Source organism: Zosterops lateralis (genome assembly GCF_965231275.1).
Source record: "Zosterops lateralis genome assembly, chromosome: 1".
Lineage (NCBI taxonomy): Eukaryota > Metazoa > Chordata > Aves > Passeriformes > Zosteropidae > Zosterops > Zosterops lateralis.
This window is the reverse complement of record NC_139762.1, coordinates 92,942,893-93,014,981: the sequence shown is the minus strand read 5'-3', so window position 1 is coordinate 93,014,981 and position 72,089 is coordinate 92,942,893. Positions and strand designations below refer to the sequence as shown.

At 38.3% G+C, this 72,089-nt stretch overlaps 2 protein-coding genes across 8 annotated transcripts; one reads left to right on the top strand and one right to left on the bottom strand.

Annotated features, from left to right (window-relative positions):
• Nucleotides 1–12,620: 12,620 nt before the first annotated feature.
• Nucleotides 12,621–26,586, top strand: LOC310914230 (uncharacterized protein). 7 transcript variants are annotated; one of them, XR_014590984.1, is made up of 4 exons: nucleotides 19,675–19,823; nucleotides 21,727–21,812; nucleotides 22,606–22,704; nucleotides 25,250–26,586. XR_014590984.1 is itself a non-coding variant. In XM_083870240.1 (3 exons), the coding sequence occupies exons 1-3, from the start codon at nucleotides 21,841–21,843 to the stop codon at nucleotides 25,458–25,460; spliced, it is 411 nt and encodes a 136-aa protein (XP_083726366.1). In that variant the 5' UTR covers nucleotides 21,819–21,840; the 3' UTR covers nucleotides 25,461–26,586. The 7 variants fall into 7 exon arrangements, 1 of the variants encoding a protein (XP_083726366.1); XR_014590987.1 differs by lacking the exon at nucleotides 25,250–26,586 and adding an exon at nucleotides 25,153–25,249; XR_014590985.1 differs by lacking the exon at nucleotides 19,675–19,823 and adding an exon at nucleotides 21,059–21,196.
• Nucleotides 26,587–61,247: 34,661 nt separating this feature from the next.
• Nucleotides 61,248–65,737, bottom strand: LOC310924076 (tyrosyl-DNA phosphodiesterase 2-like). Its single transcript, XM_083885166.1, has 6 exons — nucleotides 65,644–65,737; nucleotides 65,132–65,296; nucleotides 64,371–64,462; nucleotides 63,780–63,898; nucleotides 63,241–63,411; nucleotides 61,248–61,871 (listed from the first exon to the last, which is right to left on the bottom strand). Exons 1-6 carry the CDS (start codon nucleotides 65,679–65,681, stop codon nucleotides 61,590–61,592), a joined length of 867 nt encoding a protein of 288 aa, XP_083741292.1. The 5' UTR covers nucleotides 65,682–65,737; the 3' UTR covers nucleotides 61,248–61,589.
• Between the last annotated feature and the right edge of the window lie 6,352 nt (nucleotides 65,738–72,089).

The following is a 72,089-nucleotide window of genomic DNA, read 5'->3' as shown; positions in this document are numbered from 1 at the left end:
GTGATTTTGGGAGGGCATAATGAAAATCAATATTCGTTACTTCTAACTTGTGAGGGAAGAAACCTCCTAAAATCCCTGTTACGGAAATGAGGTTTAGAAAGGAAATGAAAATTGGAGTGACTGAACACTAGGGTGCTTTAATATCTCATTTTGCTGTATCTGGCTAATCTTCCTTAGGAATAAGCTTGTCAACTGCTGAAAGCCTATTGAGTTGTAGGCAGAGCACTGCTGACCAAATACTGTGCTGTACCTGAGATCAGCATTGTGCAAGTGTGGAAGCAGGAAAGAAAGTTTTTGCTTTTGATTTACTACCCTAGCAAGTTCAAGCATTTATATTTTTATTATAGAATTCAGTTAAATATAAGACACTCTAAGTCCTAACAGTGAGGCTCAAAAGCTGGTTAAGATGTTTGCCATCAGGCAGCAAAATGTGCTCATGAGATTATGGAGAGGCTCCAATTAGCCAGCAGTGATTAGATGGCCCAGGGGTGAGGGAGGAGGTGGTTATCCTCTGGGAACAGCCACTTCTAGGAGCGCACCTGCGTCAACACTTCAGTGCAGAACCTTCCTTCAGCTGAGCATTTTCTCATGTCTGTACCTGATACTCTGTACAGCACACGTCTCCCCTCCACTCATGCTCTGATAATGATTTTCAGGATTGCTCATCAGAGCAAAAGCTGGTCAGGATGCCCCCAGAGATTGCCAGAGTGAGGTAATTCTTCTAAAAAGTTATAAAGAGCTTGGTTCAAACAAACTTGAATTAATGAGGTCCTTCCGTACAAATTTTCCAAACAAGGCAATCAGACTGAAAAATGTCTTACCTAAAACTCATTAACCTGATCAGTCTGCACTGTCAAGCAGCTGCACTGTGTACCCACTGTTCCAAAAGTGTTTATAGCTGGTGGGAGGAAAGAGGGCTTCGTCTTTTGTTTCAAAATCACCTCACAAGAGTGTAACTCATTGTACCATATTATCTGCACATTTAGGCTGTGTAGCCTAAATTAATTTTGCATGGGAGAAGGAAAACAAGGTAATGAAAATAATCTGTATAGCTGAAGTACTTTTTCCCTAAACTTTTAAATATGTCCACCTCATATATGTATGTCAAAGTAGGACATTTTAAGTTATGAACCTTTTCTTGATGTCTAAGGTAAATATCCCTTCTCTAAGTTTAAATCCCTTTTCCATTTGGACATGGGGGAGACTTTTTAGCATACATGGAGTGTCCTTCAGTTCTGCAGCTCTGATCTAGAATCTCAATTGTGTTTTAGCCTTCTTTTGTGGAACCTTCTTATGGAGTTGTAATTATTCTTTTTGCTGTCACTTTGAAATCTCTTTGATACCTGTTAGTTGCAGTGTGATACCCACAGCTGGATATAACACATCATCTTCTTGGTGTAATTTGCTTTAGAAGAGAAGTCTTCTTATTGCTTGGAAGGAGAGGATGATGCTGATGCATCTTCAGCTTGCAAGATTCCAGCATGTCTCACTCCTCTTCCACAAAACAATTGTCCAACAACTGTGTCTTTGTGCAGTTGACTGCTCCTGCTTAAATGCAGAAATCTGTACATAATAATTCCTTTGGTTCATATCCACCTGATCCTGCCCATCAGTGGGATTGTAGCACTTTCCAGTTCTGAGTTTTGCACCCATGTCTTTTTCTGACATCTGAAAATTTGCTTATAAGACACTGTCAGAGAAGACCTGATTATGTTTTAAAGGCTTGATTCAGAGTCTGGATATGCATATCTGCAGCTTCCTCAGGCCTTTTGTCCTGTCACAGGAGAGGATTTGATTGATTTGTTGTTATTATTAGGAGAGTTCTGTGAAGTGTATATATTTTGATAGAACTTTTCATTTTTTTCTTCCATATCTTTACAAATAGTTCACTGGATGATTTTTTTGCAGAGAGTGTAGTACAATATATAGCATCTTCTGGTTCTTCTTTATTCCCTTCTTAAAACAGCCATTATTTTATCACCTGCAACATTATGCTTCTCAGTTCTCTGAGATCACTTTATCCAATTTTTTAAGCTTACTAGCATTAGTTTTATCTACTTTATTCTTTTATTTCCCACCATTTTTCCCTTTCTCTAATAAATTTTGGTGGCTTTAATTCTGCTAGCCCTTTTTTTATTACTTCTATTGAAGAATAAGATGGAAGAAGTGCTGAAGTTTTCACTATCATTCCTCATGACCTGTTACTTCTCTGGTCATTGCTAGCAGATTTTCTTCTCGAAAAATCATCAGAGTAATATTTTCCTTGGTATTTTCCCTATCCTAATATGCAGAGAGAAGAAATTCTCCTTCCTCAAGTTTGTTCAGAAGAACAGGCCATGAATCAGCGGTAGCTGGACAACTGGAAAACTTCTCATGATGAAAATTTTATTATCTACCTTATACACATTTTATTGCTGTCTCAACAAGAAACATTGCTACCTAACAATGCTAACCAACAGCACTGCAAAGAAAAAAAAACTTTCCTGTTTTGATATTAGGCATTTTTGAAATTCCATCATGTGGAAGCTAAACAAAAATCTTCTCAAAATGAGAAAGACTACAATCACTACTAAAGTGATTAATTGCTCTTCTAAATGGTGGAACTGATGAAACCCACTATTCATGTGAAAGAGTGGAAGAAAAACAGATGGCTAATTGCTCTAACCAATAGCACATATTTAAGAAAAACAAACTCAACAAATAACTAAACAAAAATAACCCCAAACCCGAGCACCACAGTAGAATATGAATGCAATTCACACTGAAACTTACGCAGTAAAAACACCCTGAACTTCAAAAATAGGGCACAGAATGTGAAAGGAGCAGGACAGAGCACAGGTGCCATGAAGTCTTTTGGTCCACAGACAAGTGAATGAGCATTCACTGCCCTCTAAGTGTAGGGTCTGTTCACAGGGACCTATGAACTTTGCCACATGACCTCACCCAGCCATGAGAACCAGTGAGTTATTGTTATGGGGAACACATTTGTGTGGCAATGGCCATAAAATGATGTAGAGCGAGCAATGGGCAGCTTTTTAGGTGATGTAAGAGTATGTAGGAGCGAAGTACTTCTGAGGCTTTCCTTCCTCTTGTTTACTCGGCTGTTTTCTGAAAGGTGAACTTCTCTCTTACAAAGGCAAATTTCTTTTTTGACAAAATTAGTGCCTCACAGATAAGCTTTTTTTTTTTCTTGGAAGTTCTCCGTGATTTTGTTGTTCTTATTAGACCAAATGAAAGATGAAACAAAAAAATCTCACTTCCAAAAAGATAAGACTTGATGCTTCACTACTCAAGCCCATCAGTAAATTCATAAACAATAACATACTTCCTCCATTTCTCTTCTTTCCTGCTTTTTGGATGATGGTTATTGTTCATCTTATCTCCTTTTGTCAACCTTATTTTCCACTCAGAAATTCCTTGTGTATCCTAAGATTGATTCCGTAAGTAGAGCAAGAGTTGAAATGATTTTCTGAATTTTTCATTTTCCAGAGCAATCCATGTGCTATAAAACTCAGACTATCAGAATATTATTCATAAAATTTCACAAGGAGAAATGAAAAATAAAAATAATATTTTTATAACAGCTCTTACTATTCTTTATGTTGGGTTCTATGAATCCTGATAAATAATTTTTCACTTAGAATAACACAATTGAAATGGGTTGTCAGTGAACCTGTGCATATCCAGATTACTTAGTGAACACATGCAAGTCTCCTTTAAGTATTCTACTAAAATTCCAACAATTTGCACTTTGTGTAGAAATACATCAGAAGATATGAAGGAATAATATTTAACTTTTTTAATACTTTACAGTCTCTTTACATGACTATCAGGGGTCACATCCTAATAGAGACTTTCAAGAAATTCCACACCAATTCAAAAACTACTGCACTCTGTGGGGCATCTTAGGGTAATTTATTTGCCTTGATAAACAGTCGTGATAAAAATTTTGAAAATGTGAGTAGAAGCAATTTACATGATTTTAGCAATCTCTTTCTTAGCATCATAAAATGTAAAACTTCCTATTACAAAGTAATAGTGCCTATGCAAAAGTTGGTTTGTATCATGAGATACATTTATCATAGTTTATATAAAGGCAAATAAAAACAAAATAGAGAGAGGGGAAATTATGTCCTAAAATAAATGAAACTGCAGTACTCCTCATGCCTTTTTTTATATCGTGCATAGTTTTCATTCTTTAAAAATTGTTTTGCCAGCTCTATCTTAATTACTTATTTTAATCCCAGGGATAACTACTTCTTCTGCTATATTATCTGAGATTATCTGAAAAAAAATGTGTATTCTACCTGTGAAAACTTTCCCTATCAACTATTAAAACCCAATCAAAGAAGTTTTAATTTGGAAAACAATTAACTAATGATTATAAGGAAAACCACTGTTTTTCTAAAAGTTTAAAAATTCAGAACGAACAACGATATGAAGCTGCAAACAACATGCCAAATTGCAGAAATATAAACAGAAGAGGTAGAATTTAGAACTACATGAAAAGGAGTAGGGATAGCAAAGACCAGAGCTAAACACCATAAATTTAAAAATTATCTTACAAGTACATCCCAGATCTGTGGAGAGGAAATGAAGCTCAGTTTGTAAATAGTTTCCTTGGCAAGAGGAAGTTGTTCAGACACGCAAATTTCTCCCATATTTTTTGGTTCTTAAAATATTTTCCTACAGTCAAGAAGATCTTCCATTTTGCTGATGTCTTATTGTGTATTTCAAATGTTTTCTCACCTTTATTTAAAAAAAAAATTAAAATAGGCCAAGAATATAAAACTCAATACTCTTTACAGATTTCAGTGTTTGATTGAATCTCGTGTTACCCCAGTGCTTTGCCTTTCTGGAGGAGTGCAGCAGTAGGATGGTGCTTCCTTAGCTCACAGTACTACAGCTGTGAAAAACCAGGATGTACAGTGCAGAAATAACTCACCAGAATGGTCTCTGCAAGGAATGGGCACTACTATTCATAAATTACCTAGACAGTGCATTCTTCTGCAGAAAGCATAATAATAAAGTGAAGTGGGAGTCTCAGAGATGAGCTACTTTACCCAGCCTCATCTAATGCACCCATCATTTCTCATAGCATTCTAACCTGCAGGTGCAGCCCTTATCCTTTTATATCATTGATGCTTTCTACATCAGAGTGTGGTGAATGTGCCCTTCAGGTTCATTTCCGTAGAAATACTGTCTGCCTGATTATTCCCCAATTTACGTCTGTGCTGCTGGTTATTTCTCTTATTTCTGGAAATCATGCCAGCTCCTGTTGTGTTCAAATGCTATTCAAGTGGTTCCAACTATAATGGTATCCTCAAAAATACTAATCTGTCACCTTTTTGTGACATCTGTAGGTTTATAACAAGTCTTTTATCATCCAGTTGTGCCGCAGGGAAACTACTAAGGAACAAAGAATACAGTGCAACTGAGAAAGAAAAAAACCCAAACCCAACACCCAACTTTTAAATGTTTTGGGGAGGGGTTTTTGGTTTATTTGGGTGGGTTTTTCTGTTGTGGGGGTGTTTTATTCCTTCTTTTTTTTTTTTTTCCCCTTTTTTTAAATTGAGGGAGAAGATCTGTGTTTTTGATTCCGGAAAACAAATAACTTATTTGAAGAGCAGAGTGAAATGTAGACTTGGATAACTCAGGCTGGACCTACATTCATCTGTAGTTACACAAACCCTACTAAATCTCATTTCCTTTAGAGGCTGGAAACCAGAGTGGCCTCAGATAAGCACTACACTTGCAATAAAAGAGTCTCTTCTAATCTCTGATATACCCAGACTTCCTTTTCTGAGTCTTTGGAATAAAAGAGCAGAATCTTCAGTGTCACTCAACTTTACAAGAGCATATTTAACACAGGGGACTCCTCAGCTTTATTCTTCTGTAGGAGTTTCAGACAGTGAAGGACAAGAAATATCTATTTACATAATAGTATACTTTATTTTTATAAAATATTTTATATATTTTATTTTTAATTTTTTACAATATAATTTTTCTACTAATTCTCTAGCATAGAAAATGAAATGCTAAAAAGCATGGCCACTTTTTATCAAAGCAAAATACAGTTTTATGTTAAATTAATTTCTTAGATTTGATATGAGGAAATGACACGAGATCTCTCTCTGTCATTTTCCATTAATTCCATGTCATCTGAATTCAATCAACTTTTGGATCTATGTTTTAATTCAATAAATTCTAATGCCTCCCTTTTTGATTTATCACTTTTAGGGCTTTGGAAACTCTATTACTCTCTCAGTTAAACACATGAATATGGTCATACGCATGCAGGGTCACTCAGCCTGTAAGAAAAATAAGGAACTTATTTTCTTTATTGCAGTCAGCCCTGTGTGACTGTATAAACAATCAAGCCACATGAAAAAGACCACAGTTTTACAAAGTCATTGAAGTAAAGTTTCTGTCTGGAGATCCAGTCCAAAGCTTTACATTGCAAGTGTTTCAGATCTAGCCTAAGAGTCCAAAGGAGACTCTTTCCACTTCTGTCTATTCTTTTTTTATCTTTTTTTTTTTTTTTTCCGAAAAGTAAGCTATATAACTACAGTTTTTTTAAACAATATTTTATGTGAAAGAACTTTTCTGAACTACATTCTTTAACAGGTTCAACAATAAAACTTTAATTAATGATGAACTTGGTAGCTTTTATAATACAGATTTTCATAATCTCTGCATTTTATGGTATTGTATGTTTTGAAATCTTTAAAGCATGCCAAAAATCAAGCTTTTATAATAGATATCTTTTATGACACAGAGCAAAAAGTATTCTAGATTTTCGGAGTTAAATTATGTAAATTTCTCTTAAAATTCAGAAAATAAAAGGGTATTATAATTAGCACACTCATCAGGCTCCTGCATTTCAAAAACTTTCCTTTTAGGAGTAAGCCCTGCATTAGACAGATAACAGGAAATTTATTTCATGTCTTTGTTCTCAAAAATTTGGTCATTACATTTAGGAACCTGACAGACAGAATACTGCTAAAGGATAATGAAAGGCCAAAGATTTTCTCTTTCAGTTTTGTGTGATACAGAGAAGAGTAATTGCTTTCAAAGGGATGGGGGTCTGGGCACAAACAAAAATCATGAAAATGGAAACAGGAAGGAATAATAGGCTTTCAAATTAGAAACATGAAGAAAATGCTCTTGTCACATCTGCTTCATTTCTGGCTATTGCACTGTGCATTCTTTTCTACCACTTTTTGAAGACTGAACATATTACAAGAGGAAGGATTGTACCCCAGAGCATTTGCAGTAGCAAAGTCAGATAGGCTTGGGATTTCCTAAGATTAATTTTGTCCAGAGAACCCAGAGCTTCTGGGTGAATAATGCTCCATTATTGGTGGATTGAAGCTACTAAGCTTTGCAGAAACCTGCCAGGTCCCCAAAGAAAGAAGTGTTCGAAGAAAAACAAGTTTTTTATTTCCATAAAGAACTTGTCATGACATCTTTGTCTCTACTTCCCAGCAAACTTTCCCAGATGAAATTAATTCTAGACAAACAAAAATAAATAAATTTTTCTGACAGCTGCTAATAGTTACATACAATCTTATGTTTGAGTTTTCACACAATCCTGAAAAATAATGCCTGCAACATGGTTTTAAAAGCCTCACAAAAGGATGAAGGCAGATGTGGATGTGGTTTTGATGCAACTTTTTTCCAAGTCACTAACATCACACATCTCCTATCCTACTGATGTTTGAAGACAGTAATTTCCTGACACAGGGATGGTGTTTCTTTGGTCCTTGCACATTTCTTATCATATGGTCAGGCACATCCACTGTCCTCAGTGCATGTAAAATGTCTTAGATGTTACAGCTAAGCTGGGTTTGCTGTCTTCAGGTAACTAATGGAACAAATGGACAACTCACTTTATCTTTTGAGAGGTAAAAGATGAAAAATTTCAGTTCCTTTAAGGGAAGAAGCTAAAATGGCTTTGCACCAAAGAAAACCTTGTGCTACTTACAAGGGACAAAATATTAGACAGTTATACACAAGCAAAAAATTGAAGTAAACTTTAGTAATTCTTTGAGTTTCTTATGATATCATATCCTTTTCTGCCATCTGTGCCATTGGCATATAGTTTATAATCCTGATAAAACCTTTTGTGAAGTGATCTCATTGCTAAAAATGATGGTTATACCAGAAAAAAAAGTTTTTCATTTTATGTCAGTAAGACTGTGCTCTTGCTCTTTTTGAAACCTTATCAGAGAACACTGAGAGTAATGCATCTGAGAGGGATGGGAAACTGCCCTATTTTTTTTTTTTTTTTTTTTTTTTTTTTTTTTTGCTAAACACACTCAGAAATAAATTTCTATTTACTAAGTGCAATGCCAAGTTACTAAATTTGCATTTAGTTATTTTGAGAATCTAAACTCTTAATGGTTACTCTTCAATGAATAATTTTGGGGGTCAAAGTTAAGTATGAAAGATTGCAAATCTAAAACTACAAAATCTAGCAGAGAAGACTTATCAGATAAGCTTGTCAAGAAGAAAACAACAATGAATGTTCTACTAGTATGTAATTGTCGTAGAATGGCACCAAGGCAATAAAAGCATTCAAAGTTAATAATATGGTGCCAAGAGAGTTGTTCTGCCTCATTTACATTGTCAGTCTAAGAAAATAGAAAGAAATCAGCCTTGATTAAGTGAAGCTGTGCCCAGAATCAGAGCCTGACATGAATTCTGCTCCAGACTTTGCAGTACAACCCATGACTTCCAGAGGAGAATGCAAGGCAACTCCAGACCACAGGGATCTGTCAGAATTTCTTGTGCCCAGTCTGGTGTCTGTGAGCCTTGAACTGTGCAACCTCACTCTTTCTAAAGTGAGATCAAACTGAGGCTGATTTTCTCTTACTTTAGGCTGTTTTTTTCTTTGGATTTCTTTGGTATTTTGGATTAATAAAAACATTTCAACTGTGTTGTCTCCTTTTGTGGTTTTGATTTCCTTTTATTTTCTTTTGTTTTCGTGTGTTCCTAAGACCAGTACTCTGAAGTGATTTTTTAATCTCACTTGTCTGAAACTCATTCCTGGAGGAAATAGAGTACATTTTAGATTAAAGGTTAGATTAGAAAACATACTTTTAGATGAAAATTTCTATGTTAGTCACAGTACTGACTTCACAGCCTAAATTCCTCTCAGTGCAGCTTACAAGTTCAGCTGTCTCCCACTCATATTAACTTGTGTTTGATGACTTGGTTACAGACTTCTTTCCTGGCAGGGAAAGCGTGAAGAACACATCACTGGAAATGCAGTGCCTGCCCAGCCAAAAGCACAGAGCAGAAAGTAGAACAGGTGCCTTGAAATAGACCTGGTCATTAGTGTGTGCAAGCAAGGAAACCTGGCACTTAAAGGCTGCAGTAGTTGCTTGTTAAAATTTAAAATAAAGCTGATGGGACATTTCTACCATTTGATGCAAAAATTCCAACCACTGCTTATTGGTTCTGCCATTTAATTTTTCGTTTTCATTTTAAATAAATATATCTGCCTTTTGGCTAGTGTCCCAACATCTTATCATGGAAAAACATGGTGTGTTCATGCTACCATTAACAGCAGTGGAAGAGGCTCAGTTAAACTTACTAAATAGAAAGCAAGAAAACTCTAAGACGCCTACACCCAACTCTAGAGCACATATTTATAATGCACTCAAAGTTCCTTAAACATGTGTATTATAATCTTCAGAATGTGGCTTCTCAATATCTTTCTTTTTCTCTTACTTTCTCACTTCTTTTTTTCCCTTCAGTTCAGAGTATTTCAGAGCATCAGAGAGAGGGCCTTGGATGTCACTGGTAGAAATTTTATAGCAGGCTGTGCACTTCATTTGCTGTTGCTAAAGGGCACTTGGAGGTGCTTGGAGGCTGCTAGAGGAGCAGTGGAGGATGCAGTCACGTCCACTGTGCGCTAGGTGAGAGCTTAATGGAACAAACTGTATCTTCAAAACTGTTTGCAGGCTTTTCTGCAGAGAAAAGCTATAAGGAAACTACAAAGCAGACCCAGGAGCAAGAGAATATTATCCTCACATTTGCTCCCTGGCCTTCTCTGATAAATGTAGCACACTCAGATAAGAGCTACCACAACAGCAAGGTCAGTAGAAGTCTAAAGACTCTAAAGCCTAAAAAATCACTTTTAAACTTAATTCAGTATAATGTCTTGCATGTGTGTATGTGTATGTGTGTGTGTGTGTACAATCTGATCTGAAGCCAAAAAAAGGACTAATATTTTAAAACAGGTTCATAAAACACCTGAAAATGGAATAATTTATTCTCTATCCTATAAAAGGAAAAACACCAGAAAAATTAGTGATTGACCCAACAGGATGAATTCAGGCATAATATCTCAATTCTTTCGTTTAGTTTGTTGTGTTTGTCTTGTAACAAACCAATGGGATTTGCAGTTGCAAGAAGTGAATCCATACCTCCTTTTGTGCAGCCTGTTTTTGCTTTGGAAGTGTTACAGAAATACCTACCAATGTTTCAGGATTGCTGTCAGGTTGTCTTTTTTGGTTTTGATTTTTTTGTTTTTAATTACACTCTCCCTCAAACACTGGTTTATCACGAAGAGGAATTATCTTGTCTCCAAGTTTTGTCTCATAGGTAAAGAAACAGCTGAAAAGGAACCCCAGGCTTGTATAGACTGACAGATCAGCAAGTAAACAACAATGTGAGCAGTGCAAGCCAGAGGCAACGGAGAGGCAGCTCCTCTGAACTCCTCATTTCCTGTGTGTGACCAGAATCAAGAGCATTCAGAGCTGGGAGGATGAGAACTTTTTAAAGCTTTACCACATATAGCCTTACCTCTTTTTTTTTTTTTTTTTTTTTTTTCTTTCCCCTCTGGATGTGATAACTGGCCCTGCTATGAAGCACTGGGAAAAGAAGAAAGGAAAATCAAAATTTAAAACTTTTGCTTTTTTTTTTTTTTTTTTTTTTTTTTTTTTTTTTTTTTAAAGACTACTAGAGATGTATTTGTACTATGGCAACAATGAGCACAGCTCTGGTCAGCATCTGGAAGTTAAAATACCACCTTGAGGCAAGAATATAACTTTTACTACTCTTGGCACTAAGTATGTAATTTAATTTATACTTACAGAATCCTTCTATTATCTCCTGATTTTTCTTCATCTTCCAATTGTCAATGCTTTAAAATGGTGTTTTTCACATAACTTATTGAGTCAGCTTACTTAACTTGTTGCCTTGTAAAAAATTCAAATAATGTTACTTTTCTTGGCTGCATTTGCAAGAAAAATAATATACTAGTATACTTTTATATATATACTATAATATAATAGTACACTTTTTCTTCTGTTTATTTGTAGACAGTCAGAAAAATATACTAATTTGTTTATTTTCCTGTATTTCTTTGCTTAAGATCAACAGGATGTATACAAAGGCATTAAGATCGAAAAGAGAACTTTGAGAAATTCAAGCTTGGATAATTTGAGAATCTGGCAGTTCTACACTACTTAGGCTGAGTTTCTGTTCAACTTATAAGCTTCTAACCACCTAAGAGAAAAAAAAATTATACTATTAATTTGATTCTTTACATTTCACCACAAATCTTCTTTTCTGATAGCTAATTAAGTTCTGCCTTTCTTCTGTGAGAGCCTGAGGCTTCTTCAATTCAAATTCTCATTTCAGTTCTTACTCCTCTTTCTTGCCCTCCATTAATCAAGATAATTGCTATTAATGATAGTGTGCATGTGGGAGGGAAATAGACCTTATTTCTTGGATACCATTTTTTTTACTGATGTTAACTAAAAAGTCGTCAAAACACTGTTTCTGTTACAGCAGAAAGATTTTTAAATTTTTCATTTATATGATCAAGCATCAAAATTCTGCCAATCTTACACGGAAAAATAGTCCAAAAAGTAGCCAAATTAAAAGACAGCTGATATATTTTGAGAAATACAGCACACACATAGAAGCAAGCAAATCTCAGTCATCACTGTACACTCATTTGAAAAAAAAATCCTAACAAGTTTACATTTGCTGCTGCTGTTGTCCAGGATAGCAACATGTGACAGTTCTTTGAGGTCACCTGAATTTCTAGATATATTATTGTGTATGTCAAGGAAAATAAATAAAACATCTTCCCTAAGAGGAGACTTCACGCTGACAACAAAATGCTATAAATATGGAAAATCAGCAGTAAACATTGAAAAATCAGTCACTGCTGAATGAAATTGCCATTCATTTCATGGAAGTGGATTTCACTGACTTTTCAGAAAAAAAAAGTGTTTATATTCAAAAGTGCTAATGTTATCTTTTATTCAGACCATGTAGTTCTAAGATAAACATTTATTTACTTTTGCCAGAGTACAATAAATATCCAGAAATCAAGTCAAAGCTGTGAGAAGGAATAATATCTTGCATTAGATCAGCAAACAAAGATGGAAAAATAGAGCATGCAAAATGTTTTTAAGCCTACATTTCAGAAACTCTGAGATTTAAGATAGGAAAGGGGATCTCTATGTCAATCAAGGTAAATATTACTTTCTCAGAATCAGGCAGAAAATTAAATGGTAATTATGTAACTTTTACTTACATGCTAAAATCCTTCTTTTTCTTTCCCTTATTTTACAGGGATTTTGTATTTGAGTGATCTGCATTTCACATACAGCCTGAATGCTCAGATTTTCATACCATGGAAAGCAAATAGTAGGAGGGCTAGTGTGTTTCTTCGAGACACGAATCAGACTGGGGCATGAATTTCAGGTCTTTTTTTTTTTTTTTTTCCCTTAAGTGATTAGAATATAACAGGGAGTTCTGCTTGAGTCTGTAAAGTCAGGAGCACTCTCACACTCATCAGTGTTAAGAGTGTAGCTTGTGAGAAGCCCTACATGAATCAACTGACTTTTGAGAGGCAAATCAAGCGCTAGTAATTCTCAGGGAGAGAACAGATAACCATAGAACGGGCACGATGACATTGTTTGGACGCATGCTTTGCCCAGCTCTCGAAGGTACAGTTCTGATCCCCTTTGTCAGCGCAGAAGAAGTGAGAGAGTTGAAAAGCAAGCAAGCTAAATAACGTGCTTACACTTGTCTGACTGCTGAGGCAGCCCACTCAACCTGCCAACCCAGTGGAAAAATAATCCAGAAAAACTGGATGCCATTGGGCCATGTGGGAGAGAAAGGGCAGAAGGCTCATTCTTTCAAATCAATAATGGTCTATGTTAAATTTAAAGAATTAATTAGACATCCTTCCTAATTTTCATTAAGATATTTAAGACTGATAAAAACATATGAAGTTTTAGAATAACACTACTTACCTTCAGTGTTCTTTCCTAAAACAGAGCTGAGAGTAGGCAGAATCAGGTTTTCATATCTGCTAGGTCATTTAATGCCACTACAGCAGCATAAAAGAGAGCAGATGTAAATTATATTGGCACACACATTAAGGCAAGGTTGGGATAATGTCAAGTGCCTTCAGTGTAAATGAAACACTGTTTTCAGTTATGGATAGTAAGTGTATTCAATTATATTAGTCAGCACCATATTAAATGGACAAGGACTCTCAGACATTATGGAATAAGCCAGTGACTAATAAAAGAGGCATGAAAAAAATGGTTTGAACAATTGTATGTTGGCTTTGCATATATTTCTTCTAATTTCTATTTTTTGTTACATTTTAGATAAAATCTTGTTGGTTTCCTCTGGGATACTGGACTAGGTGCAAGTACTGTGTGGCAGATTTTGGTGAATAAACATTAAGTAGAGCAGTATTTTTACATTTTGGAGAAGGTCATCAACTCATTTTTCCACTTCAGGGAGCCCTTCACAGAATTCTGTCTGCTCTTATTAGCAATCCTTATCAAACCACATATTGAGCAGTAATCGCTTCAGATTGTTTTTTCTGAACCTTTGCTTTCTTCTTTCCTGTACAAATATTCTGCCACTTAGAAAAATATTAATTAGACATTTTATTTATGAGTTATATTTATAAGAGTAAAACTTTCCAGTATTAATTGCTTGCATGAACTAGTAATTAGAAGACATACTGTTTGTGGGTCAATGTGCTACTTTAAACAGTAATAATCCCCGGGTGTTAGAGATGAAGAAATCACAGCAAAATATATGACAGTAGAAACAGTATTTCCTCAGGCACCCAGTGATGCTCTAAGACATTATATTTTTCAACAGGAAATCCTGAAGTAACCCAAGAAGGCAAATAGGCCACAGACTGCTCATTTTATGTAATTGGGAACTCCAATATTTGGTCTCCTGGGTTTACAAAAAGAAATACCTTTTTATTTTGGACATAATCCAGATGAGTCAGGATCCCTACATACCCAGTTCTAAATGTCCATTCCCCTACACACACACACACACATATATATGTGTGTGTATATATGTAAATTTATTATTTAGTTATTTAAATACATAGACATATACATACTGATATATTTTATATACTATAATATATATAATAGAGAGAGAGAGATCTATATAGAGATATACATGTAAAAAGATGCTGCCACTTCATAAATCATGCTATTATGTTCCAGCCTAAATTTGACAATTACTAAACTACTGAACCTAATGTTAGTGTAGTGGGAAAAGGACCATAGATAAGATAATGGCCTGTCTTAGGACTCTGACAGTTTTGTCATTAAGCTAAAATAAGCAAACACACCCAACAGATGTTGCAGTAATCCAGTTCAGGCCTTTTGCCCATATTCTCCTCACTAATTTTAGCTGTCAAAAAGTGAGATGCCTGATCTAAGCTAGCTGTCCAAGTGTCCTTACTATTCAGCAGAGATAAAGGCACTTGTGGAGTGATTCATCTGGTTTATTTTGCAGAAGTGCCTATTGTACACGTGTTGGTTGAGCTTAGTTAACTGAGTTGTTAGAGTTTAAATAAACAACTTCACAGTGAACATGACAGGGGGTCATACAAATTGTCAGCGCTGGTCAAGGCCAATTCACAGCACTGAAAGCAATTACAATCAAACAGGAGAAGTAATTTTTGAACAAACTCTGTAGATTGCACGTGTGATGACATGAAATGAGGAAGCCTGGTTTCTCACAGATCTCTGCCAATGCATGAATACTGGCTGCAGCACTTCCCACACATGTGGCAGGTATAATGCCACATGGATCTTCTGGGACAGGGAATTATGGTGGCAGTCACCTCTGCAGATAGATTTCCTGCTTTACCTTGGCTGCTGCTTTTTCATTAATTTGTTGCCCATTTGGGGTTATCATACCCCGGGAAAATGAGGAAAAACTGAGCTATGGGTTCAAATATTAGTGGGAGTATGGAAGAAGGAAAGGCACACATACACACAAATGAATGCTTGTCATGATCCCAGAAACCTTCTTTTTGTAACAGCTCATGCTTAGAGGAGTGGAGCACCTCTCCTACAAGAAAAGGCTGAGAGAACTGGATTTACTCAGCCTGGAAAAGAGAAGGTTTCAGGATGACCTAATTCTGGCCTCCTGGCAGCTGAAAAGCTCTTTTAAGAAAGATGGAGAGGGACTCTTTACATGAGCAGTTGGTGACAGGGCAAGGAGGAATAATTGAAAGAGTAGGTTTAGATTAGATATTCAGAAGAAATTCTTTACTGTGAGGGTGGTGAGATGTCAGAACAGGTTGCCCAGAGACGCTATGGCTGCCCCATCCCTGGGAAGTGTTCAAGGCCAGGCTGGATGGGGCTCTGAGCAACCTGATCCAGGGGAAAGTGTCCCAGTCCATGGTAGGGAGGTTGGAACTAGATAATCTTTCTTGTTCCTTCCAACTCAGGACATTTTATGATTCTGTGATTCTAACAAAATAAAACAATACTTCTTCAAGAAAAATAAGATGCTCTAAACCCATGATCTAATGTTTAACCTTCTATGCCTGCCACATTCATTAAAAATGCTTTGGCTGGCATACTTTCAGCTTCAAGTAAGGCTGATGTTAGCTAGAAGCTATCATAACCTTAACCAGAAGACCTCCAACGCTACTCAAATGGGAAAATTGGCACAGTGATACCAAAAGCTGTGAATTTTATGTAGAGAAAGATGTAAAATATATAAATGAAGCAAAAATAACTAGGAAGGATTAAGGGCAGTCAAAAGAAATTTTCAGTGATTAGAAAAAACGACTAGTAGCATCTGCATATCATTAGGTAGATACTGTGGAGACATCAGTAATAGTTCAGTGAAGTTGATGTTCTGAATTCAGGAGAAAACCAATAATTTCTGTTGAAGAAGACTGATTAATAAATATGTGCTAATTAAACTGTCACTCAGAACAGGATGATTGAGACAGAGGCTTCTAAACCAGCATCTCCAGAGGGTTTCTAAGGCACCAGCTGTCCAGGAAGATGCTTGAGATGACAAAAGACCAGCATTGCACCACTAGTCAATAAAATCGAAAAAGATAATTGAAACTTGAAAACTTGTTTGGTCCATCAGTCATCACACTGATCCTGGACAAAGTGAAGAAATGCCTGCTGCAGGTGTTAGGAAAGATAGGGCTGAGAGGACTGAGGAACAAAGTATCTGAAGTCAAGTCTTAGATCTACAGACTCAGTAAAGCTCCTTCCTGGAACCATATCCAGCCATAATCTTTCAAAAATATACATATCTGTGCAAATTCTTTCTACGTTCAATTGGATATTGGAAAGTTGATGTAACTAGCAGCCCAGTTTTGGATTCCACAAAGCTCATGTACCATAAAAAATATTAAATTAGAATACGTGTAAGTGGGGTCAGTGGCTACCATTTCATAGGCAAAATCCCAAAGCCAAATAAGGTTGTTACCTAGACAAGATTCGAAAAGTTTTAAAAAACAATGGCTCATCATCAAAATAGCACAAAACAGCTGAACAAAAATGTAAGAAGAAATATTGTATAAGCTCCAGTTACTCCTGGAAGTTTCATTCACTTTACAGACCATCTGAAATCCTCTTCAATATCAATTTCACAAGCTGACTTTGCTAGCAAAGTAAGCACAATAAAAGAACAGCCTCTGTGTGCTTTCCATGTTTTAAAGATGTTGTTTGCTTTGTTGCTAGCACAGTTAGTTCTTGATGAGATTCCAAGTTTGGTTGATAAAAATAGTATTATTGATGTAGCAGACTTGCTCCAGCAAGGCATTTGACTTAGTGTTGCATGACATCTTGATTAATTATCCAGGGTAGTACAGTATCAACATGGCACTAATGAACTTAGGACAGATTAAATTACAAGTCCCAATAGTAATTATATATAAGAAATTATTACTGAGTACTTGTGCTTCTTGTGATACCCTGAAGGGATTTTTCAGCCTCCAATGTGTAATGATTTTGTCTGTGTGCTGAAACAAATATAAGTATTGGTGATGAAGTTCTCAGTTAAGATGGAAAATTAAGCGTTGAATTATAGGGTGTTTGATTATGAAGGGAATATGTATTCACAACAACTCTGTTTCTGCATGTGCTGTGGAATGCAGTCTATCAACAGCTAAAATCAGATAGAGCAGTGGGTTGCTTTCTGCAGATTTATAAAGGATGGTTCGAAATCAGATTTCTGATGTGGTTGAGACAAAACAGTGAGTATTGTGCTTGAAGCTCTGAAGCTCATTTAAATTCTTTCTGAGAACTATAAACTCAGCTACAAAAAATAATAAATTGGTTTTTTGCGTGGTTAATGATCTGAAATAGCTCACTGCAGGCTGATGAATGCTGTGTCCAGCACTAAGAGGGCAAGGTGAAAAGCACAGCAGAGGAAAGGGGTGCTAGGAAGGGCAGAACCATGGTGACCAAAAAATCACATCATCTCCTGTGAAACTGTCTTGTCACAGAAAGGTCCTCAAACATGAACTATATAACCTCATAATTCTATTTGACTTACTTGTGAGGATAAATGTCTGCAGAACTAACCTAGCTCTCACTTGAGAGCAAACTGGAGAGTGTGGTTTCAGTCTGGAGTGCCGATACAAATCAGTCACAAATGTCCCACAACACAGGCTATCAGAAGAGAAAAGTTCCAAGAGGTGTCTTCAGGGCTTGGAAATCTCTGCAGCATCACTGCATCTGTTGCCCTGTTTGCAGCTGTGCAGCTCTGCTGACTAGCACTGGCCAAGGGCAGAGCTGTCACAGTCAACCACAGGTGCACAAGGTCGCACAACCTGCTGATGTGACAGTCCCAGTGGGCCTGGGTTTTACCTAGTGCAGAGCCACAGCTGAACTTACAGCCTGAGATAATTCAGCTAAAGCAGCTTAATTATGATTCTGTTTAGAAGCTAAGAGCACCTGTTGTTTTTAATTTTTTCCATTTGCATATCGTTTCGACTCTGCTGGTTCCATTGGAGCCATTCCCTTTGAAAAGAGACTGTGTGAAATGTGATTCTAGTTCTATCTCTTAGTGGAGAGTAGGTTAGTGGAAAGCCCTCAGGAATATAACACTTTGCCTTTTGAGGAGTGATTCTTCTAAAGGAGAATAGCCCAATGACAAAGCATTCCACAAAATACTATACCAGACTAGATCCGCACAGAATAAATGCTTCTGTGTGACTTTCAGTCTGGGAATACACAGTTAATTTAGCTCATAGGGACATTTCAAATTAAACCCTCTCACTGTGATATATTAATTATACCAGTTAGTGAAGCAAAACTTAATCTAAGTGATACTAAGATAGACGTAGAGAGTAAGATGAGAAGTAAGACTGCTATGGTCTAACTGGAAAATTTTCTTCTCTGTGTCAAAGAAAGTGTTTGAAAATATATCTAATGTTAGGTGTCTTCACACATCAGTGTGGAAATTTTGCTTTTCCTGACTGTGTAGGAAATGGCAAAATATTTATACTTTCTAAATGAGAAAGACTGAAGTCAAGTGGCACGTATCTTCTTCAAAGATAACTTCTATTAATAAAATTGAACCTCTCTCAGCATATAACAGGAGATGACAATTTTCATTTTGGTGAGATTTCTTGTCACTTGTCCTTTGGACTTGCCTTGGTAACTCCATGGTGACTGGAGAGATAAGGAGAATTGTTAGAATTAATATTTAATATGTTCAAAATGTGAAAAGTTTCATAACACAGCAATGACTTACCTCAGAGCAATTTTCAGTATCATAGTGCCTAAGTTTTCTCTGCTTCTTTAATATAGACTTTTAAAAATTATTATTCACAAATAAACACAATATGATTGTTCCATCAACAACCTGGACAAGCAACAACAAATATATGCACATTTTTTTAACTGAAACATAAATATAAATGGCATTTAATTTTATGGTGATATTTTTACTAATTTACAGGCATGCAGATGGAAGCCTAAGCTTAGAAATAATTTTGTATTTCTAGGGCAAGACTCTCATAGTAATGACATTTTGATACATTGTTTTGTTTATTTTGCTTTCATATTTAATTTCACTTGTGGAAATTACATGCCAAATGAAAATCTCTCTTTACTCAGAGCCAATCCTAAGTGGTGAGGGACAGTCTTTTTTAAAGTAGAAAATATTAACTGAAAGGCTCATTGCCTGAAGTCCTACAGTGTGCTACCACAGGTCAGCTATGAGATGGGCTGGTCCAAACTTGCAACCTGATCCTCTCCTCTCCTCTCCTCTCCTCTCCTCTCCTCTCCTCTCCTCTCCTCTCCTCTCCTCTCCTCTCCTCTCCTCTCCTCTCCTCTCCTCTCCTCTCCTCTCCTCTCCTCTCCTCTCCTCTCCTCTCCTCTCCTCTCATGTGTCCCATCCCTCCCCAGAAGGTGCCTGTTGGGCAGGGAGCAGGTCACACTTGCCTTCCATGTGGGCTTTTTTCTGGATTACTGGAACTAAGCATAAAGCTTCCTGCTCACATTTGACTTTTGAGGTGTAGCCAGGGCAAGATGGTAAGTGTTCAACTGTGCTTTGAAGTGCTTTTTTGTCTGGTGTGAATAATCCTCTGATGTTTATTGAGTTAATTTGAAAGAAAGCAAAAAGACAAAGCAGAAATTCTTATTGCCAGAGGAATGTTTGCACAAGTCTGTGACTGTTCACAGTCTGTGAACTGTACCAGTTAGTATCTGTGATTCTTTGATACAAAAATGAAAGCAGAGAACTTAAAGTGGGACCATGCTGGTTATACAAGCAGTAAATATGCCCCACTGGGATTACAAATGTCTACTTACCACCAGCTTGATCTTTTGTGGTGACAGAAAGGGAACTGAAGCTTTAGAATTTGATTTCAAACAACAACATCCTGTGATGTTGTTATGTCACTGTAACACGAATAATTAAGTAGTTAATTAAGTAGTTTCCAATTCAAAATGTAGAAAATAATGTATTAATATAAAAATGAGTGAGAAATTGCATTAATTTTTATTAAAAGAATTAATCAACATTATAATAGAAAAAGAATCTCAAAGTATGAATTTACTTTTTCCTTGTCACTGAAACAGTAGAAGTTCTTAATGGTAACCTGGTATTTGTTTGTCCCGTACTAACATAGCTACTAATATAACTTCATATATCCATGCCTTCTTCTCCTACAATTACACTTTAGAAAACAAAATTTCAACTAAGAGAAAGCTGGTCTAATTCAAGAGATAACAATGGTTTATCCCTGAAAGGGGAAATGCTGAGCCTGATCTTGCTTTGGCTTCTTCTTTATCTGTGTGTGTTTGCACAGATTATAGCCATTTGCCTTCAAATCTATAAAAATGGCTTTTTTTAGAAGACAGGACTCTCCTGGCTCTGAATCCGGGGGTTTCAGAGAGACCTAAATTCAGGGATAGTTTCCTTTGATGCTGTTTACCATCTTTGTTTCTTGTCTGACGTGCAATTGAAAGAATGGCTGATTTCCAAATGTTCTACAAGTAGCTATCAGAATGATCCTATAATACCTTATAGGTAAACACACAATTACCTACTCTTTCTATATGTTAACCACACAAATTCGTATGGAGTTTCTATGTAAGAGATTACTTTTTTGGCCACAGTATCATTTCTTTAGTTCTTAAACTCTGCAAATAATAAAAAAAATCACTTCCTAAAAAATACGTTAAAAAATCATGCTTCTGTTTTTTCCACTCACCAGTGGTCACAAATCTACTGTCTCACTAGTTCCCATTTCTGGCAATAACAGACCAGGCTGGAGAAATCACCATCTGTAATACAGAACTGAAATATACCATACCTCTCTGATGACTGCACAGTTACAACGTGTTTGGATGAATCAAGTGAATGTTCAGACTTTGCACCCAAGCTGCCTCTGTCTAACCAGGTATCTCGTCATTTGAACTACAGCCCCACACAATGCAATTTCTCTTCAGTCCTCAGCTACAAAAGCAGCCTTCAATGCCATCAAACCACTAACTGGCCTGGGCTCAAAAAGGTGGTTTTTGCAAAAAAGGGGAGAATGGTAAATTTGAAACTCACTGCTGGACTTTTCAGCTAATGACATGGAGGAGAATAACACATTGTGCCATTGCAGCTCTCTGGTGCTTTCACACTTCCCATTTTAAATAGCGTTCCCTTGGAGCTTGACACATGAACAAAAAGTCCATAGCAGGAATCAAACTAAAATGGTGAGGGAGCAAATTAAATAGTCCTAGCCTCTAAACACCTTGAAACAAAATTACTGAGGACTACAGCATGAGGCCAAGAGAAAGGCAAGGGCTGTTATCCTGGCCCAGGGGTTAACTGGCAGGGAAGAAGGAATAAAGGATTGCACTCAGGCTGCCTCATTAATGAGAGATGGGGCAACAGCAGAGAATAATACCAGCTGCTAATTTTGTTCACATCTGTTGGCAGAGAGAGGCAATATGACATGGATGGGGCCAGCTCGGTCATTAACATCAATTGTGTGATCTCCCAGTAACAGAAGAAATACTGGAACGGTGAGCCAGAAGTCCTGTTGCAACACTCATGCCTCCCAATACTCCTCTCAAACAGCCTCCTGCACTCAAACTGCATCAATCTTCCTTGCTGCCCTCCTGGCCTTTATCCAGGAACGTTGTTCTTGTCTTGTAAGTGTGCATACAAAACCACATTTATAAATGGTGTAGTCAGACTTTCCCCAGTTCTTTCTGATCTCCTGTAAGAGATAGCGTACAGGTGCCCCCCTTTCCCAGTTCTTTTTTTGTCTCCACTGAGACATCACCCTGAGGGTTCAGTGGGTCTGAGCACAGACATGCACAGAGTGTTCAGCTCTTGGTCCTCTGGTTCAAGCAAGTAGGTGGTGACCCTGCCCAGAAGGCTGTTTCTCAGGTGGAGTGGGTGGGAATGAACAACACACTTGTCAGGAACAGTCTCGAGAGAATTTTACTGGCATTGCAGCAGCAATAATGCGTTTACTCCCCAAAGTCCTGTCAAACAACATACTTATGAAGGACATTTGTTCTGACATGTGGCACAAGCACTGCAGCTGAGTAATGGCCCATGGGATTTGTTCCATATTTTCAGCTTGGTTGTGTTCTTCCTCCACAATATATTATCATGATATTACTCACCACAGATTCTTGTAACAACTGCCTTTGTCTTTCAGTTCCTGCAGTTTTCTGCCATATTTTCCAGGATAATTTGCACTGCAAAACCAGAACCATGTGAGACATGAATTTCAGTCAACAGTCTGTTAAATGCTACTAAATTATTTTAGGATAAACCTAATGTGATTTCATTGATGTATTCCAGGATGGAAGGAATCTGGGAGATGGAAGAGATGAAAAGACAGTCTCGCATGATCAGAAAGAAAGGAATAAAATTTGATGCAGCAAACAGCCGCGAGGAAGGGTAAATCTGTGAAAGGAAAATGTTTTAACTGAACATCAGAGTTTCAGCCTCATTTTACATAGTTTAAATGTTAGGCATTGATTTAGCTGTGCAAGGAATGGAAGCAATTTTTATGCACAAAAGGAGGATTTGTGCTCAGTCAGAGTAATTAAATGATCAAACTCCAAACTAAGGCTTTTCCATCGTATGTGAATATAGAGTCACAGCCAGGGAAAGTGTGAAATTGTTGGTAGCAGCATGGTTTTAGACCAGCTTAGACTGTCTGAAAAATATGTCTTTCATGCTCATGCCCTGAATGTAATGCACAGAAGAAACAGAAAAGAATTTAAATTTCACAGCAAGGGGTATTTTCATCTGAAAACAAGTATTACACTGATTTCCAAAGCACCTGAGTAATCTGCTGTTGGACAGAGTCTTCACCAGGTCACTGACCATTAGTGCAGCCTTCTTGTGAACTGCAGCCTGGGACAGCTCTCTTTGTTAGAGAGCCTGAGAGGATGAGCCTTCTAGTCCAGAAACTCACTGAGTGCACCACAACAGGCAAAACTTGTTGGAAGTAAAAACTGGGGCAGGCAATCAGCAGTCTGTATTTTCATTAGATAAAAAAATAGGTATCAGTGTTAAGACCCAAGTCCCCAGCAAATAAATTAATTGAATCTATTTATCTATTCAAGATTTTGTGCAAATAGCTGTTTCTTATTTGTTTCTGTGACTGTCTTCAAAGTGAATGGCTCTAGGCCCCTCAGACAATAGATAAATGATTACAAATTTATTATCTCCTCTGTGTATTTTTAAAAATAGAACTATGAATAATAAATTCAGCAAATACCTACTTGGAATCTTACTGTCTCATTTGCATTCATCATGAAATTGCAACAGCAAAAGCAATTTCAGCCATGTGGCAGGTTAACAATTCCTATTCCCAGACATGTCTCTAAATTTATCAAAAATAAACTAGGATTTTGAACAGGAAAAACTGAACATAGGGAAAGCCCCAATCCAGTGGCTTTTATTTTTTATTAAATACATTTTTATTAAATGTATTGCAACAATTAACACAGTTTGACTTATGCATGTCATTAATTAACTTTTTGAATAATCTTTAATTTCATTCCTGTAAGTCACTGCTATTAGTTTTGATGTGTTTTGAGCTTGGATATGCTCTGACTCTGTTTTCCTTTTCATTTCTGTTTTGTTTAGACAGAGACCAAAGTCTCTAAAAATTAATTTTCCTCCCTGTAACTTTTGTGGGTTTATTATTAATTTGTAACTTACCTTTGAGAGCTCTTTAACATTTTCTATGTGTTTTATTTGTACAAAAAATATTTTCCTAGGGCTAGTAATACCTCAGGTTAACTTCTATTGAATTTTATGCTCCTTTTTTTAATCACAAGCACAAAAAAAAAAAGCAATAACTGGAGAGGAGCAGCTAACACAGCCAGCTGTGCGACAGTTTTTGCTTAAAACTAGTCTGCCCGAGTAGATGGTGGGAGTTTATTCTTCTGTGTTGGATGAAAGGAGACCTCCTCAGGAGGTTGATCCCATTGCTTGGTGACTGACTTTAGACATTTAAATGATCATTTTCAAACAACTTTAGAATTGTATAGAAAGCACTAAAATTTCAGAAGTGCTGAGAAAGAGAAGGGATTTGCAGGAAACCTGGTTCCCACTACTACTAGTTATTTTTAAGTGTTGAATATCAAAAATAACCTGGCCTTTAGACGTTACTTGTTTGACTTCCAAAAAAAGAGGCCTGTATTCTGCCAGTTTGTCTTAGGCTTACTGCCCCCCTCCACTCCATTCTGTACATGTTATTACTGCCTTCAAATTTGAGTAAAGCAACTTCAGGAGGAATAACATCTCTAGAGAATCAGGGTGTAGAGTAGATTAAGGAGATTATTTTAAGCCAAATCTCAGCAGTAACTCCATTTGAGTTGTTGTCATCCATGAAATTGAATTTTAAAAAATCCTGGCTTCTGCTCCCACCATTGCCAGCTTGTCTCTGCTGGAAGGCTCAAAGGTTTGAAATTATAAATAGAGTTAAAGGAAGTGAGTGAAAATGACTTGAGGTTCTACAAACATTTCTAAATACCTTACCTCTCACATGTGACATTTGTATGAGATGTGAGTTTCTTGGCTCAGAGACATACCAGCAGCAGATTTGTAAAATTAACTCATCTGTGTTTTGATTCAATCCTGGATTAGCTGTCAATTTAGGAGGGCTACTGGAAATGGAATTTTGTGACTCACCATCATCATTTATTGGCTAAGAAAGATCCAAATTTGATGTTTGTGACAATGGATAGTCACTAGTTAACTGCTTTCTCTTTTCTTTTCTTTTCTTTTCTTTTCTTTTCTTTTCTTTTCTTTTCTTTTCTTTTCTTTTCTTTTCTTTTCTTTTCTTTTCTTTTCTTTTCTTTTCTTTCTTCAAAAATCATAAACTCCAAGCAACTGGGGCTGTTGTTCCTTGATCTTGTTGATGTCATCTACAAAAGAGGCCCAGGAAAGGCAAACAACCACCATCTGTATCCCTTGTGTTTCTTAGCACACTCAGCAAGAGGAACCTGGGAGAATCAGCAGCAGCACCAGCCACCGCCCTGAGAGCTCTGGTGAGTTTCTCTGGAGTGCTGCAGTGTGTCAAGGACAGCAGTGAAGGCACTCTGAGCTTTCAGCCCCATGTCAGCTGTATCCAGTCAGCAGAAGCTCTCTTACCAGAGTTAGTCCTCATGAAGCACTTGACAATCAACTGCATGTGAAATTACCACGGAGAGAATCCTTTATTTGCTGAAGAGTGGAGAGCATCCAAAGGCAAAGCTAGCCTGCCAAGGATATTTCCCTGTGATGCTGCTGCAGCTGCCAATGCAAGGACACCAGGGTGGCAGCTGCAGCAGCACCATTGCCCCTGCTGCCCTGTATCTCATCCTTCCTGGGGAATGCTCAACATGGACAGGATGACTGGCAACCTGGAGAGCCCAGATGGGTGGATGGCAACCTCCTGCTGCTGCTGTGGAGCCTGCTGCTATCACTGTGACTGTGACAAACCACGGTGTGCTTTTGTGTATGTGCATTAGAGCTATCGTACCTTTTCTTTTCCCCTTGCACTGGCACACTTACAGCCAGCAAAGCTGTAAATTTGAAAATCATTTGAAATCACCACAGCGACCACTGCCAGACTGATGATGTGCTCCCAGAGTAATCAATCAGATCAGTGATCTGCACTTTGCTGTTTTCCAAGAAATGCTCAGCAGGCTGCATGCTGAGTGGAGAAATGATGGTCTTTTTTCGTTAACAGTTTGTGTTGACTCTGGGCTGCTTAGGGGCTGTAAATTCCTGCTGAGGGTGACATCTACTGAGGAGTTTTCAAAGCATTGCCATGTCACATACTCCTGCCTCTCTTGACTAGCCAACTGGACTTGCTTCTGCTCTTGCAGTGCTTCCTCCTGCCTTGACTACCTTTACTGTCAAATTCAATTAATAGCCCTAACTAAGGGTGGTCCTTTGTCCTTATGTTCATCTACAGCTTGGCTAAAATAATTGTGATCAAGCATGCATTAATAAAATAAACTATCCACATCATGGGGAATATAAAAAATTATGATGTGGTGCTTTCCTAATGCTTTCCTAAGCTTTAGTATCATCAGTAACATCCAGAACAAGAATCCTGATTTGTGGTATAGTGGGCACACTAAGTTACTTTTTGTATTTTACATGTTGGTGTATTTTTATTTTCTTTCAATAAATATAACTAATTCATTGGATCCTACTGCTTGTTTCAGCAAGAAAAATTATGAAAATAAGACTATTTGGCTTGTTCTTTGTGTTCCTGGACAATTTTACTCCTGGATGACAGCAACCAACCACTGACAATTGAAGTTGTATGGATAACTGTATCTGGGAAGTGACAGAGATAAAGCTATCAACCATCAGTAAGGATCCTGAATATAGTCTATTGTACTGCTCAAGAGCTATAAAATTTGGAAACTCTCCTGTGTTATCAATTATATACATATATGTAACAAAATCTTCTTCAGTGTCTATAAAATTTCCAAAGTTAATTTCCTGGAACCAGGAAATAAAAACTTGGATGAGGTTGTAATTTATTCTGTCTTTGATGCTTGGCTGTACAGAGCTAAACTCTGTCAGAGTGCTCTGAGTTTCCCATCTGTGGTGTTGTCCAGTCCCACAGGCCAGCCTCTGGACCCTTCAGGAGTTCCTCCTTTGGTAGCAAAGACATTATTGTGCGCTAGCAAGAAATAGCTACAGCGACAATATTTTTCTCCTCCTCTCCTCATGGTTTACAAGCTCCAAGGAAGGATGAGAAACACCCAAAATTCAGCCACTTTTCTGTTGGCGTATTCCTGTTGCACTTTCCCTGCTGCAGCATCATGTCCAGTGTGACTGCCTGCAACACACTTCAAGTGAAAACACACCAGAAAAACAACCATGAGATGCTAAACACTTTCATCAGGGTTTTTTCAGTATGCTGGGTGTGTTTGAGTTTTGTTGTCATTGTTTCCTTCCCTCTCCAAATGATGCTCGTTTTTCATTCATTTCTGTCAAGGCAGATTTTCCTTCCCTACACAGCTCCAACAACATTTACAGCAATGCCTGAAGGGCTACCTGGCACTCCTAGGTGGCAGCATTCTTAGCTCATCTTTCCAGCTAAGAAATATTTCCATTCCATCTTTCCATAACACAATTATACCCCAAACATTTTGCCAACTAGCCCTGCACACCAGTGGCATTTAAACAGCAGTAATACAGTTATGGTCTATGGTTGTCATTTGAAATATTAGGCACTAACACTCTTTACTACAAATATACTAATTTCTCTGTTTTCTGCATAGCAATTAAGAGGTTACACAGCAGATGAAAGTTACCTGTTTTGCATTTCAGAAAGCACTAATTTCTACTTAAAATGGCAAATTATGATGGTCCATTTCAGAAGATTGCTGATGACTAATTACTACATTGACTTTCTGGTATATAGTTATTTTTCAAAAACTTCTGGTTTAAATGCCATCCTGATGTTTTCTGGTGCCACAGTGATTAACTTTAATAACTGGAACTCCTCTGTCCACAAAAAAATAGCCTGATAGCTAAAATACACATTGAAAGGAGAGGAGCTCTTTGACATCATTGGATACATCAGCTGTCCTTCAGAAAAAATTGGCTGAAACATACTGAAAATAATTACTTCATAGCAGATAGGTAAGGTATGCAAAATACTTAGGGTTTATAGATCTCTGCAAAAGCTTATGAGGAGTGGCTGAGGGGTCTGGGTGTCTTCAGCCTGGAAAAAAGGAGGTTCAGAGGGGACCTTATCACTCTCTACAACTGCCTGAAAGGAGAGTGTAGCCAGGTGGAGATCAGTCTCTTCTCCAAAATAACAAGAGATGGGACAAGAGGAAACATCCTCGAGTTGCATCAGGGGAGGTTTAGATTGGACATTAGGAAAAAAATCCTTCATAGAAAGGGTTTTCAAGTGTTGGGACAGGCTTTTTAAGGTAGAGTTACCATTTATGGCGATATTTAAAAGATGTGTAGATGTAGCACTTAGGGACATGGTTAAGTGGTGAATACTGCTGTTAATGATTAGATTTGATTATCTTAAAGATCTTTTCCTACCTAAATTATTCTATTACTGTATTTCCTCTCCAAGGTATATGCAGCCTTTCAGCATTCCTGAAAACCTCTGAGTTTATCTTGCCAATATAGCTGAGGCAGATGAATTCAACCACAGAAAACCACGTGTGACTGTACCCCCATCAACAAAAGGTTTGTCTCATTGCAATGGTAATAGCAAGGCATCCAGGGATGTCACAAGGGAAATTACTTGTAGGCATCACTCTGTTATCTCACAGAGTAGGTTTTGGAGCAGAACAAGTCTCATATTTGTCATCTGATAAGAACATGGCATGTGTTTTCCTCTTCTAGCAACAGAAAAGTCAGCGTCCCCCCGGCAGCGTGCTGCCACCCTGCCTCTGGCACTGACTCACCAACCATGACCATCAAACCCTCTTGCTGCTCCTGCTTCACCACTGCTTGTCAGTGTGACACTCACTCCACTAATACCAGGGATACAGATTAATTTACTGAATTTACTGCTTTAAAATTCTACCTCTTTTTTTGATGCATGCAACAAAGCTTTTCATATCTTCACTTGCAGTTGGATTACTGGGATAGTAGATCTCATATAATAAGATCCTGAATAGCTCCATATGCTATATCCTCCAGAGACAAGTGCAAGACTGAAATGGTTAATGGCTTAAACGTTGCTAAAATCATTGAAGAACAATAGATCTTGCCCAAAGATGTTTCACTGTAGTGCTCCCACAGCCCCAGTGGCCTCAGCCTGGTCAGGTCATGTGAGCAGTGGAGAGGGAGTTCATAGAGAAGGTGTTGAGAAAATTCTGAAATACAAGCCTGTACTGGGCTTGCATGGGAAGATTTTGGTAGCAGGGCAGCTACAGGAGTGGCTTCTGAAGTGAGAAGCTGCCAGAAAGTTTCCTAGGTCCAACAGTGCCCGTCAGCTCCAGGACAGACCTACCATTGTCCAAGGCTGAGTCCATCAGTGACAGCGGTGGTATCTTTGGGATAACAGATTTAAGAAAAGGGGAAATAGTTGCTGCAAAACAGTAGCAACTGCTGGAGCAGATTCCCCTGTGATGAAGACCATGTTGATGCAGCTGTGCCTCTGAAGGGAGGGGGATGTGGAGGACCCCATTCTGGAGCAGGTGAATGCATGAAGGAGGCTGTGACCCTCTTGGAAGCCCACATTGTATCAGGCGTCTGTGGCCCCTTGGAGTGAGGAGCTGCATTAGAGCAGCCAGTTCCTGTGGACTGTAACACGTGTAAGGAACCCAAACTGGAGCAGTTTGTGAAGAACTGCAGCCCTTGGGAAAGACTCCCGTTGGAGAACTTCTGGAGGACTGTCTCGAGTGGGAGGAACTCCCACACTGGAACAGGGTGTGAGGAAGAAGGGGTAGCAGAGCTAATTGATGAACTGACTGCAGCCCCCATTCCCTGTGCCCCTGTGCCACTGACAGGAAGGAGGGATAGAACTCGAGACCAAAGTTGAGAATGGAAAAAGGGAAGTGTAGGATTAAGAGGGTTTAAGATTTGGGTTTTTATCTCATTATCCTACTCCTATTTGACTGGTAATAAATGAAACTAATTTTTCCATGTGAAGTCTGTTTTGCCTGTGACAGTAACCAGTGACTGATCTATCCCTGTCCCTATCTTGATCCATGAGATCCACTTCGTTATATTTTCCCTCCCGTGTCCTTCTGAGGAGACAAGTGATAGAGTGGCTTTGCTGGGACCCTGGAGTCCAGCCAGGGTCAACCCTTCACAGAGCTGATTGCCAGGGAAGCTGTCGTGGGATATTCCTTTTGGCTTCAAGTTATGTCAGCTGTTTAATCAGCTAGTCCTTAATTAGGTTCTGAAGCAGTAACATGAAACTAGGCAAAAGAATTTCAGAAATCACTGTACAGTAAAAATAGCAAGACATATTTTAACATTTCTTCTTATAACATTGCAACTATCATTTTGTTACAACATATGGTGATAACATTATCCTAACTGTGTATTATTATGCTTAGAGTCTATCTGGCTTTGTGGAGAATGGAAAAAATAAGCAGCAGCTGCCTGCCCTTATCAAAAGAGCCATTCCTTCATCAGAATAAAAACCCAAAGTTGCAGTTTTTAATCTACAACCCATTTAATCACTTATCTCTGTACAAATATTTGGGTTTACCTAGTGAAATACAGAATATATCTTTTTCTTGAAAAAATGTTTCATTTAAATCTTCCTCGTAATGACATCAGGATTACTTGTCATCAAATAGTAACTATAAAGGCACCTTTTATGTCTATCGGGACTCTTGTTGTTGAAATACATTAAATACCTGGTTTGCATGTGTTTCAACCCTCACACAAATATCCAGCAGTGTGATGCTGCTATTAAGCTATTAACATGAAACACATCACCCTCCTTTGCATATGTATTGTCTACATACATAGGACTTTCCTAACTCATATATCCAAGACTCCAAACAGTCTTACATGTTGTTAGAAAACGAAAAGTTAATCCTCTCAAATCCTAAAATCTATTTCCACATGCATTGTGACAAAATGCTTGGAAAACAATACCAAATATCATAGTACTGTTATTTATTATTTTAACTGCCATGTTGGCCACACTTTAGTAGTTGACGTGTGACAGGGTTAGAAAGTAGAAAAGCTCTGTTTTCTTTCCAAGGATATGAAGTTTCTGGCTGCCATTTAAATCCATTCCCATTCTTATCATCATGCCCCAATGCAATCAGTCTCTACACAGCAGTGTGTAGGATGAAGCAGTTTTAGTCAACATGCTGCTGGCTGTTCTGGCATGGTTAGACATATTATTTAGGCTGCAGGACATATTATTGTAGCAGCAGGCATTTAGCATCCGCTTGCATCTGTGGAGTCTTTTTATAAATAAATGCTAAGTAAAACTCTGAATCAACATCTATTTTAAACAGAGAACTTTACTATTAAAATAAATGCTAGGAGGAATTTCTCTCCCTCTCTTTTTTCTCTCCCTATACATACACATTGTGAACTAGGAAATGCAGATGGGTGAGGGTCATAAATTTTAAACAAATATTGTCAGAGGCTAAAGACAGCCCATTTTGTGCTGCAAATGTGACAGAGAACTGGAGTGCTTCCTTACAATGGGAAGACCTTTCTATCTTAGTGCAGTTCATGCTTTTAAAATTGCAGTTTAGTGGCAAGATTCAGTGTCTGCTTTTCGATTTTTCAAATGAAAGACATAAACTAAAATTGAAATTTCTCAGTGAAGGACTTAAAAGTGGAGCAGATATGGCAGCTGCAAGTAGCTGTTTTGAAGCATCCTCAGAATAAAGACTGGTTTCCCTTCAGACTTTTATAATCTGAATCCACAGATATGAGCATTCAGAGGAGTGAGCTTCAGAGCATTTTCAGATGCACCACGGTGTGTATACACACACACCAAGTATTACACATACAAAACCAGAAACATTTTGTTCTACTGAAATGGAAGATCAATTTCATATAGGCATGGCACTGAAAAATGTGTACCTACATACTCTAATGCTAATAACAGAGAACACCTACTCTGCAGGCAGGGTCAGACAGTAATGAAAGGAAGAAGTCAAGGTCAGATTAAATTGAATAAATGTACCATAAGAACAGAAAGGGAGGCTTGTTGGATGAGTTCTCCAAACTACAGAAGGGCTGAGCAAGACTGAGAAATACATCAGGTGCCTGTTGAATGGAGGGTGCATTATTTCTGTTCTTTTGCACTGAAAGTTTGCTGATGAGCTTCCCCAATATTTGGAGATCCATAAACCAGATACTTGCAAGTGAAGAAAAAAGTGAGCTCTGGGATGAGCACTAGAGGATGAGAAAAAAGTCTCTATTTTTTTTCATGTACAAAGAGTAAGCAAATTTTGAAGTCTTTGCCATGGAGTGTGTGCTCACGAGACTACCTATCCCTAACCAAAGATTCAAGTTTGCCCTGTGCCCTGAAAAAATATCTTATAGTCCCAGAAATTGCAAAGAGAACAACAACTTCATTAGTACTAAAGATTGGATATCTGTGTAAATAAACATCACGTTAAACAGCATTAGTTTCTAGTTGGTATAAGTCTTATTAACTTATTCACCAGGGACAAACAAGAACATTGTCAAATTTGTTCTCCTGTCAATCTTTCTTTTGTGGTTTTAGTCATATTGTAAAAAGTTGCTGGTGAATGCCACTGTATTGTAACATATTATAATAAGGCATAAACAAGATAGGTTTTTATGGAAAACACTATTTAGTCTATTCAGAATCTGAAAATTGTAATGTACTTCTTCAAGAAATAGTGTATCACAAAATCCTTTCATATTCGCTTTTGGCAATACATGCCAAAGTTGCTTATGGAAGACCTTGGTTATTTACATATGAAATATTATTTGAGATTTTCGAGGGACGTTGATCTTCCTTGTCACTAGAGGGTTTAAATAACGAATTAATGCTGCCCTCTGCAGTTATTTTGGAGTCAGAACCTCCTTCTACTGCTCTTATAGCAGTGGTAAAAATGCTGTTGTTACTACAATGGTCGAAGGATATAAGAAAAGCATTTCTTAAATTAAACTATTGTAGCCTGGAAAAAAACCCAATCATATATGAGGTTTGGGGATGAGGAAACATTTCTTTTCAACCTCTTTTTCAGAGAGGTTGCTGTGCTGAAAGCTCCTGTGTTTCTTCCACCTGGTATGACTAAAATTAATTCAAGATATCACCACTCCCTACAAACTTTTCCCACCTGATTAATTGAAAGAAAACACAGATCAGGTATTGAGTAAATGTGGAAGGACACCCAGCTCTGCTGTGTAGCTTTCTGAGAGAGTCCTGAGACCATCCAAATATTTTGTCTAAAGTCGTAGAACCATAGAATATCCTGAGTGGGATGGGACCCAAAAGAATCATCGAGTATAAAGAGTGACTCAGACATAAGACCGAACACTTCTTGTAGAAAAAGAATTATAAAATACAGGGGGAAATGGTAAGCTTTTAGGTCCTTTTACAAGGAGAATGCATGCTTTACGAAGTGGAGCAAGAAACAGCAAAACCAGGCATGTTGATGTTAATGCCACCACAGTGGCAGGTACTGCTCCTCATAACTGTCATTTACATCTGTAGCCTTGTAGAAATAGGATTTATAGCCATAAATCTGCTGATGTCGATTAAATCCTACACAGTATTTGAAGCAGAAATCATATTTTCAGATGGACTACTAGGATATATTGCTATGAAGACATTTTTGGACTCCACATTTCCTCATTAGTGAGGAGTGAGCAAGACTTGAAACATCATGTATCTTGCTAGAATTTTTCAGACTTCAAAATCCATGAGCACTAAGAGTAGGATTTAGCAGGTTTTTATTTGAAATTTAGCATATCAACAGCTGTTTGTCATAACAATTATACAAACTCTATAGCTTTCTCTTTGTAACTTCTTTGACATGAAAACACATTTATTTATAAATAAAAAAGGATTGCAAATAAAATTAGTGAACTGCACATTTTCACATCTAAACACCTGCGACTAGATGAGCTTGTAGTCACAGCTTTTGGATAGCTGGCATTGTCAGTACTGATAAGACAACAAGAAAGCCCCAGGGACAGACAACTTTAAGGACCTGCCCCCTAAATATGTCTCAGAAGCCAGTTTTACCTGCTGGAAGTTAGATTCATGTCAGGATCATTAGTAAAGTATTGCCACCCTATTGATGTTGCATACAGAAGTATGACATAGAAACACAGAATCATCACTGACTTAGTTTTAATTCTTCACATAGTATGTTGGTGATTTGAGGGTTGTAAAGAAAGTGGTATCAATAACATCTTTTGCATATAACACAACAGTTTTCACATATGCATTTACATTTTGCTTGTCTTTTTACTGTGGGTCATTCTTTTTAGTTATGACAGACTGAATTTTCTTTCAGCTCCATTTAGTCAGGGATGTTTTCAATTCCAAATTGTTTGGGGTTTTTTTTCCAGTTTTTTTCCATTGCTTACCATGAAAAACTAAAATATTGCTTATGAACTGAGTAAGAGTGACCTTTGATTTGTCAGCCAAGTTGTCAGTGAAAATGCTGAAGAATAGCACCCAGTAACCTGTGATCCCCTCTTTTACTTATCCTAGTGTTCCCTTGGAGTGCACTTACAGCCCATAGTGCACCCATCATATTCCACAGAGCTTACATCTGACTAGGAAGAAGTAAGACACCACGGAACCTATGTTCATCCTGGTACATGCATTTAAACAACAAAACTGGGGTTTTTTTAACTCTTTTGAAATCTTTGTTGTACTAGAAGCTTGTTGTATTTTATACAATTTTAATTCTGTCTCTCTAATGACTAAATGACATCAATTAAGAGGAAAATATTAGCACCGCATACTTTGTTGAAATACCCAAATACCCTTGAGAAATTTCTCAAAGGTTTAAATCCATAGTTGTAACTGCAGGCAAAAATTGTTGCTTGATAAAAAAAAATTAGGGGGTAAAAAAAAGAAAATAAAAGATAGCAAAAATGTGTGTGTGTGAGAATTCTGGTTACAAGTCCAGGATTCCCATTTGTGTAATTTTCAAGCTAGAAGATAGTCAGAAGGAGCAGAGTTGATAAGCAAGAAAGACTGCTGTGAGCTTTGATGAATACCAGACTCACAGAGCATCCAGCTCCCATCATTTTCCCGTGTTTTGATCAACACTGCTCTGTAACTGATCCAACCTGAAACTGCAGCATCACTCCTGTAATTCACACCAGTACACTTTGAAACAGGGGCTTGTAAGCAGACTCATAAAATCAAAGGCATGGTGTCATATATAAAGCACTTGTCATTCCTTTCAGGTCTTCCCCTGGCTCCATTCTCACTTCACTCCCTCTGTTGTTTGTCACCATAAAATAGTTATTTCCCATCAGTGGTGACAGCTTCATCAGCTACTTGTCTTTCTACAAAAATTTACAGAAAATGTACATCTTCCTTCTAATAGGCTCCTTCACTTAAAAGAAAATTTACAGCCTGTGTAGGCAATGTGAGCAGAGTGTCAGCAATGGAAGTGAAATGATTTGTGAAGACACATGTAGTCAGGTCAGGATTAGAAGGAGGTGACAACCAGGTTTGAGAATCTGTGCACAGATGTGTTTATTTTCCTTTCACAACAGCATCACCCTGCAGCAGTCTCACATGGCTCACTTTGTGATGTATTCTTTAGGAGGCATTTTGTTTCCTAGCCTGGCAAATTCCAAGTATTAGTTGACTATTAATACTGCAGTTTTTTGCTTTGAGCATGTATTATACAGATAACATAACCTCATGGGTTTCTGATAACACCAGTGAGCTTTGATGCCATTTCACAGGAAAAAAAGTATTGCAAGGTTTGTTGTGCTGGATGCAGTCCTGTGCTGTTTTCCTTGAACCACAGATGCAATGCTAAGAAAATTGAACACCACAGGTGACATTAAACTAGCAAAATGGGAACAGCTGCCTAATGCTATTAATTATCCTTTTCCCTTCCCCTAGCTACTATTTGATAACTTGCCTTGACTGAAGTCCCAGATAATCCCCCTTTTTCCTCACCTCTAAATCTGCTTTGCTGCTTTAATTGTCTAGGGAGAATATAGATTCTATAAATCAGCCCTACTTTATTTTCTTGAGCAGAGTGAAAGCAAAGATAAAAGTTAAGCAGCTCGAGAGAAATATTTATCTGCAACAATTTAGCATACACTGGGAAAATACCTTTCAGACAGGGAAAATTGAAACAATTTTGAAAGACATACATCAAAGAGTTTCAGACACACTTGTGTGTACTTCTTTTAATAAAAATCTTCTCCTGGTAAAAATGCCCATGCTCAAGCAGTTTGGAGAAATCATTGAGCAGAAAATTTCAATCCCTTCAGATATGTGGCATGGCTTCCCAAAAATTTTTGGTTTATTGCTATAAATATGTACACACAGCATAACAAGAAGAAAGAACCATTCCCTTGGCTCATCCTTTTTTATTAAAAAGCAATGTTTAAGCCCAGTAAGTATGAAATTCCAAAAAGCTGCATGTGTTTATATATCAGAAAATAAGTGTAAATTGAACTCTTATCACTTCATTATCTTAGTTCTGCTGCTTTATGATGGCTACTCGACAAGGTAAAAGAAAGCATCCAAGACAACATGGGATAGCATGGAGTGTCATATTAGGCTTTTTCACCTCTAAATTAACTACAGGTTTCCAAAAGTGAAAGGTGAAAAGAGCTTTTCTAACTTTTTGTAACATTATTGTCAATGTGTTTATTATTCATCACCAATGCCAGCTCATTTAAGGGAAAGAATGGAGTGCTAGGAAGGAAGTAACATTAGTATTTACTGTTCCTCATTCCTAGGATGGATTTTAGGATTCAGTTATCTTAGAGAATCCCTAGGAGGTATTATATAGGAAGAGAGCACAAGCATAAGATGAGCAACAACCAACATGAGCCAACATGCATGTGAGATTAATTTGCCATGGGAGTTTCACAAAGCCTCCATCTGTCCTCCCCTGCCTTCATGAGCCAAGGTTCTACAGGTGCAACCATTCAACCAAACTGCCACATTTACCAAGCACAACTCTGGGTTCTTGTAGACACACTTGAAAAATTTGATTTCATGTGAACTAACTCAATTAATTATAGTAAACACCATAAACATCTATAATTTCTCTCCAAGCATGTATCAAAACTACTCGCTTTGGTTTTAGTTATGACTGTTCCATGGCATTGGCCTTCAGGAAGTGATGTGGTATTTGTTGGACTCTATGTATCAGCCACAGTGTGCCCTCCACCTTGCTGCTGCCTGAAGGACCCCACTTTCATGATGTGCCTCCCTGTCCCCTTATCCCTGTGCTGTGCTCATATTAGTGTGTGGGTCTTCACCTTCAAGCTCTTGCTCTGGAGGAAGAACTAAGAATCCTCATATTTCTTTACTGACCAGACTGGTGCATTCTTGACTGAATTTGAATTTTCAATAAAAAGAGTAAGACCAAGATGCTTAATAGAGAATGCTAGCAGTTCTAGATGTTGTATGTTGGTTAAAAACAGCTGAGAATTCTTCTTATTATTATGCAATTAGATTCAAATGTAGACGTTGTCTAGTAATTCCCAATAGTTTCAGAATTGCCTCTTCTGCACTTCCCCATAAGAAATTTATTTCAGAGAAAAAGGAAATTGCATAGGAGTCATATCAAATCCATCTATCTACTAGACTTGCTTCAGTATATCAGTTTTTCTTGGTCTGAGGAACTGAAGGTAGTACTTCCGAGGGGACCTCAAATGCCTAACAGAGGGGAAGAACCACTTTCTCCCTTGGGAAGAGATAGCAGGGGATAGCAGTGAGCTTAGCAAGCAACAAGGGCCATGCTTATGCTCACACATCCCAGGAAGTAGCTGGCTTCCATTGCTGCAAGGACACATTTGGCTCATGCTCAGCTTGCTGTCAACCAGGACCTCTTCCATGAAGTTGCTTTCCAGCCAGCTGCCCCCAGCCTGTTCTCTCTTGCATGGGATTGGCCTATTCCAGATGCAGGACCTTGCATTAGCCTTTGAGATTTCTTATGATATTTATCTCTTTTTGCATCAGGCTTGCTCTCCTGCCTATCCACTGCTACCTACAATTTGACAGCTGTGAACATGCTGAGGTTGTGTTACATCCCATTGTCCAGGCCCTTCATAAAGATGTCTAAACCTTTAGATTTAGGTCTGGTGCCAATACTAACCCACTAAGGATACCACTAGGGGCTGGCTGCTAGTAGGAATTCATGCTGCAGGATACAGCCCTTGGAGTCTGGCAAGCTAGTTGATTTTCCATCCACCTATCAAAAACCGTATTTCAGCAATTTGGTTGTAAGCTTATTATGTGAAACTCTAAAAAATCTTCATAGGGTCGAGGTGAGAAAACAGCCACTCCAGTCCTCTAGGCACCAGAACCCATCCCTGCCTCACAGAAAGTCATCAGGTTGGTCAGATCAAACTTGAATTTAGTTAAGCAATTTAGGATGTTCCAAATCACTTTTGTTTTCTACTTGTACATGACCTCCAGGAAAATTTTCTCTATAATTTTCCTGGTGACCAGAACCCCTCTGTATCTGCCTGCATCCTCACAAAAAGATACGAGTTCTTTTCCTGTTCATAAGGAATAAAAGAAACTTCAGCAGTTATTTATCCATTATACCAGCAACAAACACATCAGGAATGAGGCTCTGAGCAGCCTGGCCTAGTAAAGGTGCCCCTGCCCACGGCAGAGCCACTGGAACTAGATGATCTTTAAGGTTTGTGTTGCTGTAGAGCCTTTATTAGTTGCTCTAAATATATGAGTGAATGCTTAATTCTGTTTCCTAGCTACTGTCTTCTTGCTCTGATTTTTTTCTTTAGCAGCTTTGTCATAGAACACAATGCCTTTTCTGTGTCTGAAACTGCCACCTTACACATGCAGCAGCTCTTCCTACCACAGCCACAGGCTACAGGCATCAGAGGTGATTTCAAGTCCAACTTAAGCCAGTCACCATCAGCTTCTGGCCCTGAAGTACTTAAAATTTTCCTTTCTTTAAAAATGATGATTAATGAAATAAGTTATGGCTTGTCATAGGCACAGGGTGTAAAGTAATCTCTCACCAGATAATCCTCATCTTTTGGTAATAGTTTAGGGACTTGAAACTGTTAAACTTTTGAAACTGGGCTATTCTTTCTCCTCATGGCTTTGCACAAGTCTCTAATGCCTTGTATCCTCCTTATTGCAGTTCAGTGCTGTGGGAGGCATTCAAGAGGATTTGGAGAGGGAAATTGGACCTTTCAGTCATTTTTCCAAAATAATGAAGATGTATTCAGCTCCCGGCAGCTGAAGTTACAGGGGAAGAATTCAAAATTATTCTGAACACATTTTCCTTTTTCTTTCAGAAACAAAGTCAAGAGAGATTATTGATTGATTAAATCATTCTTTACTCATCCTTGAAGTAGTCTCAGGTTATCATGACAGGAACTCAAGTAAGTTCAGAGAACAGAGAAGGAGGAGAAAAAACAAGAAGAGAGGAGAAAAACATGCTAGGATTTCACCATGGTAATTTCACAATTGCTGCTTTACAATTCATCTATTGTCCCCAAAATAACTTCCACCTATTCCGCAGTTCACACAGCAAGCAGGGCAAAAATGTATTAATCACAATGGAATGAATTGCTGGCTCCTAGATTAAAAGAAATAGGAACTACAGACTCTGAAAGACACTCAGGAAGGAACTGATCTTCAGGAATACCAGGGATAGTATCAAAGTAATATATTACATTTAATCAAGTAAGGTCCAAATGTTCCAATCAAACTCAAGTCTTTTTTGTGTTTAACTGCTGAGAAAATGCAGACAAAGACGCAGGGCATGTTCTCATTGGAACACACACTGGCAGCTCTCGTTGGGGTTTTGATGCACCAGAGACAGTATTGTGAGCTAAGGAATGCTCATGCAACTCAGAAACTTCTGCAGTAAGCAAGAGACCACAAACGAAGCAGGCAGTGTCATTGGAAACAATCCATCCATACTCTCGTGCTCCCTCTGATGGCATTTGTAGTCACTCTAAACTTCATAGCAGTGATCTCCAAAATATGATGCTGCTGCCTACAGACATTTACAGGTATCATCTTTCGCAGTTACCACCTGGCATCAGGTTCTGAAGATTTATATCTTCAGTTTCTTCTGCAACTACAGTAATACACCTCATTTTCTCAAAAACAGGACCTAACACTTTTATTGTATTATGGTTTGACTAAATGGAGTCTAAGAGAATGCCAAATACAAGATTTCTGATTAAATGAGGAATTAGCGACACAAATATGAAAACAAAAAAGCTTTTCTTTGTACCTCAGTTTATGCATCAGCAGGCACAGATAATATTTGCTCAAATGTTTAAGTTTTCTGATTGCTCAGGGCTGCAATTAAACCTGTTTTAACTATCATTAGCTTAATAATGCATTTCTGTTCTCCAGCCCAAGACAGAACAGACATTACTATCTCCCTAGAGCAGAGTACTAGATGCATAGTATTGCAAGACTTTTTACATGACCGTAAATAAGGCATTTTAACACAAATTTTTTCATTTTAGTTTTATTTAGAAATTAATTTTTTAAGCAAATTCTGAATAGGTGCTAAAAAAATCACGTACAAACTGCATATTTGCATTGAAGCAATGCTAATGAACATTTACTCCTTAAGTCATAAAACAGAGAAAGTCAGATGGAAAAAAAAGTCCCCGTGGAGACAACACAGCTGTTAAATATCCATAAGATACTGTAGGACTACTGCCATCTTCTGGAACATGAAAAAAAGGCACAGGAACACTAAATTAAATACTTCTGTGAATCAACGAGATTTAGGGCTTGAGAGACAGAATAAAAAATTCTTCAGGTATGACTCATTTACCTATTGTCTTTTTAATGTATCATAAGTAAATAAGCAAATACGTATCATCAATTCTTCACCGCTTACATACTTGACTTCTAAAAAGCAGGTCAGTATTGTTTGATAAACACAGCAATATTATACTCCTTTAATTTAAGTTGTGAGGAAGAGAGATATAAGCATTTGTTTTATTCTGCTTCTGAGAAGTTTCACAGAATGATCACAGGGGAATAGTGAAACTTTTTTCATTTATATCATACTGATTGACATGTCTTGTCATGGTTTACTATTAGGACTTACTGAAAGATAGTATTTTATAGCAACCTATAATTCAGAAGATCTATGTTTGTGTGATGCATTTTGTGGTAACCTTTTTGCACATTTCAGGCTTTTTCTGCTTTGGGAAGGGCACGAAGCACTGAGACAGTTGAATTCATCACATAGCATCAGACTTCCCAGAGACAGGTTAGACTTTAGGATCACTGAAAACAAACAAATTAATGATAAATAAACACTAAATCAAATAAATGGAAATAAATAAATAAATAAATAAGACTCTACGTTCTCCCTGACTGGTATAGCACTCCCTTTGCAAAAAAACCAGCAATTCCCACTCAGCCTTAAAATATTGAATAGCCACCTACTAGATGAGACTATTGAATGCATACATCTGATTTGAAAGAATATATCACTTCTCTAACCTCTGAATTATTAGCCTGTGGCATAACTAATCTTGGGGTGTTTTCATTTGTTTTACAACTTTCTCCTAAACTCTACCTTATTTTGTGTTGGATGTTTTCCAGCCCAGAATTACAATTTACTCCTGGCTGGTTTTCCACTGAAAAATGTAATCAGAAAACCACAAAACGTCACCTGTTCGAGACATCTGCCCACTGGGGATGTGAGGCAGGAGCAAAACTGCAGCTGTCTGTCCACAGCTCAAAAGGCCATAAGAGATCTCAGGTGGCCTTTGGGACAGGGCTCCAAATACCATTGTGTGGGCTCTGCAACACTTGGCACCCTGTCTTGGGTTCATCTTGGCTGTTAACACCAACCATCACTCTTGTTCCTCCCAAGGCTGGCAACTTCAGAAAGAAATTGCTTTACCTCTGTCCACTCATTGCCTCTCACTCATTAATGACAGTTTTACGCTCTTGGCACAGCTAAGAGTACCAACCTGTTGGCTCAGCAGAAATAAACTCATGCCCTGAGAAAGTCCTTCAGGCTCAGGTGAGACAGCAGAAGAAGGATGCTTCAGGTAATCTGGGCATGAGTTCATGATAAATGGCAAGTGAAATGCACCACTCTTAAATAACAACTTAAAAAAAAAATTGGACAAGACCTGTGCAACATTTTACTATCACCAAGATCCCATTCTGAGAAAAATGCTCATAAGATTCCTCATTTTATCATGCTGCCCAAAAATGAGATACAACCAGGCAATTCTGAGTGAGGGAGTTTATTAGTTACCTAATACTGTTTTTTGATGTGAAACTAATTTTTTTTAAATTTTCTGGGGTTATATTATTCTTGATGAGAAGAATTTAAGTGTTAATTTACTATGAAAATCTAGAAGAAAATGAGATGTGTTCCATTTTCTGGAACTTGATTGAGTAAAAATTTGTATAATTTTATAATGCTGAATTTATATTACTTGCTCCATTTTTAGCTGTGTTGAGTTGGAGTGTTTTAACATGAGAACCTTGGCAAAAGAAGAAAGAAATGTTTTCATCAGCTTTTATCCTAAGTACTGATTTTGCTTGTAGTGAACAGTATTTTGCAGAGCATAGGTTGCATAAAACTGTGGAGACAATCTGTCATCTGTCAGTAAGTGTTATCCAAGTTATGTCGTGTCCCTAGGAAATACAAAATAGTACTTAAATAAGCATGGCAGTGTAAATTAGTTATTGACTTGTTACCCTTGGATCTTATGCAAAACTGTTCTCTGCATTCTAGTATTAATGTTTTGAACAGCTACTACGATGCTGGCACCAATGCTATTTGCAGGGAGGTGGAGGATTTATTGCTTCAGGCTTCTCTTGCCTTTGCAAAGCAAAGTTATTTCTCACTGTGCCTCTGTTTTCAAATGGAAGCTGTGCCGTCTATCAGATCATGCAGACATGACCTTTGAGCTGTTTGTAGGCATAAAGTGCTCAGCACAAGTATGCATAGAAATATGCCACATCCTGGAAAGCCTTCTATATTCAAAAAATGCTGAGATGCACATTTAGTGCATAAGTAGCGAAATGTGTGTGGTCTTCCTTCTATTCGCTTTTGTGTAACTGGCAAAAATACGGGAACTGGCAAGCTAATTAATTAAAATTTACTGAATAACTACGGGTAGCCCAGGAACAGCAAAATCCTCAGGGTGCCACCCTTTGGTTGTCTGCTGCCCTACAAAAGCAGCTTTAGTAGACAGTGATGATCCATGTGCTGGAGCCTGGACTGCTCTTCCAGGAGTGTTGCCCAGCAAAGACCCTCACTGTCACTACTGTGCATCCAAGGTGGGCCATGCTCAGGGAACACTTCAAGGTCTTTGCCCACAAATATAGAAGGCAGTGTTCTGTAAACAACTCCTACACCTGGTCTACTTGCTTTAAAGTAAAAACACAAACAAAAACACAAACAAAAACTCCCAACAAAATCAAAACAACAAAAACAGAAGCAAAAGCAAAAATAAAAAGAGAAAACAAAACAAAAAACCCCAAAAAACTCACCAACAAAACAAACAAAAAGTAAATTCAAGCAAAGTGGTGTAGGGGTGGGGAATGGATATAATGGCATTTTTTCAGACTTGCATTATCTGTTAAGCTTCAACAGGGTATTTATTTGGTAAATGTGGAATATTTTAACTATATATTACCTAAAGAGGTTTTTGCAAATTTTGACAAATTCAAATAAACCTTAATGTAACTTCACTGCAGTATGTTTTTTTAAGTGAAGGAAATTTTGACAACATCTAATTTGATACTTCTGGGGAAAAAAACCTTAATGAGAGATCATATTCATAAGCCACTCTAAAAATTATCAAAATATAAATGCACTGCCTATTGGATAAGATGGTAAAAGCTCCAGTGCACATCCACAAAGGAGCATGGAGAAACAATGGCAGCAGGAGGAGCCTGAATAATAACTTGCCCTGGCTGCTCCCAGGCCCATTTCAGAGGCCCTCTTGAAAACATTTTATGTGATTTGTTTAGAGCACAGATTGTTTACCAGATTGGTTTAACAAATTAAATTCAGTTTTGTGGTTTCCAATGAAATTGAAGCCCTGCTGATCTTTCTACATCAGAGTTCTGCAGGGAGTGTCAGGAGACGTCTCACTTTAAGAACACATTCTTTGTTATTAGCAGATCCTGGTTGCATTCCTTTTGAATCCTGTTAATTTCAGTGAAGTTATTGGTGACTGACTCAAGCAAGATTTACTGGGACACCCCCCTTTCTTTCCCCCGTGCAACTGCATTCACTTATGGGACTTGTTTGATGACCTCCAGCATCACTCCAGTTTTATGGAGAAGACATCCATTGTCTTTCACTTGCCCGCAAAGACCATGAAAGAAAACGACATATAATTTCTGTAGCCGCTGAAGTCTTACCTTTATGAATGTATAAATATTACTCACACATTCTGGAAAGTTTAAGTATAATTTGTTATCACTAGAGTTGGGAAATGCAAGTTGAGTCTTGTGCCAGAAAGGCTTTTGGCTGACAGGGAAACTCATCCTGACCATGAACTCATAATGCCCCTTGGGACATCTGCTGGGTTGAAATAGCTGTGTGGCATATGGGGGTATTAGGTCCTGGGGGATTCTAGTGACTGCCACCACACACTCAGAACAATCTGACTAGCAAAAGTCTAGCCTAGAGGTAGCTAATTTCCAGTTTTAATGTTGTCATAACTGTATGAAATAGTAGTTATGAGCATTTTGGAGTGATCATCAAGAGAAATCTGACCACCTATTATTGAAGGTATATTTATTCATATATGGCATAAAACAATAAATGACACCTACTGCTGCCTTCAAAACCAAGCTGAGCTACACTGAATTTAATACAATTGCAAATACAAATAAAAGAGTAAGTCATGGTACTACTAAAAGATCAGGTGCTTCCTGATCTGATTCTGAAAGGTATTTAAATCTAATTCTAAATACAAGTGGCTGCCTTGTTCTATTGCATACTCACAAATGTAGTAAAAAGAAGTAAATGAGGCTTAAAAATTATCCTGAAATGAAGTCACTCAGCTATATTTATGCTGTTGAATATGTAGTCATTTTTGCAAATAATAGAAAATTGCTCTGAAGATACAGAAGTTGCATTACATCAATCTGCTAATTTTAAAATACCTTATTTAGAAGAATTATTCCATATCTGATGCAAGAAAATCCTCCTGCAGTAATATGCATTTCTGCATTTAAAATATGTATATTCATATTAAATTTTATATCTGCATGTACCACATCTTTATTTTCACTTACGAATTTTGACAATTTATGACAGGACAGAAAAGGAATTAATTATATTTAGCAACAGAAAACTCATTTCTCATTTTTCTAGTGTCAAGCAGCTGCTACAAAATTAGCTAACCACTATATCACAATTCTTCACCATTGTGATTCTTTAGGTCACTCTCAAGGGTCTTCAATTTTATTCTGTTCAAAGCTTGGCACCTGGTAATTTTCAGAATCAGGTAATAGTAGGAAGCAATGTATTTTTATTTATTTTGCTTCTGAAAAGGATTTTTTTTATTTAAGAAGATAAAATATCAGTCATGTTGAAAATATTAAAAACCAGAAGCTTGGTGAATGCCGACTTTGTTTATCAAACTTTGGAATGAAAATGTTCTGCATGACAAAGAAACCTTGCCTAACCCTGAGAGAAATTGTCCATGTACAGGGAAATTTGAATTCCTTGCTCAATAGCCAAAGGAGTTTAAGAAAAAGTTATGATAAGACACCCAAGATTACTGTTCCTTAAGAAGTTTTTTCTGCTTCCAACTTCCACAGGCTATGTTGGCTAAAATGAAAAAGAGATTAGGTAATAGTCTCTCTGTATAAAATGGCTATGTGACTTGTACACCAGTATTAATGCTATCATCTATCATCTGCTGTTACATTCCCATAAAAATCAGGTATTCAGAGGAATATTTTTATTAGGAAGGTGAGAGAGTGTCCCCTACAAGCATCATTGTTCTGTAACAAGTCTAAGACTATGTAGGGCAAGACTGATCCTTCTCAAATTCAAAGCAGATTTACAATTTTCACACTGTAATGGACTTACGAGTATGATCTATTCTTTAAAAAATTGATTCTGTGTTTAGGTTTTGTTCTGATATGAATGGGCGGGCTTCAGTCCTGAATCAGGGACATGATTTCTTAACATGGTTTGAAGAGATTTTCTTAACCATTCTGGAAATTCCCTGTGACTTTGAGACTCACTCATGTTGGTATTTTCCTGTAACATGCACAGACACAGAGCTTAAACCCCACCAGTTACGAGTTAGGTAGAAAAACAACACAAAAACTGCATGTTATTAGCACGGTTTTTACAAAGTTGACATCTGGGAGAAGAAATCCAATCTGTCAGGGGCTAATAGCATGAACTACGGAGATACTCTCCAATTGCAGTTACAATGCTGAATAACTAATTTTCATTACTGTGAGATGTAACAAACCATGTTTTCAGAAGATTTTTAAAATTCAATCTTTACAAAAGAGCTGTCAGTGTATTTGAGTGGTGCTTCTATGCTGACCAGTTGTTGTAGTCCAATGAGAAGCTTTAAGAATAAATATATCAGGATCTTAATAGCCATTCTCCTAGAAACGTGTAAGTGGTCATTAATGTCAGCAAAATACAGGCTGGGAGATGGCATGGCTGTAGATGAGAAGTGTAGCCATAATCACTACTTCTATGCAACATTTAATTTCGAGAGCCTTGATTTGAAAATTAGGCAGTTAAAAGTTTGCTGTTGTCTTGGGTGTTATCTCAACAAAACTCCAAGATTTATAGCGAAGCATACCTGGCCCATTCTTCACTACTATTCAAAAAATCCTGTAGCTGGTTAGCTGGCTGACTCAGCTATGCAAGGACACAGCTGATGTAAATATATATCAGATCACTAGATGTCCTCTTACCACAAAATTTCTTGTCATTCTCAGCTAGCAAACATTTTCTCTTAAAAAGGACCCACAACCATGTGCAGCTCTAACAGACTGGCAGTGCAATTTTGTGTATTTACAAATGACTTGTGTCCAGAAAGCAGCCTCAGGGTAGGTCAGAGCCTTTAAGACCAAACACATGAGCACTGCACTGGCTGAGAATGGGTAATGGAGTTTACCATTCCTTCCAGGCAGACTCATGCTTTACCACACCTGTCTTGTCATCATGATTTTCAGCGTGTTAAAACAGTGATGGATGTCATTCTAATGACAAAGGCCTAAGACCAGAATCACCTGGATGCTAGCTATGTATGTAATGAGAAATTTTTCACTGGAAGATGAGGAGCAGATCATAAACTTCAGTGTGGAAAGTGAGATTACTACAGTCAGGCACCAAAAGGTTAATGAAAGTATCAAGCTGCATCATTATACCAACAATTAAAGTTTGCATGGTCAAAATGTTGTGTAGCAGACCCTGGTGTCTTTTCTAACCTGAGAAATTATGCAAGGTATTAGGCAGAGTGAAGGGTTTGACTTTGACATTAACGGACTGTATATTCCACTTTACTGACTTGCTAGAAGAAAAGCTCTTTTACTTATAGGTCAAAGTTTGCCCTTAATTTTTCCTTTTTTGACTATCTACTTCAATGGATGATTGCATCTGTGGCAAATATTGACTTCCTACGTTGTCTAAAAATCTCATCTTAGGTTGTGGGTTGTGGCTTAGGCTGAGGTTGTGGGGTTTTTCCCTAGAAAGCATGCTTTCCTTATTTACACAACTGAGACATAAATGGATGTTAAGATATATGAACAAAAATATTTGAACAAAACTTTACTGCAATGTTGCAAAGGCTTTTGATTCTTTGAAGAATCAAAATTTTTTTGTAAAGATATGGATTTTTCAGACCAGTTTATTGTTCAGATTTCAGGCTTACAGAAATGGAAAATGTCTCATTTCTTTCACCCATGGCTGTCACCATTCCATTCTAAACATCAGTCACGACTAACACTTTTGCTTGAGGCCACTGGGAAGATCCTGTTCTGCAGTTTCTGCTACCACAAGCCACAATGTCATTCATTAAATGCCAAAGACTATCTATAGGTCAAGGTTGGACAAGAGAAATGACTGGGAAGAAGGTAACTCTCATGGAGCAGTCAGAGAAATCAAGCTGAAGAAAGAAATCAAAAAACCCTATAAACTGTAATGATTGTGTTTAATGAAACAGTCCCACTTCTAATCAGAGAGACTTTCTATTAATGCTTAATAATTGGTAAAAATGCAATCCTGTCTTCTCTCCTTTTACTTGCAGGTATCTTACACAGCAGGAGCACTTTGATCAAACAGCTCGTTTTGCACCTGAACTTGCAAAACCAGGAGTCATTTCACAGATAGACTGCATAAGGTCTGCCTCATTTTCACTTCAGAATACAGCAATTTAGGATGTAATTGACACTTCACATTGTATCCACCTACATAAAAGTGTCATTTGAAACAACAGGGGAGGAACTCAATGACACCTAGTTCATGTTTGCCTTATTAGTGCACTTTTGTGGATATTGGTGTCCTGCTGGTAAATCTGACCTTGTGAGAAAAAACATTGTTAGAGAAAGACAAAAATAAATATTTCCATGTAGCACCTTTCCAAAACAGACTAAAGGAGTTAACCAGTGAGAGACAAAGTACCCTTGACATCTGCACAAATAGTGTTTGAATGTTGCTGTCATTTCACACCTTTTGCGCTAAACAAAGTTAAATGGAAAAGTTGTCCTTACTGCTTGCTACTTCTAAGCTCCTCTTTTTTCCCCTGAGCAGTTTCCCTTTCTAATCATAGTAAGTCATGTGCAAATAACAATTCAGCAATAAAAGACATTTATGTTTCAGATATAAGCAACCAGCTCATGAAGCACTTCACAGGTTCATGTTTTTCTCTTATCCTAGGCATTACAGGGCAAGAAGCATAGAAGTAACTTAGATCTGTGTCCATTTTTCTGACATGTTTGCTTCTATTACAAGCTCTAGGAACAATACTGAGATAAACTGGTACCTACAGTATCTTTTTCTAAATGGACTTGGATGGTGTTTAGTATGGGACATAAGTTTGCTCTCTTCTCACAAATTAAAAAAGAAGAAAATTATATATATATAGGCCACATCGAACTACATTTATAGATGATTATGAGGTCAATGTTGTGTGTGAAAGTGAAGTTGTATTAACTCAAGAGTAATCTTTAAGGACAGGAACACCTACTTCAGACTCTTTGACAACCGTCTTGTGCAGAGGCTGTGACACCAAGTTCCCCATGCAGCTTCCCTGCTGTCATGAGAAGCTTGAGAAGTACCTGCAACAGCACCAATTGATTTTGAGTAGTTGACAAAAAAAAACAGTTTTTGAGTTCAGCTGATCCTGTCATAACACATAAAGGCACTGCAGCTCCCAAAATAGAGCACAGGGGAACATGGCTTTGAAGTCTCACAGCATTTTTCAAAGGGTGTTATCTTACACTCTCACGTGCATGTTAACTTCAGGCGACAGCTTTCCTTCCAAGCTGACCCAAGTGTGCTCAGAAAAAGAAATTATGCAGAACAGGTATGAGGAGACAAGACTATGGTGAGAATATGAAAATACTTTACCAAAAAGTTCTAATTCTCCTGCCTTTTACACTGGTGTCACACCAGTTTCCCCTGAGCATTACAGTGCATTTACACTTGGCCTAGACAAGAGCTCCAGCTGAGTCCATAGTGGTGCCACATAATCTCTATGTATTTACCATCCAAATTTCCAAAGCCTGGGCTGAGAAATGTGAAATTACTGGACCTTACAGAAAAAGTGTTTAATCAAATTTAAGCACAAATTCAAATTTAAGTACCACAGGTAGTGGTCATAATCGGATGGTAGAAAACAAAAAGGTAAAGCTAAAATTACTTCTACTCACCCTCATTTCTTCTCTATCACTGATCTCAAGGTAAGTTTAGGTCAAGATGTAGTAAGAGGTTTTTTGTTCATTTCTAGATAATGCTGTGATAAAAATTCTTAGGTTTTGCTTTCTGGTCAGATAAAAACTGCTATGGGCTGACATTCCTGCTGCACTGTAAGTGAAGTAAAAGCCTTTTTTTTTTTTTTTTTTTTTTTTTTTTTTTTTTTTTTTTTTGGGAGCTTGCAGCATCAGCAGTTTCAGGATGAGACATTTCCTGTTCTGTTAAACAGAAGCCTGTGATATAAAAATAGACAGTGCTATATATCGAAAGCTTAAGCCTACTGAAGTTTTACAGATTTAGAAAGTTCTCTAATCATTATCAATTAAAAAGGCTGCTTCATTCTGCTAAATTAATCATAATGACGCACTTAACTGCTGGGCCTGCTGAAAATATTTATTTTGAAAAAGTGGTACCAAATTTATTCCAGAAGTGGTGCTTATAGCAACAGTCAAGGCTTTTAAACTGCTACAAGTTTTTTTCTAAATAACTCATAACTCAGCAAGACTGTGATACCAGTGTCTTTGCATCTGGTAACTATCAAGCAGGTTCTGAAAGGCAGGAACAGAAAAGCAGTACTTTTGAGTGTCTGGAGAACTGAAAGTACAGAGTGTTCCCATTAGACTTTCTTACATTCAAGATTATGGCTGAGAACAAAAGTATTGATTCCACATTACTGTGAGAGAGAGTAATACATTTCTTACCCAGTCCTGTTCCTGCAAATGCTTGGATATTAGAAGGTTAAATTCCTTCTAGGTCTACGCTAGTAGCAAGGCTTCTGTGATGTGTTACCAGCTTTATATGGATTGTAGTCCTAACATCCAGAATATTTTCAGGAGGAGAAGTGGCATGCTTTAGCCCTCTACCAGCAACAGTGGTTTCACACAGAGCCCTAGAGAGGTGGGTGCAGCTCCCTCTTTAAACCTGCAATGTCTGACTCCGTGGGTTCCCATAAATCATTACTGCAAAAGCTTCTAAAAGTGTGTTGGAGGCAGGGGGGTCTGTGTGCTCATCATAGCACACTGTGCTAAAGCAGAGACAATGCACAAAGACATATAAGCTGATCCAGGAAGTCAGAACTCATTAACTTTTACTGGATTTATGACAAGCATCATTCTCTAAAAAAAAGCAACCAGCTGACAAATGGTGGAGAATGAGTTCCCAGGAAACACAACACAAACAGATGGAATTCAGTGCAAAATAATACAAACAAATTAAAATATCTGAGATACTATGAATATAGCATGGACTTACTATAATGACAAAATTTATATTTTTATTTCATGAGAAGTATCTTTCCTAATAATTGTGATAATGAAGCACATGTGGCATGTGTTAATCACTAGCTCAATGTTAAACCATTGTTAAAACAACATCTTTACTCATAAACATTTATTAAGTCATAAGTATGTTGTTCTCACTATTTAAATAACCAATAGTCAGTCATCAGCTGGATAGTATTTCAAGTGGAAGCATCTCAAATCTCTAAGGTCTTCAGCTTTTGTGGTATCTCCAAGGTGTTCCAAGGAGCAGACAATGCTGATGACCTTCAACACATGGCAGTGACTACAAAACACCTTATTTTAAAAATTCACTGCTGTTTTCTTTAGGCAGTACAATAAAAATGTATTGAATATCTCAGTTTATATGTTTACACTGTGCCTAATATAAATATGTTGGTAATTGGTGTAAAAATTCTTCTTTTTCTCACAAAATGGTTTTTCCCCAGATTCTCTGTAATGAGCATAAAAGTTCTATCAAATCAAGCCAAGTCAAATTAAAAACTCTTATTATGCCTTGATCTTGGCAAAATACACATGCAAGGAAAACCACCTATTATTGACTGTGAGACTGGAGCCAGGAAACTTCTGCCTTTATCAGAATGAGCATTTCTCTGTATCAGTCCCACAACATGTGCTATCACTTGCTTATGATTTCCATAAAATCAAGAGGCAGAATCTACTATCCTTGCATTAGAAGCACTTCTTTGGTTTCAGTTTAAAGTTTTGCTTGGAGACATATGTGAAGGAACATCACATTTGCTGTCAAATGTTTTTATATTCTGTGTAGCTCATGGGTAGCTGGTTTAAATACTAAAATAGCTTTTCTTTTTAGTGAAGCTCAAAGAAACCATCTTATCCTCCCATATATTTGAACTGTCTTCCTTGAAATCCATAGACTACACTGCATTTAATTTTTTGTCATCAACACCGTAAACCAAGTGCTAACCTTAGCAATTGTGCCAAACTAGTAGTGAAGATAAATACTTTAAAACTTTTACCTGAACAGTATAGCATTAAAGCAGTTGCATGGGATTTGAAAGTACTATACACAGAAATGATATTGTGTTCTGCCCTCTTGCATAGTATGTTGTATTTTATCAAGAGGAACAGAACAAATCAGTACAGGAGAAGATAAGACCACAGCAATTCATTCTAGAGTTAGAACAACTTCTACCTCTCTCAGACAGAAATATGGGTTACTGATTCCATGGTGTTTCATATCTGCAATGAGATTAATAATTCCTGACAGCTGCACCCAACTGAAAGTTTGTTCAAAGCTACTGGATTCTTTCACTTGAAATACTCCAGCCAGGGAGTTATGTCCTTTGATGGAGCATAAATTAGAGCACCTATGCATGACTGGAAGCTATTTCCCAATGATCTCACCAGAGCATTGCTTTCCATTTCCAAATGGCTGGCCCGAGCTGAGGAGCACCAGATTTGTTAATGTTCTGTGTCTGGCTGAGCTGAGTTCATTTCCCCAGAGGAGCCCTCACAGAGCTCTGCTTTGCAATGGTGGCTGGAGGGTGTTGGTAACTCACCTGTGCTTTGGGTCCTGCTGAGCAGGGCTGGCATAGCACCAGCATTGTCTCTCTACATTCCCCACTCATCACTGGGCTGGGGATGGGCAAGGCCTTGGGAGGGGACAGAGCCAGGACAGCCGACCAAAAAGGATATTTCATACCATATTAATACGATTTGCAAATAAAACAAAGAGTGAGGGTGGGGAAAGGAGAGGAGCATTTGTCATTACATTTGTTTTTCAGAGAAATCACTATGAGTGCTAAAGCCGTACCCCCTGGGAAGGAGGTAGGCATAACCTGCCGATGGGAAGTAGAGAAGAAATCTCTTGTTTTCCTTTGCTTCTGTATGACCTTTATTAAATTGCCTTTATGTTATCCCACAAGCTTCCTTCCCTCTTACTTTCTCCCCCCACCCCTCGTCCTGCTGAGAACAGGAGTGATAGAGCAGTATGGTGGGTGCATGGCATCCAGCCAAAGGCACCCATCGCAATTAAAAACTGTATTACTCAAATTGTCACTGATAATGACCTGAAAAGTCCACCCAGCTACTCTGTGGAAATTCTTCTTCAGTGCACTCTGGTGTCTTAATCTTCTCTTACTCTCACAATTCAATTCTAGAGACTTCAGCTTTGATTCAAACTAGCTTGGCACATTGTGGATGCACAATATCCACTAGCTAACTAAAAAATTTAAACTTAAAAAAAATATTAAAATTTAGAATTACATATTTTATGTTTATACTCTTTTAACATTATAAACATGTCATTCTGATTTTTTAATCCAAATATTAAAAGCATAACATCAATTTTAATCAGGCAAATAGAATTAATTAAACCCACTGACACTGAATTGATAAAAAATGCATTGATTTATAGGTTATATGACTCTCTAGAAATCCACTAAAAGCATTGTATGATCATTTGTATAACTGATTTATTAGTCTTTCATTCAATACAATATATTTGGTACATATTATTAACAGCTTCCAGCATAAAATAGTACATACTAGTGCTTTCATTCAATATTGCAGACTGCATACCCACTAAGTGCAAAAAAGGATGGTTTCTTCCTAGCAAAATAAGTCAGAAAGTGATTTATAGAGATAGTATAGAGTAGTAAGTATTTATATTCTAGTATTTTTATTTAAAAATCTTATTTGTAAAATCAATTATATGAAAGACACTCATTATATATAAAAAATACATCCATAAAAAAGACATTATATCTGAAGTATCATGGGCTCATACAGATAATACATTTTTACTTAGAATGCTTATTTGTAAAGTTGATTACAAAAAAGGCACTCATTATAAAAAGACATTGGACCTGAAATACTGTCGGCTCATACAGATAATACATATAATGAATATAAGTAATGAAGTTGGTGCTATCTTGTTTCTTTATCTTACTGCAGAAAATACTTCAGCACAAATATTTAGTGCAAGACTACTAAATTCTTCAACCACCTGTAAAATATTTATGAAAGCTTTTTACCACATTAACTGTGCCTTACGATACTTACCTGTATCATAAGTGTTCCCTGAAGATGTTTGGGGCAGTTCTTGAGTAGTGTCAAAGCTCACCCTCCAATTCTTCCTTTTTATACCATCCACTCTTTCAAAAGTTAATTAAAACATCACTCACTGCCATTAAAGAAGGCCATGCCTTTATTTTAATGAGAAAGTAGTAACCTAGCTTTAATTATAAACCATATAGAAAATTATGAAAAATAGCAATACCCTGAAGTATTTATCACCAAATAACATCCCACAGAGGAATAAGACATTATCTAATTGCATCTGGCAGAACTTTCATCCCAAATAACTTACAATCTCTCTGCTCCTTGGATCCACTGTCCCACTTCCTCTCTGCTTTTATTCAGTTGCTCATTTTAAGTTCTGACATTTAATATCTTTTGGACTATTAAAAACAAAACAAACAAACAAGCAAACAGCAGCAACAACAACAACAAAAAACCCAACAACCAAAAAACCATCCCTATCTGGTAGCTCTGTTTGCAGCTTATACCTAGTTTAATTACAATAAACATGAAAACTTCTCTTTCTCTGTGCCAACTTTTCTGAAGAATGCATTGTGGTTAAATAAACCAATTACTTTTGTCCACTAAAAGTGAAATATTAACATATTAAAAGGGCCATTGATACCTGTGGATTCTCAACACTTTTCATTTCTGACATGGTTTTTGATTGTCATATGTTTTCAATTTTTACTTATTTAAAACCTTGCCTCTCTTTGCAGCACAATGAAATTTTGCTTCATTGATTGGCTCAATGTTATCAGTGCTGCCCAGATTTTTCTTTCCAAAACCCACACACTGCTGGTACTTTTTTATTTGTCCTGTGCTCACACAAATAAACAAAATTCAACTAAAAGGATCAGACTAACATCATTCCATGTTCTTTTGAAGTTGAATGGCATGTTTATTGAAAGTGACTCATTTGCTAGCAAAACACAATACTGCTAAAGAGACAGGAACAACTTGAGTGAATCCTCAGGTCACTTAAAAGTCTTTACAATATTGCCAAAATTAAGCTTGGAGAAAAGATAAACATGCCTTTTCAAAAAATCTGAGTGTTTGTGGAAAAGTGTTCTGATGACTAGAAAAGGTAGACTTTGTGTCTCCTCTTGCTGATACATTTCTTATCTGATAAAAGAGAACCTGGAGACAGCATAATTGAAAAGGGCTGACTATGTAAGATGGCCTCATCTAATATTTTTGCAGTCATCTCATACAGGTTCTCAAGGGCAGTATCAGTCTCATTGTTACCATAAAGTTGATAGAACAATTCCTTAGGGATTAAAGATTTTTTTTCCCTAGAAAACTATGGTGGGAGAGAACATAATATGAAATACAACCTTCCATTCTCTTTTCCCTCATGTGAGAAGAATGAACAAGAAAAATTCCCCAAATGTGACTTTCAGACATTTTGTGATGTATGTGTGCCACATGAAACCACATATGTCTTCTCACTTCTACCATTTTTTAATAATATATTCATGTTTCTGCTCTGGACATCACTGCTGAGGTTTGGACATCTTTTCTGCTTTCCAGTTACTCCTCCAGCTGCCATAAAATATACCTTTATCTAATCTGAAGACAGTATCATCGTAATTTCAGAAGACACATAATCTGCATAACCAGTTTTGTAGTAGCTCACTGATAAATTTCTGAGTAAGTATGAAAATATTGTAATTGTTTTTATGCTTGGTCTAGGGGATTTGCTAATGTAATTTATGTCATCATTGCATGAAGAAGGGATTTTTTTCTCCTTTAGAATATACAACTAGTAAGATTTTTAAAATCTGAAAACCTTTTCTTCCAAGAACCATTCATCAACCAAGCCAAAATTGCTGTTTTGTGTATACAGATCATCACCTCACACACACTAAGTGAAGTTATATGAATCAAAGAAAATTGAAAAGGAGTAAAACATCTTTGCTCTGCAGGTATAAGGTACAGAAAAAGATAAGATCTTAATGTCTTAGATCTGGTTTGCCATACACACAAGCTGTTATCTGGAAGCTAACAGCTTGTAGAGACTGTTTGTTTTCTCTCCACAGCCAGCATTGCCTTTGGTAAAATAAACTCAGAAACAAATTTTGGAAGTGAATTGTGCCCAGAGCCCCTATAGGATCAGGAATTCAAAGCACCTCTAGCAATAAACTTATGCCTTTGTCACTGGTCTGGTGCAATGAAGATGACCTGATAAAGATCACACTATGACAGTTTTATTTTGCATTGGCTGCTGAACAGATAGGAACTGTTTCCTGTGGCCAACTCCTTTCTGCCAGTGATGCAGATAATGGTTAAGTCCATCAACAAATCAAAGCTACATTGTGTCTTCATTTTCCTCTGAAATATGAGTTGGTCTGTTGTACACTAGGTAGTCATTTACTACTTGTTTTCCTTTATTGATGTGTATGAGTTGAAGCATAAAGTGATCCTCAAATGTAGTTAAAGCGAGGCAACAGCTGCCATTGTGGCCATGACTACAGCAGTACCACAACCACATAAATCAAGGTTTCATTCATCTTTGAGCCAGCATACAGTAGAAAGTATCCTTAAAATGGAACTCTGTTGTAGTTAAAGAAATGTGCTGATTTGTCTGCATGGGGAATAACAGGAACAAAAGCTGTCCTTAGCAAACAGCAACAGAACAGTAAAGTTTTTCTTACTCATTTGCATGCAAGGGCTTTTCCCCACACCATGTCTTGGAAATAATTTGCAAAATGGTGTTTCCTCTATGCTTTTTAATATTTTTCTCACTGAATTATTACTAACAAAACAAACCTAACAAAGCACTGCCATCCACAGCAAGAGGAAAGCCAAGGAACTAGATTTATTTGTAAAATGGTAAGGGCAATTGATAGTGTGGATAAGTATTTTTTATATGCACTTATTAATTCATGAACTACAGTATATCTCATCTCATCTTTCAACAACAGCTGATGTCTCCATTTTCCTCTGGAAACCCCTGCAGGTTCCATTATAAGAAACATAAATAATATGTTTTAATGAGATATGGATTGATCATGTTGGGAAAGCTGACATTTTCATCCATCATTCTAAATGTTGTTTAATGATGGATTGCCAGACCACAATTCCTCTGATATGAGATTAAATAAAACAGCAGGCTGTTTCAGCAGACTAGTCCAAGGAGATGACAATAAATCTGCTCAATTATCATATCAACAATCTGGTTTCCACTAATAAGGATATTATTATTTCATTTAGACTTGTTCAGGCATCATAGATTATTTTATTTCAGTCAGTCAATGGGAGCGAGTGCAGTATTTTATTCTCAGAGTTGTAAAGAACCAAGCTTTGAGAGAGATCAGTACATGCAGCTCAGCAGGCTTCAAGAAGAATGAAGAAAACTACCAATCCTCTTTCAAACCAAAAATACATCATGAAAGAACGTTTTGTTTTCAACCTAGTTAACTAAGCTCAAAAGCCTCAACCAAAGGATACTGTCTATGAGGCTGATCTGTTGAAAACAGTTACTGGACCCTCTGTGATTTGTGCTTCACCTAGGTTCTGTTGAATATTTATAATTAAGATCATTCAGACTGTCTTTTGCTCTGAAAAATTGGACTGCAAATAACTGCAACAAAGAGAATCCCTCTTTTTTCCTTGTTTCATGGTCATAAAGCAGAAAGCATCCAAAGTTTATTAACAGACGACTAACACAGGCTAGAATTTTCTTTGCCAGCCAGTCCTTTATTAGGACTCCCCTCCTAGCAATCTCATCAACTTCACTCAGTGCCCTTGTTCTCAGAATGTTTTGTAATGGCAGGTAACACTACAATACAGAGCACACCCAGTGCCCAGCAAAGCCACACACATGTGAGAGATCTTTTAATAGTTGAGTATGTTTCAATCTTCTATCCCAGACTGCAAACAAGAGGAGCAGGTGGTCTGTGAAAAACGCAGACATTCACATATACGTGAATGATCCTTACTGCTTTACCAGTTACTTTTCTGCAAAATAAGGAAATAATAAAATATGGGTTCCTCCACTCTCTGAACACCAGAAAGGTGACAGCCCTGCAGTGGTAAGTTATGATCTGTTCCTTGCAGAAGGAAATTTTTCCAACTCTGCTCCAAAACCTACTTACCAAGCTCTCATGGACCTGAATCTTTTTTTCTGCTTATGGGCATTCTCCGATGTCAATAAAATAGGATTTTCCTCAAAACAAAAAGCAAAACCACTGTGGTGGGGTGTTTTTCTGCACTGTATGCTTGAAATGATTTGTTCCATTCCCCTCCCCCGCTTCCCCTCACTGCTAGTTTGTTCCAGGTTAATCCACCCTTCCCCAGTTGTCTGTCACTGCCCAAACCCTGCCTCTTGTTCCAGAATGTCCCATTTCAGTCCCCCTTTGAACCAACCCCCTGCCCATTGCCCCACCTACCTGGTTGTCAATTTGTGTTTGTCCCTGCCCTTAGCTCTGGAAATTTCTATGGTGTCTGAAGAACCATTGGCCTGCTCAATTTGTACTCTCCCATTATATTCCCCCACTGGTCATTGTTTTGTAAGTCCCTCATTGAGCTCCTCCCCAGTTTGTCTCTGATTGGTTTCTGCATTGCACCCTGCCCTTGTTCCACCCCCACTTAAAAGTCAGGACAAGGGTCTCTAATTGGGCTGCTTCCCTCGCTGACCCTCTTGAGGAATAAACTCCTTTGAGAACTCCACAGAGTGCTCCTCCCTGCTCTTTGTCCTGATCCTCGGCGCTGTCTCATCCAAGGCTGTGGGGAGCAGAAGCAGCTGCTGTACACCTTCATCTGGACTGATCCAGGTCTAGGGGAGGCCACTCTTGGCACAGACCAGAGTGAAGGGCCAGCCAGGGATTTCCCTCGGTCACGTCAAAAAACAAGATCATTTATACTCTAGTCGTGGAAACTCTGTACTGAAGTTGCAGGAGTTGGATGAAGAGATGTGTGGAGCATAGAATTTGTTTCTTCCTTATTGTTACCACTAGGATCCTGTGAAGAAGTGGAGGCTGCTGAGATGAAATGGAATTTTTGTGCCAGTAAATAATTTTCTCCCTGGCTCGTTCCTGGCTCATGGCCAATCAGATGAGCTTTGATATGATGGACCAAAACAAGGACGTGGTCCATGATGGTGTCATCATGAAAGGATAACCATAATCTTTTCTGCAGTGCTGGACTAATTTAGCTTTAAGGCAGTATGGGAATGAGTCTCATTACTAACCAAAAGGGCAAAGACAAATGTCATCTCTTCAGCACACAACTGGTTTGCCTTGCCTTTTTACTTGCCCTCTGATTCCCACCTTAGCAATTTTTTTTAGCAGTAAGGCTGTATGACTTTTCCTGAAGATAGTCAAATCTCCCTTGGTGCCAGCTGTGTTAGGAGAGACTATTAATCTCTGAACTGTAACTCTGAAATTGTCTGACTGCATTTAAAATACTTTTCTTGCTCTGTCGTTATGTCAATTTTGATTCCTCAGTTTCTGTGTTTTCCATGTTTAGGCCACAGCTATGGAAGCTGAAGTTTGCTTGTTTGATGTAAAAATAATTCTTCTAATAATAACACAAAAAAAGATCAACGAGAACGTTGTATATTTTTTGATGTTGACCGAGACTGATCGGTTTTGGAAAGGAAGTATGTGTAGAGAGAGGAAGCCTGGCAATCTGTCCTTAGCAAGACAGCCCTGTTTCTCCTGCCTTGCAGCCTTCCTGTTGGCACCTAGGCTTGATTTACAGAGCCAGTGGGAGAAAATGATTGTCCTCCAAGGCTTTGCATGCTTGTGAGTTCCTAATTTTACTGACTGGAAAAGCACCGGATGCAGCTTCAGATTCTTCTATGGGAGAAAATACTCCCTTGGATACTCAAAGCTTGAGCTTTTTGAACCATCTGTGCAAGTGTGCAAAGGGCTCCTCCTTGGTGCAGTGCAGGCTGAGGGAGAGAAGCCCTCTTCTCATCCTGTCAGGAGGCTCCTCCCACCATCTTAGTGAAAGTGGGGGAAAGGATGAAAGCACCAAATGCCCCTCTTTGCTTTCTCTGCACAGCAGTGGCTGGTCCAGCGCCCTTGGCTTTGTCACAAGCAGACTTTCCTTCTCCCTTGAACAAACAGGATGCAGCCAGGGCCATGCAAACACAAAGGCATCAGAGCAAACAGCTCCCAACTGAGAAGCTCAGCAGCAGCTCCTGTTGCCCATTCATTGCCTGTGAACTCCAAAAAAGCTACGGAACTGAGCAGCACACAGAGAAAGCAGATTCCTGCAGAGGGTAGAGGCCAAGATGGTATTTTCCCGCTGAGCCAATTGTTGCCTTTTCTAACACTGGACTGAGACAGTGGCTGGGTGGCAGACTGGCTACCAGGTGGAAGCAAGCCACCACAGTAGTGCAGCAAAGTACAAGCTATTTGTAAGCTTTGGACCCAAAACCAAAGACAAACAACAATAACAAAACAAAACAAAACAAAACAAAAAAAATTCAGGCTGTCAAACTCCATTCACTTCATGTCACTGACAGGTTATCTGTCCTTCTTTTCCATGCTTGTGCACTGAACTGCACATCAGAAAGTTAGCAGACTTTCCCTTTTAAATCAGCACTGCACTTCTATGAAGCAACAGCTTCTACAAGATTGGTTACACAGTTCTTAGAGTAGGAAGGCCTGCCTGAACTTCTGAGAAGTTAGCAAGGCCTTGAGCTGTCCAGACTTTGCCCAGCAGTTTATGAGAGTTTCTAGGAGCTCACTCAAACACAACATGTCTTAATGTGCACCTCATATCCAGGCTAATAACCACAAAGTAAGGTGCACATCATCCCAGGTAAACAGCTTCCATGCACCTGCCTGTATCATTTTCTTGTCAAACAGAAGACATATTGTTGTTAAATCTGCTCAACAGTAGTTCAGCTTCTACTTAAGAAACCCTTATTTTTTGAGAATGTAGTCATTCTTTGCTCAGCTCCTTTACTGTCTTGCCTGAAGTATTGTGTACACTCAACACAAACTTCAGAAGCTAATACAAAACACCCTACAAAAGACAAGGTCATAAAGGATGATGGGAGTGGTTAAATGAAGGTTAAATAGACAATGAAGGCACAATAAAAGTAGCCTTAGAATAGAAAAATCAGCCTTTATTGTCAGAATATAGTACATGCCAAAATAAGTGTCTTTTAAATCACTGAGTGTTTATGAACTGTATTTACAGGTTTTCCCTGCCATTTTAAAACCAGATTTTGTTTGGTTTTGTGGATATTTTTGAAAACAAATATTATAAAACATGGTTCAAGAAAAGATGCATACAACAGGAAAAGGGAAACCTGGCTTGAAATGAAGCTATTCCGGCAGAAGCCAAGAACAAAAACGTACTAGGGTTGAGAACTTAAATACGCCCTACCTTAAACTAACAGGGTAAATTTTTTAGCAACAAGAATAAATCACCTAAAAGCTAATGATTCAAGTCTTCTTTTTTATAATATAGCATCAAAATTACACAGAATGCCCCAGTGATCACTAGGAAATTTGCCACATTCAAGTTTTTCCAACCCAATTAAGTCCATGCTTCGTGGAATGAAACGCCCCCCTTTCACTGCAGGTCGAAAGTAAATGCGGTCAAACCTCATCTTGCAATTGTGAGCTATATCCAGGTTGGTGTTGTACTGGGTATCCCAAGTGTAGCGGCAGTGTTGAGGTTTGCCCAAAAACTCCCAGACATCCTTAATGTTGTTGGGTAGACCACCAAGATTAGTAACCTGAAAGTAGAAGGAGGAAAAAAAAATCCACAAGATTTTGAACACACAGGATAGTGAATTCATTAACTCCACCTTCAAAAAATAGAACTGAGTTGTCACAGCATTGGATTTTTTCTGCAAAACTGAAGAGTGGAGTGGCAATCCCTTCAAATAATACCCAGGGTCTGGTCTTGGCAGGACAGACTATAATCACCTGCCCAGCCTGAGAGAGGAGACTTCCCAATGATGCTCTCTACACATGGTTTGCCCCAGTTCCCCCCCCTCCCCGCCCCCCCCCCCCCCCTCCAATGCCCCTGGCCCTTTGGTTTCTCCTTTCCTCTGTCTCCATTGGCTGTGAGACCCAGTGCCTGGCCCTGTCTTCCCTATGGGATACTGACCTTACCTGCCCTTTGCTCCACCCCCATACGTCATGGTCATTGGCTAATGAACCTCATACTTGGGCCTGAGACTGGCGTATGTTCCGCTCTTCTGGCTCTGGATTTCCCATGGGTTCTTGGAAATAAACCTGGCTGGAACTGATCTAGGGCCAAGGCCTTCTGCCTCTCCTTGCTGAGCGAGCCACATGACGTGTGTGGATCTGTGGGGTTGACTGCTTTGCCTGAGTTTCCCCAAGTGGCTTTTCCACCAGAGACGCTTATTGGGGGTCTAGCTCCACTCCTAAATAACTCAGTGCCACACTTCAGTTGTTAAAAATCAGAGATTTTGGGATAATTCTCAACTACGGTATTTCTCCATACTCTAAAGCATGACCATTTCCTGTAACACTTTCTAAATCCAAAACATGTCCCAAAACAAATGTTCAGCTCTGAAATGCTGAGGTATAGGGGCCAACACCATGTTTCCTAAACCAGTGTCATTCCAGTTCACTGCAACGGAATTTCACGCTAGGGAGAGGTGAAACTCTGACCTTCTACTAATAATGCACAAATGTCCCTTTTAGAATCAGAAGACAAAAACAACTACTAATTTTGAATGTCTTGCTTAGAGGGGTTTAGGATCTCTTTCTCCAAAGCACCCTCTTCCTTCATTGACTCTACAAGCTCTGAGAATTGGAGAGTTGAACAAGTAAAGACCAGGTTCTGAAAATGAGATGGTTTTGAAGTCAAAACTTCCACCAAATTTGCCTGCATTTGCTGATATACAAATATTGTTATTGAAGCATTTTGTTATTAGGAAGAGGTCTCCATATAAATCACCTCAGCTACAAAAACGCTTACTTCTACTTAGTCACAGTTCCACATTTTAAGAATAAGTATTGAATATCTCTGTTCTGCCTCAGCAGCTAATTCCTCACAAAAACAACAGAAAGCCTGGGAAGGGTTTGTCAAAATACCTTCTCTAAATAACAAAGTTGCTTATTTCTATTTACCTCTCTGTCTCTGAGGTTTGTATCCCCTCCAAATATAACAGTGGTGGACTCGGATTCCTTCTTCATTTTGTCTAACACTATTTGTAGTTGTTTTATCCGTTCCTGGGAGTGATTTCTAGTGCTCTCCAGATGAGAAGTCATGAGGCAAAGTTCAATACCAGATATGCTCACCTACATGTGAAACAAAGAGGAAGTGTTCTTAGTCACATCATGTTGATAAGCTCCAAGACAAAATCTAATCACAAAGCAAATGACTGAATGACAGAGCTCTGGTTAATATTAGTTTTACATTGGAAGAAAAAGGGCTGACTGAAGAATAACAGGCTTTTAGTTTTGTTTTCAGAGGTTATGACGCTTGAAAACAAAGGATGATAAGTAACATGCATGAAAGATTTGTCAGTTTCAAATACAACTGGGTTTATATGTTTGTAGGAGAAGATTTTCTGCTCTTTTAGCCTGTCATAGAGAAAAAGCCAGTTTCCTGGGATTTTGTTTGGCAGGCAGAAGTACAGCTGCTTAGTACATCCTGACTCACTCACATGCACAACCAAAAGATTCCTCTCCATGGAAGTTGTTGGAAAAGGTATTATCTCCTGTTTCAGTATCTCCACTCTTGATTTCTTTAACATTATGACAGTGAAATAACCATCTGTGTCACCTAGAGAGGATCAAGCAAAAAAAGGTTTGAGGACATCTGCTCTGCCACAGCAGAACTGCCATAAAGCAGTTAAGGTTTCAAAGAGACATTTTTACCATAACCTATGAGAATACATTGATTTTTAAGTCATTAGTGAAAAGTTGCATAAAAACAGTCTGAATTTTCCATATTTTTTCAAATGCAAATACTTTAAAAATTACTTATCTATGGTACCTTTTGACTACCCTTGCTACCAATCTTTCAAAATGCAGAAAAAAATACAAAGGAAAATGTCAGAAAAGCAAGCTTTTCACATGCATAATTTGCATCCAGACACATGCTGATACCAAAACACAGAAGAATTGAGTGCTTCCTTCTTCACTCTACTCTTTATATTCTTTAAAACAGTTGCAGATTTTGGCAAGGGAGACAGAACAAATACAAACTTTATTCTCTGTTTTTTTGTTTTTAGCACCTGAGGGCTTTTTCTTACCTGGAATAATAGTGTAATTGCTTGCCTTCATGTGGAGAAGAGGGAGATGTGGAGGGATGACCTCCTGTAAAAACACAACATCTGGACTGTATCTGAAATCAGCAAGGGAAGAAAAATTTCAGTTAATTACTGAGAAGTAGTACTGCAACACTCTGAGGCCCAATGGAACTAAGTCAGGGATTTCAGGTACACCTTGCTCTGATTTTCCTAGGTTTTGTAAGAATCTGCTCTTCAAAAAAGAAAAAGCTATCTGCATTGTATTTAGCAGCATGTAGACACCACCATTACTAAAAGGAAAGAAACAATTTGTATTATGAACATGAAACCCACATGGTAATAAAATGCATGACTTCCTTATACCACAACCTTGCAGGTTTCATATACTACATGCCTGAGGAATTCACCTTAAGCAGCTGCAAAGTAGCTTTAGGACATGTTCTTTGGAAGATTCTCATGTGCAGGATGCAATTATGAACTGTGTTCGTGATGTACGATTGCAACTTGAACAATATTGCACATTATTTGACATTCTAAAGTAGCCATCTCAAAATATTTAACCTCTGGGATGCTGTACAGGTTCACACCTCTTACAGTCAGTATAACAACTCTCAGCTACTTAGGATTTATGTGGTGATTGATCTGTTGCATCTAACATTAAGATAATTGAGGCATGAAGGCTTGTCAATACTTAAAATCAAGAAGCCTTTTCTGTTTTTGTTGAAGCCAGGCACATGACGATACAAAGAGGAGGCTGTACTTACAATTCCAGGTAGGTACAGATTCCTATAGCTCGATCTATCACATCTGGATGCAGCCCATCAATGTTCCAGGTGATCAGCGAGAAGTTGCTGTCATCTTCTTTTTGCTGTGAGTCTTCACTACTGACACCGGCATTACTTGTGGTTCCATCTGCAGTGGGGTCAATGCTACACAGAGAGTGCATTTGTTTCTTAACAGGCATAATACTAATCTATTTGTGACTGACTCACTTATCTTCCAAAGCGTGTATTGATCTCAACGTCGTTTAAAAGCACAGTTGATACACAGAAAACTCTAGAACTCAAAGACAAAATGAGTTTTAAAGTAGGTATGTAGTTTATTCAGCAGCTGGACGCTTGGGGGATATTTCCTCCAAAGGCATGCACAGTCACTCACTCTCAGGAGTTCTCTTTTGTCCTCTAAAGTGTTACATATGCATCAAGTTTCAAAATACATGCATGCATATTCATTCTCTGGCTCCACCCTGTCTCGCTTCGTATGCTAATTCTCTTACCAGTCCTTTGGGCCTTCGAACTTGTCTCTGGTGGTCATCTCAGGGATAATAAGGGATGAAGGAAATTCTCTTCCTCAGGGGAGAACTCACCCCGTCTTCTTCTGCATACTCACTGGTTGTTTGGTCAGAGTCCAAACCATAAGGCTGATGTCATCTAGTTCCAGAGGTCCAAGGTCCCTTGTTATCTCAGTATCCTTTGGAGTTTAGCATACTTGTGTCCTGTTCAGGTGAACATCCTTCTAATTATCATCTATCCTTACATTCCTTCATGCTGTTTTTGCACATGCGCCCTGTCTTTTCCCTTGCAAGCAACTAATACTGTAAAAAAAATCCAGCAACTCTTAAGCAATACACATCATCTAAATGTCTATTTATAATTAATACCCTCTAGTTTCTAACCCCCTGTTTCACAGTAACTAAAACATGCAGGCCCCAGTCTGTACTGGGTTGTAGTGTGGGATGTACACAAAGTATTTATTCTATCACCATCTTCATGAACTGTTGAAACCAAGTGGGGCAGAGCTCTAGCGTTGGGCTGTCTTCTGGTAATGGCCCATTAACGCCTTGCCCATGAGTTACAGGTAACTCCCTCCAGGAGTTATCTCTGTTTAATGGGCCATCAAGGACCCACTTCACAACTCATCATCCCATTGTGAGATGCTCCACCCAGGGGGAGGAGCCAAGCATTCTCACCTGGATATAAGCTGGGATTTGGAACAGTACAAGCAGCTCTTACCTACAGGATTCCCAGAGGACCAGAGCTCCCAGACCTTTCTACAGGATCACTGCTTCAGGAAGAGCACCTCACCTGGACTGCTTCCACCATCCTGCTCAGGTTGTATTCTGACTCTGTCAGTGGTCCTTTGTGTTATTGCACTTATTTTATTTTATTTTTACCTTTTTACCTTTCTTCTCATTAAATTGTATCTCTGACTTGGAGCCTCTCACTCGTTTTGCTTTCAAACCACAACACAGTCAAACAGAACTGTGGTACATAGATGAAGTAAGTGGTTTCTCCTCCTCCTCCAGATGCAGCTTCAGATTCTTCTGTGGGAGAAAATACTCCCTTGGATACTCAAAGCTTGAGCTTTTTGAACCATCTGTGCAAGTGTGCAAAGGGCTCCTCCTTGGTGCAGTGCAGGCTGAGGGAGAGAAGCCCTCTTCTCATCCTGTCAGGAGGCTCCTCCCACCATCTTAGTGAAAGTGGGGGAAAGGATGAAAGCACCAAATGCCCCTCTTTGCTTTCTCTGCACAGCAGTGACTGGTCCAGCGCCCTTGGCTTTGTCACAAGCAGACTTTCCTTCTCCCTTGAACAAACAGGATGCAGCCAGGGCCATGCAAACACAAAGGCATCAGAGCAAACAGCTCCCAACTGAGAAGCTCAGGAGTAGCTCCTGTTGCCCATTCATTGCCTGTGAACTCCAAAAATGCTACAGAACTGAGGAGCACACAGAGAAAGCAGATTCCTGCAGAGGGCAGAGGCCAAGATGGTATTTTCCCGCTGAGCCAATTGTTGCCTTTCCGAACACTGACAAGCTAATAGATTTGACACTGATGAACTAACAGGCTGAGTGTGATGTAAGCTATCTGAAGATTGTGGAAGAAGCTTTAAAACAGCCTACTAGATCAATGTTGATTCACCTGCAGCTCCTTTTCACAGTAGATGCACTGAGTTGGGCAGACAAAAGCCCTGTGAAGCTGCCATCAACCAGGACAGCTAACTCCCTGCCAGACATCCAGGGGTAGTTGGCAAACACCAATCCCATCAACATCACATGGCCCTTCTGCCACCCACTTGATGCTGGTGGCAGGGAAGCCCTGACTCGAGGCATAGCATTATTGGAAGGTTTCTCCCATGGCAGGGGGCTGGTGCAGCCCTCTGGGCACCCTGAACCCTGCTGTCCTCCTCTGCTTACCTGCCTTGTTCACAAGCCAGCCCTCTGCTTGGAGGTGCAGAACATGTACAAATTTGGCCACCAAACCTTGGTGAGATGGTGCTGTGCTTTTGCAGAAAGACCCTTTCCCCCACACCTTCCATCCTATATGGAAAAAATTTGTACATCTTTCAGTCCAAGGAAGTTTCTGCCAGCACTGAAAAGGATGATTACATTCTACTCCAGGGCATCCAAGACAGATTTTTTTCTGATTTTTCAATAATGGGGAGAATCTTGGAAAGCCACAAGAAAGTGAATTCCCTTTCTTGGACATGTTTGTCCAGCCTTGCCAGCTGTACTTGCACACAGTATCTACTTCCAGGTCCAGGCTGCTGGGGAAGATGAATCAGAAAAACCTTAAAAATATGATTGATTAGCAAAAGATTCTGAAAATATTCTGAAACCTATAATGAAAATAGAAATGAAAGCTTACTTTGAGTTGTAGGATACCGAGTCTTAGTTACTATATAACCTGAAGACAATAGCCTAGCCAGCTGAACAAGAATCCCTTTTGATTGAACGATACCCTTCTGCTGGCTAAGGGATCCAAAGGTCAATGTAGCAGAAAACAAAAGTCTAAAGAGTAGTTTTTAGAGTTTAAAATGTAACACATTATGGTAATGTAGTAGTTCTTATAGGCTGTATGTAGATTCTATAGGATTTTGTGTCTTGTATTGGTTGGTCACTGTAAATTAGAATATTCAACACAAAAGGAGATATAATGTATTGTAACAGAGACCTCACTCTCTCTCTCTGGCTCTCTTGCTCCCACCTCTCTCACTCCCTTCTCTTAGCTCTTACCCCTGTGCTCTGACCCCTGCCACCCTCTCTGGCCCTCTTGCTCCCTCCTCTCTTACCTCTCTTATCTCTCATAGCTCTCTTACCTCTTACCCTCTTGCTCTCTCTCTCTCCCTTTCTCTTTGGGACTCCCTTTCAGCCAAGGCTGGTGGCTGAAGGCAAAGCCCTTTTTACCCACAACCCTTACAATAAAACGTGTTCTAGAATGTCTCAGGTCTGCAAAGTTCCCTCTCCCTGACGTCCACGGATGATCCTGCACCAGGTCAAGGTTCTGCCTCCACAAATGATTTCTGAGTAGGTTGTTGTTAGCTCCTCTGTCCCACCAGTAAGAGGAAATATTGTAGTGCAAAATGTTATAATGGCATGGTGTAATCCTTCCATTTTGTCATTCATTTAAGTGCTATCACTGCAGAAACAGTCTAACTTTGATTTCAATTGTTGTAAGCAAGCAGCATTTCAGCCCACTGTGCCTCCTATTTAAGCCTCCTGCTTTCTCAAATGTCAGTGTTAGACTGAAGACTTCTTAGTCACTGGGAGTCTCTTTCCTCTGAGCTGATGTTAAACAACAAGCTACATCTGCAAGAAATAAAAAGATGCAATCTATGCATCTTCATGAATGAACATTTAGTATACTCTCAGTGAACAAAACCCTGGGAAATTTACCTGCTATTTCCCTCCCTTTTTTTATTTTAAACCCATCTACTTACTATTTAACTCTCTGTATGCTGAACATTGCTTGATTTAATTCCAGGTATATCTCTTCTCTTTTAGCAAGTTCAAGCTCTTTTGATGTAGGAGTGTTTAGGACTGGCTGGATTCTCAGAAGAAATTGCTTCTCTTGATAACTGGATCAAAGAATTAGTAAAATAATGTCTCCAGCTATACATGATTCCACAAGTACAGGTTCCTGTTGATAATTAATTTTCTCACCTTCACATTTGTACAAATCCTTTAGACTGTAGAGATGCAATAATATTATGCTACTGAATCAAGAAAATAAATCAAATTATAAATTGCAGGTCAAGAAATGTTTACTTTGGTTTCACTTTGCTGTTTATGTACTCCTTTAAGTTTTAGTTGCTATATTCAGCAGATATTTTACTTTTTACATCACTGATTAAATTAAGAGGCAAATTAATTGAAAGGCTCTGACTGCTCTTGATTGTCAGCAATTTGGATGCTTATTAAATGGTTTCAAAGTACATTGAAATAAAGATGTATTGCTTCACATCCAGGAGTCAGTGAAACATTTTGTGTTTATGTCTTCTTCTGAAGTATTACCACCTCTGCAGTTCCAGAATGCTTTCAAAGAATGGATGCATAATTCCCTCATTCTAAAAGAATGACTAACCACTAATTGCACTGAATTGAGTCTTGCTCTTACCTACTGTTTATAATTATAAAAATGAATTGGCCCATACAAATGTTATGTCTTGGCTTGCTCTTAGGTCACCCCCCTCACTATCTACTCCAAAGGTTAAAAAAAGACTGCTGATCAAAGGAAGAATCAGTCAATGTTAGAAATGGATCTGGAGTTTGAGCATTGAGATAGATCACACACTATTCCAAATGCTTTTTTTTTTTTTGTGCTTTTCCCCTGATTTAAAAACCCAGAACAAGAGGAGCCTCTTTGATGTCCTCCAAAATAGTCCAGAAGGTGCAGCCAAGCCACATAAACAAAAGCAGCCATAATACAGAAGGCCACATAATCTGGTAAAAACCCATGAGTTTATTGTCCTTTTCCTTTCTGTAGGAAACAGAAGATACAGTGCTGGAAAAGTGAAACTGCCTTCACCTTCCCCACAAATCCTTTGGCTGGAACTGCCAGGGAGGGGGTGGAGGTGTAAGCCTTGACAACAAATCCCATGACATTTCTACAGAGAGTCTTGGTAAGGAACAAGATCGTCATGGAGCAAGTCATAACGTGTGATCTGCGTCAACCCCATTTAATGCCTAGAAGGAAAAGCCTGGCAGTTGTACCTATTTTTCACTTTCTCGTAGAACTATTTATTTGGGAATAGGAAGAAGAGATGATGGGCTCAACATGAGTTTAAAAATGTATCAGTGATTTCTCCCTGCTTGTTTTTGCAGCTGAGTTATTATAAAATAATGGGATATGTTGAAAGCCAATGAAGGATTGGACATCCTTCCCAAAACTAGCTGTTATCTTTCACCTTTTCTAAAAAGAATTTGCTGCTTTAATGTTTAAAGAAGTGAAAGCAGAACAGAGACTTCTGCAGCTGATTTCTGTGGAGATAATTAACCTCCTGAGGTTTCTTTGTTTGTTTAGTAAAGCCACCTGGGCCTCCTGCTGAATGAAAGGAAAACCGCACCTACCTCAGGCCTCCCTGTTCCTGCCCCAAGAGGATGAGCTGGTTAACTTATTCAGAAGAGGTTTAGACTGGACATCAGGATGGATATCTTGACTGAAAGAGCGGTCAAACATTTGAACTGCCTGTAAATTACTGCCCAAGAATGCAATAATGGGTAAGGTTGGAAGTGAACACCAGCAGTCATTTAGGCCAACCTCCTGGCTGGAGCACACTAGTAAGGAGCGTGCCCAGAAAAGCTTTGGAATCTCCCCAGTGAGGGAAACTCCACCCCCTCTCCAGGCAACCTGATCCAGTGCTCAACCAACTGCACAGTAAGGAAGCTCTTCTTCATGTTTCTGGAACGTCCTTACTTGCATGTGTTTGCAAAACAAATTAAGTTCCCCAAAGGGAGTCTATTTTGCCCGCGAGGGTAATTGGGAAGCATCTTTATCTCAACCCATGAGCTTTCCTGTTTCTTCTTTTTTCTGATTTCTTTCTCCCACCTCAGTGGGGAAGGGGACTGAGACAGTGGCTGGGTGGCAGACTGGCTACCAGGTGGAAGCAAGCCACCACAGTAGTGCAGCAAAGTACAAGCTATTTGTAAGCTTTGGACCCAAAACCAAATACAAACAACAATAACAAAAAAAAAAAAAAAAAAAAAAAAAAAAAAAAAAAAAAAAAAAAAAAAAAAAAAAAAAAAAAAAATTCAGGCTGTCAAACTCCATGCACTTCATGTCACTGACAGGTTATCTGTCCTTCTTTTCCATGCTTGTGCACTGAACTGCACATCAGAAAGTTAGCAGACTTTCCCTTTTAAATCAGCACTGCACTTCTATGAAGCAACAGCTTCTACAGGATTGATTACACAGTTTTTAGAGTAGGAAGGCCTGCCTGAACTTCTGAGAAGTTAGCAAGGCCTTGAGCTGTCCAGGCTTTGCCCAGCAGTTTATGAGAGCTTCTAGGAGCTCATTCAAACACAACATGTCTTAATGTGCACCTCATATCCAGATTAATAACCACAAAGTAAGGTGCACATCATCCCAGGTAAACAGCTTCCATGCACCTGCCTGTATCATTTTCTTGTCAAACAGAAGACATATTGTTGTTAAATCTGCTCAACAGTAGTTCAGCTTCTACTTAAGAAACCCTTATTTTTTGAGAATGTAGTCATTCTTTGCTCAGCTCCTTTACTGTCTTGCCTGAAGTATTGTGTACACTCAACACAAACTTCAGAAGCTAATACAAAACACCCTACAAAAGACAAGGTCATAAAGGATGATGGGAGTGGTTAAATGAAGGTTAAATAGACAATGAAGGCACAATAAAAGTAGCCTTAGAATAGAAAAAAGCAGCCTTTATTGTCAGAATATAGTACATGCCAAAATAAGTGTCTTTTAAATCA

Bases quoted from the DNA above. Each gene is read 5' to 3' on its own strand.
- LOC310914230 (XM_083870240.1), top strand. From the start codon at position 21,841: ATGCCTCCCAATACTCCTCTCAAACAGCCTCCTGCACTCAAACTGCAT. The intron at 21,942-22,605 runs GTAAGTGTGCAT...GATGTATTCCAG, and splicing joins AGGAACGTTGTTCTTGTCTT to GATGGAAGGAATCTGGGAGA. The intron at 22,705-25,249 runs GTAAATCTGTGA...TGTGTTTCTTAG, and splicing joins GCAAACAGCCGCGAGGAAGG to CACACTCAGCAAGAGGAACC.
- LOC310924076 (XM_083885166.1), bottom strand. From the start codon at position 65,681: ATGACCACCAGAGACAAGTTCGAAGGCCCAAAGGACTG. The intron at 65,297-65,643 runs GTAAGAGAATTA...CTCTCTGTGTAG, and splicing joins TTCGAAGGCCCAAAGGACTG to CATTGACCCCACTGCAGATG. The intron at 63,899-64,370 runs GTAAGAAAAAGC...GATCCTCTCTAG, and splicing joins CAATTACACTATTATTCCAG to GTGACACAGATGGTTATTTC.